We start from the raw sequence: 72,089 nt of genomic DNA, 5'->3' as shown, positions 1-72,089 counted from the left end.
CTGGTCGGTACCTGCTTCCTCGACCGTGACGGACACAGGGACATTTGGCAAAGAACATTCTTCAACCTAAACAGCGGGACATTAGGAAGGGTGGATGCCCATCAGATGCCCTTATTTGAAAATATCCCCGGTAGTTCTTGTCTGATTGCAATAAATTATCCCAGCAGTGTAAACTTTTCGGGTTTTCTAATGCTTGGATGCTATAGTGACTGATCCAATTTGATCTTATTTCGTTGTTTTTACCTCGATATTTAATCATGTAATATACAACTATATGATGTCTATTACATATGATATTAAAACCACACATTTGATTTATTTGAATCTGTAAACTAAACAACCCCACTTTGCCATTGCTAGAAAAATCTGAAAAATTACTTAGGTAAATAGGTATATACAATTGTAACACAGCAACTAAGTACACAGCAACTGGTTATCAGTATTTCTTATGCAACAATGAAGTTCCATTCGTATCCTCCAAACAGTGTCGGCCCATACGCTTTTAAGGCAATTAAAATTGCATGCAATACAGCGATTACTACTCCCTTTGCTGTAACCCGTGTTTGGTGGTATAAACCTACACATGTTATTTGTCATCATTCAACTGATGGTCAGTTAATGAATTTATAACAGGTATAATTAGTGGTAATACCACTCAGACTACCCGACAAAGGTTCCCATTTGGCATTTCTCGTGTCTGGAGTAAATACTCAACATTATTAATAAAGGTCTGATGTGACAAATGTATTACATGTTATGCAATATGCGCATGGAAGTGCAACAAGAGGAATTATCAGCTGAGTTACAAAAACAAGCATCGATCAAAGGATTAACTGATAACATGCTGATTGATTAATTACCTTTATCTTGCACAACGGATTTGTCAAAAGGTGTTTATGTATGTAGATTTACTAATCTATACTGAATACACCCTGTCGTAAAGTACCTGTGTCAAAACAACGTCCTTCCTTCGAATACGTTGATTGATTGCTCATTATTGGCTAACTAAATTACTTTTTTAAAGAATGGCGGACATCATGAAATTAGTTGCCATGTGTGCTATCTTGGGTGACCAATGAGACTATACACCACTTTTTCGCATATTAGAGTGTAAAAAGACACATGACATGGAACAGGATTCTTTGTCAGCTGCAGACGAATGGCATATCGTTCCTTTATGTGGATATTGATGGATACCTTCCTCGAACAAGGTAATAGCCTGACATTGTTGCTATGACTTTAGTCAGTTTTAATTTTAATATTTGCATTTCGTTTTTATTTATTTGTGGTAGCATTCAATAGAATCATTTTTCCGCCGTGAAGTGTAATGAGACAGACAACATACACTAGGTCGCACCAGGGATACTCTACAACATAGTATAGTCTCCCTGGTCGCACTTAGGGCGTGTGTGAAAGATGATTCATGTTAACAAGCTATAAACTGTCTAGATATTACAGTCATGTTATAAATTCAGTATAAGTATAAGCAGATCGTATGCTTTTAATTAAGTTTCAAAATGCATACAAATAATAAACTAATTAGGATAATAAGACACAATATAAATACGTACATTGACTTCGTTATTATTCAGTCCTAGTATTGTTTTACCACTGGCAGATGGTTAAACTTTAACAAATTTTCATTTGTTATCATAAAAATGAAGATGGAAATATTATCGAGTAAAAAATATTTCATTTTTGTTGATCAGTATATACTTATACTATCAATTGCGTATACGGGTGGCGCAGCAGAGGTCACGAAACAGTCAAGAATTCTGGGATATCATCCGGTTACTCAGGGGAGAAAAACAATAACAAACGCAACAACCAGTCCACGGAAATTGCACTGGATCAGTGCCCCTTTAATTAAGTGTACATTAGTCATACTGGTCAGAAAAAAATTACGAACTAATTTGCACAGCAACACAAGTGTACTGGTCACGACAACACACGACTCGTGTTTCAGTCATTGCTTTCTATGCGTAACAGTCAAGTATATAAAATAGCCATTCATTCATAGCCACCTGTTGATGCCAGTATCTTCTTGTCATAACGAGCAATACAGATTGATAACACATTTGAGAGAAAGTATGATGGCGCAAACCTAAATGCTTATTTTGAATTTGGAATGATTTCTAATAAGAGCAATGCGTTTTGTACTTTAACTTATGTCGAGCTAAAGAGACACACTCTTTCCATACTGATAACACAAATCTGTTCAAACATACTTCCTTGTACGATTCGAGCTTAACCAAAGCCATGTAATATGATCTCACATCGAGATAAGATCTAGTGCCAACAGATATGAATCATGATGACGATACATAAATACTTTCCGTGATGTGCATGTAATTTTAGATTATGTTCTTCTCCCATTGGGGTATCAAATTTAGCAATATGACCAGCACGAACATTACGCAAACTAAAATATCGATAAGATATGTTGTGATTGTCCTTTCCCTTTTTATTATGTACTTTATTATTCTCAACGCATATGCACTTTATAGCATCGATCTTTCAGACAAAAGTCCAAACATGAAATGAAATGGAACTGAACCTTTTTAAATGCAACCTATATAGTGGTTTGATAGATTAGTATTACACTATTACACACGTTTGTAAAATTGCATGTATTTTGTTGATTGTGTCTTAGAATTTCAATTAATACAATCAGAGTTTTGTCCTTAAGATCGTCAAACGTTTGCTCGTGTGTTTACTTGAATCATGGTAAACAACGGAAGCGTAGATCACTTTGGGCTTTCTTCACACGCCAAGATGACCCCTCAGGATGTATCTAAAACGATGATATTTAGAAATCAGTTTACACCGAAATCCCCAGTTTACTTCAGTTAATAACTGCTTCCAGTGAGACTAAGCAGGGAACTATAGCTGTTATAAACAAATGGAAAGGTCAGTAGCTCTAGGATCGTATTGACATGCAATATTATCGTTTAAGCAGACATTATTAATGAATGTGTTAACATGTGACAGGCAAATATCATCAACAAAGGAAGACATGCAAGTTAAAGAAAGATTAAATGTGAATGACACATTATGATCACTACAACATCCCAAACATAGGATGTCCTTATGTCATAACGTTAACGTCTCTGCTTCTTTTCATTCATTATCTCACCACAATGCACATTCAGGCGGGATGTTTCACCAACCTAGCCAAGGTCTACAACAGAATTCTCCCACGTTGTTCTGACATGTAGAAGACATCTAAAATATAGCTCATAACTGCCACAAAATCCAAATCCCTCAGTTACTTCCTTTCGTTGAAATACAGTCTACGACAAAGACAACTGCATTAGCAGTGTTACGAGAATTGAACTGCTCCTCATAATATATCACCGAAACATATGCTGATATTGCGATAGCCTCAAATGTCGGTTCAGTCTTTACGGAGCCTTCCTTCTGATATGAACATTAGTGCTGCTATGTCTATGCAGACATACTCTGCTGCAATCTGGGAATAATGTTATCGACACGTTAGCACTCAATAAACTACTCTTGATAGTCTCAAGTATCCCAGTGTAAAGGATTCAAATACACTCAAACAAATTTGATTCGATAAAAATGTGCGGTTCTAACATTTATCAACGCTTAACTACTATTTAAGCATTTTAAGCAGCAGGCAGTGTTCACCTGTAATCCGTAACGAGTACATTTTTTAAAGATTACTGTTTTCATGGCTACTATTTGATCGCCCATTTTCAGGTACACTTACTTTCTTCTTATGCTTGTTATCATGAATGCTTCCAGAGTTGAGATATCCCCGCAGAGAAAGTTACATATAGCTCTTTTCAAATGGTATAAACGGATTGATGAAAAGAGAAGAATCATTTTCATAATCACAACAGTTTTCTACTAAAGGTCCACCGATTTCGACAATACCATAGGCATGTGTTTATGAATGATCATTCTCCAAATGGTACTATGTGTTCGGCAAACCAATGCCACAAAGAGAGGCAAAGACAATAAGACAATAGTATAAGTGAAGCAAGGGAATTGCATCGGACATGTTTTATCTGATTTTGGGTTTGTCAAATTTGGAAAGATCCTCCAGATGTCTAACATAAACAAATTTGAAAGCTTTACTGCTGCCTTTATTGCTGTGGCATTGTAAAAGCATCTTTTAGTAAGTGTATCATTCCCTTCCCAACCTTCTTAGAAAGAACATGCTTGGATATAAATCAAACGTTCTGAAAAGTAGATGCCAAAGTCTGGAGCTTTTGGAATATTGTTCGACATAAAATGAAAGCTTACAATTGGAAGGTTAGGTCATCCCTCTGGTAACATACTCCTGAAGAGAGTTCTCTAATCACAGACGTTTCAGGCACAGAACTAAATATCAAGCTGACGATTTTCTTGTTCAGATAGTTAAATCATTGACTGTAAGTAAAGTATATCAGATCATTGCTTTTGCTGATTTGCCTTATATAACCTGTCACCCAAATACACGCCACTTGTCTGCCAAGCTAGATATACGGTTTAAATCATCGTTCAGACAGGATGCAGCAGTATCGTGATCATCTACAATTACGTAAAGTGGGGAATCGTCAGCAAATAAACGAATGCGGCTTTTTATACCATCTACTAAATCATTTATGTATACAATAAAAGTAAGGGTACTAATACGGAACCTTGTGGGACGCCAGCAAGTACAGGTTTATAATCGGAACTGTATCCATTAATGACGACTTTTTGTGATCTGTTTTGTAAATAACTTTCAAACCAATTCAAAAGTGATCCACCAATACCATAGTTTTTAAGTTTAGAAATGATGCCCTTGTCAAATGCCTTACTAATGTCACAAAAAACAGCTCTGACCTCTTTACCTTCATCAGGTCCTTTCGCTATGAAATCATACAAATAAGTTAATTGGTTAGCGGTAGAGTCGCCTGGCATAAAACCCGATTGTAAATTGGTTAAAATATCATTGTCTCTAAAGTAATTAAATATATATGCCACATAAATGCAGGGTATTTCTGTGTGTTTCTACAATCTCCCTCAAGCAATGACAGACCCGTGAAGATCCGGGGTAGAATAGGTCTTCAGCAACCCATGTGCTTGCCATAAAAAGCGACTATCTTGTCGTAAGAGGCGACTAACGGGATCGGGTGGTCAGTTTCGCTGATTTGGTTGACACATGTCATCGGTTCCCAATTGCGCAGATCGATGCTCATGCTGTTGATCACTGGATTGTCTGGTCCAGACTCGATTATTTACAGACCGCCGCCATATAGCTGGAATATTGCTGAGTGCGGCGTAAAACTAAACTCACTCACTCACTTACTCAAGCAATGAAAGGGACAGTTTCCTTTCTGAGTGGCTTATAAAGGTTAACTCACTACTTTGTTATTAGGAAATACGTGTATAACGAACTGACTGATATAACGAACTATGTTTTAGTTCCGTCCACACGTTCTATGTTATTGTCGTATAACTAACTATGGTTAGAACAAGCTAAAATTAATGTCCCTGTGAGTTCGTTATACCCTTAGTTCACTTCACTTGAAACCAATCGTCCTTCAACCTTTTGTTCCGAATACAATTTTGTATATAATGTGCTTCCGTTCGATTCCCAACATGCATACAGCGCATGGAGAGCATTCCAGGCGCCACCAGTGTTGTTATTGATTCATTATTTAGGTTTGATTACCATATTCACAAATCTGCAGCAAACATGTACACTTAGAACTAAATATTTTGTTCATTCATGGATCGTTGTATTATTCAAACACTTGTAGACGTATACATTATAAATGTCTGGTGTCCCCTGCCGTGATATTGCTGGAATAAACGAAACTCACTCACATTATGAATGTAAATTATAACGATAGTCGCGTCTCGACTGCTAGCACTAAATACACACAGGCGTTGGTCCTAGGCCCAACAACGAGCTTCTCATAGAGACGAAGATAATCTGAGACATCAAATTTAACGCCAAAGTTCTTATCTTCCACAGTCGACCACCGAGCAGTGGTAATCTTCAGGAAGCAAATTGAAGGAAACACGCTCTTCAAGGAGGCGAGGAAAAAGGGGACACAGTTGTTATGGAGTGAAGTGTTCATCCTGAACGTAATTGGTTCTGTGAATGTATCTTCCACAACGGTCTTTCTGATGTTTTTTTTCACCGATAAGTACTTTTAGTCAAACATGAAAGTCGCAATGCAATGTTCAAACAAACTGTGAGAAAAACACGCATCTTCGGGTGTTTAAAAAACCTACCCACTGTTGTACTTTACCATGAAAGGAATGCTTAAAGAGTTCAATAAAACCAAATTGACATATAAACAGTGAATTAACTACTGCTATGAGAATGCCAGGACTTCACAGTAAATTGTTACAGAGGTAAGTCAAGCATCATCGTGTCGAATGTTCATTTGTCTAGAAGTAAGTGCTTTGCCAGTTCGTCTTCCTTTAATCGAGGGTACCTCACTGTGCCCCCTGCCTTTGTTTCATGATACATGAAAAATGATAATCGCATTTACATCACCATTTCAGTTATACACCAACAAATTGAACAATGCATGTATGCCAAAGAATGACAGGAAGTTGGTTTATATAGGAATTCAGTTGACACATGTCACTCTAAAGGAGAACCCACTCTTACTATGAGTTTCAATCATTACATTTACTTACATGATATCAACTCACTCATATATTCTACAAATTTAATGTGAATGGTTCATTAAACACAGTTCACTGTCAGCTGCAGACGCTTATTAGCTGCTGGGGCTCAGAGCCAGTTAAAACCTTGTCACAACACGCCCCCACTAAATTCCTTGTCATTACATTTAGCCGGGGTGGGGGGTGGCACAGTGAGGTTTAACCCTTTAATCATCTATTTATTGGTTGCGTTGAAACTCGGATAACTCGAACTATTTCCCCAGTTCCCTTTCACCTCGACACAACGATATTCAGCTGAAACTGATTTCACAGTTTGATTTCACTTTATTCTCCTAAGACGGTCGATAGACGTTTCATTAACCGGGTTCATTAGGGAAACGGTTAAATCAAACACGTCAAAGACAATGTTTTCTATGCAGCAACGAAAAGTTAAATTATATTTACCATGATGCCATTTATTCGAAGACTTGAAATGTATATTTTTTTGTGATACATCCGTAAACATCATTTGTAATCAACAACCTCTAATTGGGTGAAAGGGTGAGTGAGTGAATTTAGTTTTACGCCGTATTCCAGCAATATAGCGGCGGGGGACCCCAGAAATGGGCTTCACTCATGTGGGGAATCTAGCCCGGATCTTTGACGTGACCACTAGGCTACTCCACCACCCCATCTGTAAGCTTTAAGAGGGACTGGTTTGCAGGGGCCCTTTTAAATTAAAAAATATATATAATGAACACTCCCTCTCTCAAAATGGCAGCTAGCAGACGAATTTAAGCAGATGTAGGTTTTGTGCATTTTGTAAGTATATGATTGCTTCATTTCATCAACGCAATGTTAATCAAGTTATTTAAGAACAGTTATGTATGAAACACAATTGAGATGTTGTTTGGTGAGACTGTCAGTAAGGGAGCAGTCCTTATTTTAAAATATCAGTTGGTCAATATCAGGTTATGATTTATCAATTTCTTATAAAGTTTTTCTTCTAAAAGCAGAGTTCTTTGAAAATAGATAAGACTATAATGAAATGATGGGGAGAAAACACTATTTTCTGCTTCACAATCTCTCAATTAAATCCCTTGAAATAATTTTCAGCGGATCGGATCATTCTCAAATGGTTATAATCTTTGAAAAAAATATATATAAATAAATGTGGGGAGAAATCTCTTTTATCAGCAGCATAGGAGAACACACGGTGTCCATATTTAGCATGTTTGACTTTGGGGATAACAAGAAGGTGTTGATTCCCTGAACTGAGAGATCTAGATGGTGCATAAGCCTGAAGAAGATCTGAGCCGTGTTAGTCATGCAGGTGTTTTAGTGACTGGTATGACTCTGCCCTTCACTGGTACATGTTTGTCTATATAGCAGCTCAGACAGAACTTTATTGTATAGCATAACGAGACTCTCAGCATCAGATGGTGGCTCAAGTCTAAGGTCTGAGTTTAGCAAATTGTCTTTAAAAGTATCCATATCAAGGGAGCGCATGTTCCTACAGCGAGAAATCTTCACATTTGGAGTGGGTTTTGAGAGGTCCAAGCTCACAAAGATATGGAAATGGTCAGAGAGCTGTAGATCCTATACAGATACACAACTGACACACGCGTCTGAAGCACGGGTAACTATCCAGTCAAGAGTGTGTCAACCTCTGTGGCTTGCTGGGACACGAGTTGTACACAGTTGTGGACTTCAAGAACATTAAGTATTCGTTTAGTGTCATGGTTATCCTTGTTGTCAAAATGGAAATTGAAGTCGCCTACAATGATAAGAGCTACTTCGTCAACTTATCCAGTCTGTGCCGAGACGTTGTCGAGCAGTAATTGCCGCCAATGGTGGCCATACAAAGAACTGACTTTGACGCCATCTTGTGGACTCAAGTAAACAGAAACACAACAGTAAAGGCATTGTCTATAGACGTTTGAATTTTCACCTTTTTACCATTGGGATTACATGAAATAATTGCTCCTAAACTAATACAAGAAAGTCTTCTAAAAAATGGCATGTGCATTCTTGTTTTGAAGAGTATATTCTGGATCGCACTTCTGACTGACTGACCTCTTCTATAGTTGATAAACAGGGTAAAAAGTGTATTCCTTTTTCATATTGTACTAGTTCTATACAAAACATATGCCTTGTGAAGAAATGGGGGCTTTATTCATCATTATAACTTTTAGAGCAAAAAATAACTCTTTTCTGTAAATCTAAGACTAAAATCAAACTAAAAAGATCTGGTGACTTACAGCATATGACAAATATATTCCGTTACCAAATATGCATGGTATTTGATATTAAAAGCATTGATTTGATCCGAGATTTTGCAACTTTTTCAGTTCCCGGTTTAATTTTGGCGGCCAGCTTTGATTTTGAGCTAAAAATAGCTTTCGCATCAATATTCAGATTGGAACCAAACATTTTTTTAAACTCATTTAACATATAAACACAAAAGAATATATGATTTGCTTTCATCAAAAAACTTTCACGGAATCCCATAAGCTCCTTGACTATAGGCCTACGAATGTCGTAGCGCTACGAACGCTTTGTGGATCGGGACCCTGGATCTCTGACAACACTGCTGCATGCCATCATATCCCAATTGCAATGCTCATAATATTAATCACTCGGGTTTGTCAACACTCGATTTTTACAGACACCGTCACACAGCTGGTATATTACTGAGTGCGGCTTTAACAACATATCATATGCTTAAGCTAATAACTTCTTTAAATTCAGTCTAATGGTCTTTAGTCAAATGCGTCCAGAGTAATGCTCTTTATACAAACGACCCATGCAACTTCGAGATCGAGGTTAGAATTGGTCTTCAGCAACCTAATGCGATAATACTTGTCATAAGAGGCATCTGTTGGCCAGGCACGTTGGCTTGGTTGATGTATGTCTTTGTTGTCCAATGGCGCAGATCCAAGCTAATAAAATGCCAGTCACTGGATTATCTGATCTAGAATCGAGCATTCACATAATATTGTTGAGTCAAGCATTAAACAAAGAAGTGTTTGATGTGTTTTGATGTTGATTATTCACAGAGTATTGTTGAGTCAAGCATTAAACAAAGAAGTGTTTGATGTGTTTTGATGTCGATTAGTCACAGAGTATTGTTGAGTCAAGCATCAAACAAAGAAGTGTTTGATGTGTTTTGATGTCGATTATTCACAGAGTATTGTTGAGTCAAGCAACAAACAAAGAAGTGTTTGATGTGTTTTGATGTCGATTATTCACAGAGTATTGTTGAGTCAAGCATCAAACAAAGAAGTGTTTGATGTGTTTTGATGTTGATTATTCACAGAGTATTGTTGAGTCAAGCAACAAACAAAGAAGTGTTTGATGTATACAAACACGTCCAGTCTCATGTTCTCTATAGTTCAAACAAAGGTTCGTTATACAAACACGTTGATTCAAAGATTAGTTATATCAGGGATAATCTACAACACGTCTTATAGTCTCCCTGGTTATATAGACAATCTGAGGTTCGTTATGCGTGTCACCCTGAGCAATATGGTATCTTTCAAATCAATTGATTAAACGTGAATTTTGGGTCAACAATTTAAGTTCAGATTTATTGACAATGTCAATTTGCGTCACATTCTAATAGTTCTATAACAACACAAGGGCACAATTACAGCATGTACAAGCTACATTAACTGCATACAGGATTGGGATCTTCAGTCCAATTGATAGCTCTTCTTCTCCTTGTCTAGTCGATCTTCCACTGTTTTAAATATTCCTTTTCCATGCTGACTGTCTACCTCCGAATGTTTAAAGGCTAATAAGGATTTTGCTGGAAATGTGTTTCAAAACTACCAATGAGATCTCGAGTGTCAATTTCTGTTCTCACGGAAATGCCATCCTACTATATGGTTTGTGGTAAGGCCCCCTTGCAGGGTCTCTTCCATCTATAGTGCCAAGTTATTCAGTCAGTTAGGGGAACTGGAGCTAAGTCGACATGCTCCAAAATATTCACACATACATCGTTTCATGGGGTTCAACAAGGGGTTAGTCACACAACAAAGGGTTAGTTTTGGGCTGAACAACACAGTGTACTGCTTGATTTGTCGTAAACCTGGTCTGAAGTCCAAATACTTGTAACAAATCAAACCTGCATACCTTCGAGACGACACTTGAACATATCACCGGCAACTCGAAATCAGTTCAATTGGTAATCCAGATCTGCTTTCCGATTAAGTATGTTGAAGAATCTCTGCTAAGTGGCTTGTCTGGCACTAATGAATAAACGAGGGGAAATCTTCTCGCCAAGAAAGACATAGATTTTGTAGAGTTTATGGAACAGACTAGGGCAAGTGTCCGCTGAACCTGAATGTCTCAGGATGGAGGGTCTAGAAAATACCAGCAGTTATTACTAATGTTAAATTTGTAAAATATTAAGTTATAAATAAACATTGGTAAGATTAAATAACACCGTCGCAGTATGATGCCATCTAATCAGAAAGATCCCATCTTGTTAACATCATATGCTCGAGTTTAATGATTCAAAGGACATGCGTGCGGACTTGGAGTGGTTTACTACTAAAACAGAAGAAACTGACAGCCGCAAATACAGATTGTTGCAAGCTCGTGTTTATTAACCAACATAGTTGTAACTATGAACATATCTTACATAGAAATATATATATTTTAGTAATGTAATTATTTGCGAAGTATTGTTTTTTTAATATCTATAATGTTTTCTAAATTAGTCATAAAATCGTTGATATCGTGACGAGCGTGTTGTACGGACTCTTTGACAACACCTGACTGTTGTTCCACAAATGGATACTTGCTCAAATATACAAACAACCATGTCATTATCTGTGAGCCACATTGCAAAGGAAATCGAAAATAACAGTGGGAAAGATGTTAACAGTATACATTTGGCCAGTTTCATTTGACACAAATGGCACTGATAATCAGACATCATATGTTCGTCCTTGAGGAACACCAGACATAAATATCAAGGGAAACATATGCTCATATTGTCAGTGGCTACATCAGAAGCAGAGGGTATGTCAGAGTATCAACATTCTTGCACAAAATAAACACCATGCATGATCTAGTTAAGTACATCCATTTCCTGCTCATTTTTTCAAAATTGTAAAATATATTGCTGATTTGACAGCGCATTCATTTGACAAACTAAACGCGTGACAGTTAAATCTAAACATCGGTTGATGTCCTGGCACAACATGCTATTTGGACACTTTTCTGCTATAAAGATTGTAAATGTCATGGCGAACAGTTGTAAAATGTATATGTGAAAACGTAGGAAAAAGTTTGTTGTAGATGTTTCCAGATGTGTATGTTTGTTGTAGACTTTCGATGAATTGTAACTGACAAGATGATCTTTAGAACAGTATTGGTGAGCCACTTGGTATATTTCTGTCTTGTGTTGACGATCCATGAGTTTAAATAAAAATAAACTAAACATCGTGCTGTGTACGGTAAAACGATTATTCAGGATCTGAACCAAAATGATGAAAACGAGTATTATAATGCTGTCTCACCAACTACAACGTTCATCTTGTCGAGTTTATCAGTATAATATTACATTTCACGCACAAGATATGCTTTCCAAGACACAATTACTTACAGTGTCTACTTCCGTTATGCTGGAAGGTGTTCAGGTGTAAAATTAGAGGGGCACTGATCCAGAGCGATTAATGTTTCTCGCCAACAGTCTAATTACGAAACTGACCTGCAAGCTGGTCGGTACCTGCTTCCTCAACCGTGACGGACACAGGGACATTTGGCAAAGAACATTCTTCAACCTAAACAGCGGGACATTAGGAAGGGTGGATGCCCATCAGATGCTGTTATTTGAGAATATCCCCGGTAGTTCTTGTCTGATTGCCATAAATTATCCCAGCAGTGTAAGCTTTTCGGATTTTCTAATGCTTGGATGCTATAGTGACTGATCCAATTTGATCTTATTTCGTTGTTTTTACCTCGATATTTAATCATGTAATATACAACTATATGATGTCTATTACATATGATATTAAAACCACACATTTGATTTATTTGAATCTGTAAACTAAACAACCCCACTTTGCCATTGCTAGAAAAATCTGAAAAATTAATTAGGTAAATAGGTATATACAATTGTAACACAGCAACTAAGTACACAGCAACTGGTTATAAGTATTTCTTATGCAACAATGAAGTTCCGTTCGTATCCTCCAAACAGTGTCGGCCCATACGCTTTTTAGGCAATTAAAATTGCATGCAATACAGCGATTACTACTCCCTTTGCTGTAACCCGTGTTTGGTGGTATAAACCTACACATGTTATTTGTCATCATTCAATTGATTGATGGTCAGTTAATGAATTTATAACAGGTATAATTAGTGGTAATACCACTCAGACTACCCGACAACAAAGGTTCCCATTTGGCATTTCTCGTGTCTGGAGTAAATACTCAACATTATTGATTAAGGTATGATGTGACAAATGTATTACATGTTATGCAATATGCGCATGGAAGTGCAACAAGAGGAATTATCAGCTGAGTTACAAAAACAAGCATCGATCAAAGGATAAACTGATAACATGCTGATTGATTAATTACTTTTATCTTGCACAACAGATTTGTCAAAAGGTGTTTATGTATGTAGATTTACTGATCTATACTGAATACACCCTGTCATAAAGTACCTGTGTCAAAACAACGTCCTTCCTTCGAAGGATTAACCGCCAATACGTTGACTGATTGCTCATTATTGGCTAACTAAATTACTTTTTTAAAGAATGGCGGACATCATGGAATTAGTTGCCATGTGTGCTATTTTGGGTGACCAATGAGATTATACACCAATGCGAAAAACGATATCACTTTTTCACATATTAGACTGTAAAAAGACACATGACATGGAACAGGATTCTTTGTCAGCTGCAGACGAATGGCATATCGTTCCTTTATGTGGATATTGATGGATACATTCCTCGAACAAGGTAAAAGCCTGACATTCTTGCTATGACTTTAGTCAGTTTTAATTTTAATATTTGCATTTCGTTTTTATTTATTTGTGGTAGCATTCAACAGAATCATTTTTCCGCCGTGAAGTGTAATGAGACAGACAACATACACTAGGTCGCACTTAGGGCGTGTGTGAAATATGATTCATGTTAACAAGCTATAAACTGTCTAGATATACAGTCATGTTATAAATTCATTATAAGTATAAGCAGATCGTATGCTTTTAATTAAGTTTTAAATGCATACAAATAATAAACTAATTAGGATAATAAGACACAATATAAATACGTACATTGACTTCGTTATTATTCAGTCCTAGTATTGTTTTACCACTGGCAGATGGTTAAACTTTAACAAATTTTCATTTGTAATCATAAAAATGAAGATGGAAATATTATCGAGTAATTTCATTTTTGTTGATCAATGTATACTTATACTATCAATTGCGTATACGGGTGGCGCAGCAGAGGTCACGAAACAGTCAAGAATTCTAGGATATCATCCGGTTACTCTCGGGAGAAAACAATAACAAAAGCAACAACCAGTCCACGGAAATTGCACTGGATCAGTGCCCCTTTAATTAAGTGTACATTAGTCATACTGGTCAGAAAAAAACTACGAAACTAATTTGCACAGCAACACGAGTGTACTGGTCACGACAACACACAACTCGTGTTTCAGTCGATTGCTTTCTATGCGTAACAGTCAAGTATATAAAATAACCATTCATTCATAGCCACCTGTTGATGCCAGTATCTTCTTGTCATAACGAGCAATACAGATTGATAACACATTTGAGAGAAAGTATGATGGCGCAAACCTAAATGCTTATTTTGAATTTGGAATGATTTCTAATAAGAGCAATGCGTTTTGTACTTTAACTTATGTCGAGCTAAAGAGACACTCTCTTTCCATACCGATAACACAAATCTGTTCAAACATACTTCCTTGTACGATTCGAGCTTAAGCAAAGCCATGTAATATGATCTCACATTGAGGTAAGACCTAGTGCCAACAGAGGTGAATCATGATGACGATACATAAATACTCTCCGTGATGTGCATGTAATTTTAGATTATGTCCTTCTCCCATTGGTGTATCAAATTTAGCAATATGACCAGCACGAACATTACGCAAACTAAAATATCGATAGGATATGTTGTGATTGTCCTTTCCCTTTTTATTATGTACTTTATTATTCTCAACGCATATGCACTTTATAGCATCGATCTTTCAGACAAAAGTCCAAACATGAAATGTAATGGAACTGAACCTTTTTAAATGCAACCTATATGGTAGTTTGATGGATTAGTATTACACTATTACACACGTTTGTAAAATCGCAAGTAACACAGACGGGAAAGGGGGCATGCACTTTGTTGATTGTGTCTTAGAATTTCAATTAGTCCAATCAGAGTTTTGTCCTTAAGATCGTGTGTTTTACTGAAATCATGGTAAACAACGGAAGCGTACATCACTTTGGGCTTTCTTCACTCGCCAAGATGACCCCTCAGGATGTATCTAAAACGGTGATATTTAGAAATCAGTTTACACCGAAATCCCCAGTTTATTTCATTTAATAACTGCTTCCAGTGAGACTAAGCAGGGAGCTATAGCTGTTATAAACAAATGGAAAGGCCAATAGCTCTAGGATCGTATTCACATGTAATATTATCGTCTAAGCAGACATTATTGAATGAATGTGTTAACATATGACAGGCAAATATCATCAACAAAGGAAGACATGCAAGTTAAAGAAAGATTAAATGTGAATGACACATTATGATCACTACAACATCCCAAACATGAGTTATAGAAATGAATTTTAGCTAATCAGAAACTATTTGTATCAGCATTGATTTGTGAAGTGTAGAACAACAGATGTCGTACTTTTGCTAAGTTCCGTAACTGCGAGTTTTGTATACATACTTGAACACTAACATCCTAAACAATTCATTACTAAAATACTTGGAATCCAGTGAGCGTTATAATCTTTGTTGAAGGATTACCCCGTATTGGGTTGTTCGTGAAGTTCGTCAAAACATCACCAATTACATTTACAAGTATCACTCGAAAAAATTAGTATCACTCGAAACAAACAATTACTAACGTCCCTAAATATGACGCGACCGGGCCTTCTCTGCTTCTTTTCATTCATTTTCTCACCACAATGCACATTCAGGCGGGATGTTTCACCAACCTAGCCAAGGTCTACAACAGAGTTCTCCCACGTTGTTCTGACATGTAGAAAATATCTAAAATATTGCTCATAACTGCCACAAAATCCAAACCCCTCAGTTACTTCCTTTCGTTGAAATACGACAAAGACAACTGCATTAGCAGTGTTACGAGAATTGAACTGCTCCTCATAATATAACACCGACACATATGCTGATATTGCGATAGCCTCAAATGTCGGTTCAGTCTTTACGGAACCTTCCTTCTGATATGAACATTAGTGCTGCTATGTCTATGCAGACAAACTCTGCTGCAATCTGGGAATAATGTTATCGACACGTTAGCACTCAATAAACTACTCTTTATAGTCTCAAGTATCCCAGTGTAAAGGATTCAAATACACTCAAACAAATTTGATTCGATAAAAATGTGCGGTTCTAACATTTATCAACGCTTAACTACTATTTGAGCATTTTAAGCAGCAGGCAGTGTTCACCTGTAATCCGTAACGAGTACATTTTTTAAAGATTACTGTTTTCATGGCTACTATTTGATCGTCAATTTTCAGGTACACTTACTTTCTTCTTATGCTTGTTATCATGAATGCTTCCAGAGTTGAGATATCCCCGCAGAGAAAGTAACACATAGATCTTTTCAAATGGTATAAACGGATTGATGAAAAGAGACAGAATCATTTTCATAATCACAACAGTTTTCTACTAAAGGTCCACTGATTTCGACTATACCATAAGCATGTGTTTATGAATGATCATTCTCCAAATGGTACTATGTGTTCGGCAAACCAATGCCACAAAGAGAGGCACTGACAATAAGACAATAGTATAAGTGAAGCAAGGGAATTGCATCGGACATAATTGTTTTATCTGATTTTGGGTTTGTCAAATTTGGAAAGATCCTCCAAATGTCTAACATAAACAAATTTGAAAGCTTTACTGCTGCCTTTATTGCTGTGACATTGTAAAAGCATCTTTTAGTAAGTGTATCATTCCCTTCCCAACCTTCTTAGAAAGAACATGTTTGGATAGAAATCAAACGTTCTGAAAAGTAGATGTCAAATTCTGAAGCTTTTGGAATATTGTTCGACATAAAATGAAAGCTGACAATTGGAAGGTTAGGTCATCCCTCTGGTAACATACTCCTGAAGAGAGTTCACTAATCACAGACGTTTCACAGAACTAAATATCAAGCTGACGATTTTCTTGTTCAGATCATTGACAGTAAGTAAAGTATATCAGCTCATTGCTCTTGCTGATTTGTCTTATATAACCTGTCAACCAAATACACATGTCAAAATACCAAAACCAATAATTGATGGTGTTCTGGCGGTCATTGGTGGTGATTTCTAAACCCTTACCAAGATTTGATGGTATTTTATGGTAATTGATGGTGATTTCTAAATCGTTGCATTATTCGACACCTCACTAATTATTTATCCCTTTGAGTATTATAGTTTTGGAAAGGTCTCTAGCAACAAATGCTGGTCTAGGCGGTAACAATGGATTAGTTGGTCAGACTCAGTTGATTGTGTTCCTCGAACCTTAGACGAGTGTGCAGTTGCTAACAGTATCAACCAACAGATCGTCTGGTCTAGACGCCATTATTTACGGGCAGTCGTCATGTAGCTGGAATACTGAGAGTGGAATTAATTCAATGGACCACTGAATGTGAGTGGTGTCATCAGGCCTTCGAGAAACAAAGAAACAACCACTCGTTCTCCTGATCTAAGGGAAATAATATTACATTTGAATAAATGGAGACGCATGTCAGTTTGACTGTATGAACGTTAACTTCTTCAGACAAAATGTAGCTCATTTGGAGAGTAAATATGTAATTGGTTCCTCTTTTGTAGAGAAAATATGTTACTGATTACTGCTGTGTAGAGATAATTTGGGCCTGGGATCGCTTTTCCAAATGTTACATTGATAGTTGATATGAAAAATAGAAACACTAATATGTTTGGTATCACGAAACATGTAACAAGGTAGATCAGTGGCCATAATACGAGGTCCAATACTCTCTTAGCGCTAAGAGAGTCGTAAGTGTTATACATTAACATTAACTTACGTCTATCTTTGCTCTAAGAGAGCTTCGAAACTCTAGGCCAACAAGTATATATTTAAGGAAAGAATAAATGGTAGATACAAGTGTAATTGCTTGTCTCCATCAAGAGCCACTGAAGCAGCATTCATGAATTAAGAATCACCTCGGGTCCATGAGATACCTAATTCCAATGTTCCCCTGCCGTAATATTTCTGGAATATCGCTTAAAGCGGCGTAAAACCATAGTCACTCACTCATATTTTTAGGAGGTGGCATTCGTGAACTTGAGGTCTTCATAAACAGGAGTTTATTTCACAACTTGACTTGGCAATCGTGCTGAAACTACTTTCGTAATATCTCACACAACACAAATTGGTAGTAAATAGACAGTTTACTAAACGAGTGTCTGTCAGATACCATTTATCATACAACGAGGTGTAAGATAAATGGTATCTGACAGACACGAGTACAGTAATCTGTTTCTTACACACCATAAAATCGCACAATTGTATGGTCGAATAGATTCAAATTTCATATTTTCTCATCGTAGCTGCGCAATAATACACAACACAACGTTTATGAATGAGTGACTACTAATCACTACTCATCCCCGTGGTGACCCTCCACAAAAAAGTTTCTGACACCTCTTCGCATCATCAAGGCAATAGTGATAATGAAAACTAGATAAGATCACAGAAAATTAATTAAACCCTCTAAAACGATGATGTTACCATGCAAATGTGGTTGATTTTAATTCTTGCAAGCGTAAAATATTTGAGCGTGTGACGTCATCGTTATCGCTTGGTGGTTGTCGTCAGCGGAAGATTGTTTTGGGTATCTCTACACATTGGGGATCTGTACTTGTGTACCAGTTTACGTTCAATGTTCTCCCATCGAACGGAGCCAAAACTTTTGAGTGTGTGTAATTAGGCGCACCCAGTGTGCTTGAATGTGACATTGCTGAGGTTACGTTCACCATCAATAGGGGACTACTCTTCTTCGCCACATCCTTCTCGTTTTCCCGAGCCATAAACTGCCACTTGGAATGTAATGGAATTTACGGAGTTTTCAGTGTGAAATGTGAGTTGATTACATCCTGTATGTTATCAAGACAAACTTTGCATTATCATGCGTCGGAGGAATATCTTGAGCAATGACTTACGTGTAGATCAACCATTCCTGTACATGTTCGATTGAATGGAAATGACGTGTGCCGCCATTTGCACTCATGAAGCCTTGCAAAACGTTCCATGTTGTACATTGTGTCAACGAGTGTGTTTTGGTTCTGATTGTCTAAAGTGAATTTGATAACATTGGAATCACATAGTATCTTGGAGCTGGAAGTGGGTCTTCATCATGTTTATCAGTGAAAAATGTCATCTTCATCAATGCATCAAAGAAACAATGAGGCAAATCGATCTCACAATGGACAGGCACTGACGTTATCGTGTCAGGTATTTTTGCAAGACGACACATGAAGCTTGTCGCATCTCTCCAGTAAACGTACCAATGTTGTACATTTTGAATATTCGAAGGGAATCACGGGCTTTAACGGTGATTTTCACATAATTGTTTACACAGGTATCACTGATTGTTCGAGCCATTTTGAATTCATGACTAGAAATCAAAAGTTTTAATAAAAGGGATTAGAAAATAAATAGATTCGTGTAATATTTATTCTACTGGTGACTCATTGTATAAATACCTGTTTATGTTGCAATCGCGAAAATAACAGGTAGGTGTAAAGGGGTATTTTTTTGCTCGAGTAACATGTTTCTGTTCGATTGAAGCACGAGTAACTTATCAATGAATTTTTATCAGGAAAGTAGTCCGTCATAACCTGACCCTAGGTCATCACCATGGAGTATCCAATCACGGGATTAGAAATCGATCTCACACATATGTGTGATACCAGTTTTCTCACATAGGTTTCTCACCCACAGGTGTGTAAGAAACCTATTTAACAAACGCAAGTCGTGTTATACATACCATGGTATTAACAACAGTAGCGGAAATTCTATTTTGGGGTGAATGAACTAGCATGATTGCATATGGTTTTCGACAATGATTTTACCTTTCACAACGTATTATGAATTTCGTGCAAGCGTTTATCATGATGTGCAGGTAAACTAGGTCGAGGTTGTTCTGAGGCAATATTTTACCTTGTGCGACAGTGTTCGTGCCATTATACATTGTACATGTGGACAGTGATGTACTTTATATTGACTGGTGCTATATTTACTACTGTCATTGTAATACCTTTCTATTGGTTTATATTTCTGTGTTGTTTGTTGATTTCATTTACTTCTCTTACGGACCGAATCCCGGTAAAGGTTTTGTTATGACATTGTTTCAAACTGAATTAAACGTTTTTACATGCAGCGTCTGTCGCATCAGAAATGGATGGCTACGTGCAGTTGGCTTGTTGAAAAATGGAACAATACAGTTCATTGTGACACGAGCTCTTAATCTATCAATCGTCAGTGCATTCACACTGTGTGTTTCTGGGAAACTACGTCCTCCGTATCACAGAAAGCCTACATTGCTTTATCAAACACTCAACAACTGAGTATCTTACAGCGAGAATCGCCAGGAAGCCCATTTAACCTGAAGGCTTCTCGATGCGATGAAGAAAAGGGATCTTATGGAGTGAAATGTTCGTTCAGAGCGTAATAGCTCCCGTTAATGCACCTTCGTCAACGACTGCTCTGGTACTTTTAACGGAAAACGATTTTTAAAACATTAAAGTGGCAATGTAATCTTTAAAAAAACCGGTGAAACGAAAGCCCATATCGTCTGTTGTCTGCAGATAGCTATCCATTGCTACACTTTCACTTATAATTACAAACAAAACCCTGCGATGTGATCTTGTACTATCAAATTAGAATAGCCTACAGAAAAGGAATTCATCATCATTATTAAAATGTCAGGATTGCAACGTGAACGCCAGGGATCCTTTTGAGGCTGCACATTCCCTCCGAGACTTGATCCGATTGAACGCTCAACTGTTAAGCTTAAATGTTAGACTAAAGTGATATATGCTGTATTTGAACCATGTGACACACCGACCATTTAATCTTCTTGCTATAGACTTCTCTGCAGTTCCCCATCTGTTTTACTCTACTCACCAAATGACATTATACCACACTAGTTTGTTATGTATATCGGGAATATGCAAATACCATATGAACGACATTACCACCCACAACCGTCCTCTCTGAATCTTATATGGTCGATCATGTTTCTTCGGTGGTCTGAAATACTTTAGACTAATAAGGTTGAGCGTAAATTGCAAACTTGCAAACACAATGTGTTCAAAGACAACAGAGTATATGGATCGATGACTTTGATCAAGTACAGACGCGCAAAAGCAGATACCATTAAAGAGGAAATCTGTCCAGTTGAGTGAACTACTTTGATAATCGTGTTAAACCTAAAACTTTGCTTTCATTTCCCCACATCCGTGTGACACAGTTCATGTCCAGAGGACAAAGTCCGAACGAGTACTTCGGACTGATAATTGGACGAAGATTACTTCTGTATTTTTACATGTGAGGTGTAAATGTTAGACATTTTCCCAAAAGATACAGCACCTAAGCGTTCCATATAATCTCACACTCTTTATCTGACTGAGTGATGTTTTACATCGCTGTAAGCAACATTCCAGCCGTATCATACAATCATATACTAATCAGCTTCAGCCCAAAGTATGAATATGGGTGGCTCGATCCCCATCAAGAGAATGTAAAATTGAGTGAGTGAGTTTAGTTTTATGCCGCTTTTAACACTATTCAAGCAATATCAAGGTGGGGAAATAAGAAATGGGATTCACACATTGCACCAATATGGGGATCGAACCCGGGACTTCGGCGTGACGAGCGAATGCTTTAACCACTGGGCTACCCCCACCGCCCAAAAGAATATGAAAGATTTAACTTGTTGTTACACTACGTGGCCCTCAATAAGAACTGGTCTGTACGAAATCTGTATACTCCGTTAGATATCTATGTAAAACTGCTGTATAGTATCCCAGTCGGAACAGGCGATTGTCACTCAGTATCGTTGTTTCATTTAAAAGTCACCATGTTCAGACGGATTATCGCAGACAGTCAATTTGTCGTGATGTCAGAGGTTTCCTGTTATTTAATAACTGGATGACAAGAAAGTAATCCCACAAGAAACCATACAACTTGAAGCAATAGACAGCCAGACATCACAGTAAATGAATGACCTGTCTCCAACGATCTTGTTAATCTTTGGAATCACTATGTAGAAGGAAAATGCTGTCCTACGATTGCTCTTGGGTAATGCATCAAGTTGTATGTGGAAATGATACACCGTTGTGTATGAGTGTTCCAGTTATACAATGTTTACTGCCTACATTTCAGGATCCTCCAAAGGGAATCGTCTTTGTTAGCGTAATATTTTTGCTATGGGCATGTTTACGTGGGTTCCTGCAACACCAATATTGCCAATGTCTTTCGTCTTTGGTCACTGAATGTGAATTGTAGCTCAGTCGATAACCTAACTATGTAAAGAAAGGTAATCTAATAATACTGAGCAGAAAACGTTGAGGAGGATCGGGAATGTTTTCATGAAATTGTGTGATCAGTCACCACAAGAAAACATACCCCCCAAATATTCATGATCCCTCAACTTGTTTCAACAAGTAACACATACAACACAAGTCAGCAAGAATGGATTGTATGAAATATTACAAATAAAATTACAACAAACGCTATTGTAAAGCTTTTACAGGATGCACCAAAACAGTAACATTATCGGGCAGAGAGATTTATCCGTCTTCACCTACTACGATATTGATATCGCAACAGCCATCTGATCGAAATTTGTTTCATATTCTGATCAGTGTCCTTACACGCCTGGCATTATTTCTCTGGCAGGGGATTAAGTTATCGGGCATTGTGCAATCTGATGGTGACAACTTTTCAAAGAACAGATTTATTAGCAAGCTTGAGTCTCGTCACTTTAATTCGATCAGTTTCACAATTGAGACATTCATCTATTTAGACATTTTATAATCAATACTGGACTCAAATATCAGTCCACAGAGACAAACCAGCCTGTGCACGGATTCATAGCTCAGAGTGTGTGTGAGTTTAGTTTTACGCCGCACTCAGCAATATTCCAGCTATATGGCGGTCATAGCTCAGAGGTCAGGACAACCTGACTGACATGGTTAATCGATCACTTCAATTCTGAAAAAAACAGACCATCATTATATAAATCCTGGAACATCCTGCAATATCTTGTAGATCGGTCAAATCGGTCACATGATTAGTTAGAGATTTGAAGTTTCAAAGGCATTTATTGTAAGCCTTATTGTGCAATGATTGTTCTCTCTCTATTGTCCGTTGAATCCCTCTTGTTAAACATGTTAAACAGTAATCCCCAACAATAAGGCTTATTATATACACAGTACCGTCACATTATCAGGATCATTGCATAGCTGGCGTTAAACAACAAGAGAAACAATATTCATTTTGAATTAGTTACGTGGTTACCGGCAAAATATGTAGGAAGTGTCAAACCAGTTCAGTACTCCGAGTAGATTCGATGGTGTGAAAACCTGTTTCCTGTGCCAAGCTCCACCAAACGGTCTTAGCACTTCAACTAGTACGGTCGAACGTTCATGTCAGGGCACGGAAGCTACGTGGAACGGAGCCTCGACCGGCCTGCACCCACAAAATGTTGTCATAATATAATGAATGTTACAACGTCATTCAACTGTTACGTCACAATTCACCTTTGCGGCAAAGATATCATTTTCGTAAAACCCTTTTCACACACAAATATGTCTTTATAACTCGCAAACTAAATAACTTAACTTAATGCAAAAATGGCATGAAATGTGAATACTGTGCACGGACGGGTTCGAGCTGACTCTTCCTTTTACTACATCGACCAGCGACCTCTAGCTGTGCAAGACCGTTCTGCTATTAAAATCTATCACAACTGCCTCATGACACTTAACTCATCACATACAGCCTAGGCCAACAGGCGGCATGGAAACAAAGTCCAATCCCATAGAAAACTCACGTTGATGTGCCAATAGTACCACTTTGATGTGACTTGTAATTTAAAAGGAATTATTTTCCCACAAGATATAGGGAATAGCTATACAAAAACAGATTCCATTCTCCAAGCACCACTTAACGTTAACTCTCCCTGTGGCATCCACGCATTTCGAAGTTTTTATCGAAATTTTTATAGACTACGCTTTCTTTTCAAGTATGTCACGAACGGTTTTCAATTAAATGCAGCTTCAAATGAATTGGATTTGCCTTCAGCTTTGGATAGAGGATACACTTATTTGTGATTGTGATATACAGGGGGAAATATGGGTATTGGTTTTAGCACCCTTTTAAGCATTAAAATGCATTACCCATATAAATTAGAGGGAATTGTGGCAGTTTTTTGCTTGGCTTGGTAATTTATGTTTTTACCGTAATGGATCTCAGAAACCTTTAAACTTCTTAGCGAGATTTAATTTAGATAACCTCTCTTAACATTTAAAGACACTGAACAAACTCCCAAGGAAAATTCAACCCAACTGAGCTGCCTCAAAGGACACATGCTTGGGGAGATGCAGCGGGAACAGTCGGTTACAGTACCGGAAACAGAGTGGCTTGGTTGGAAACACATTTTGTCATTGCCGCTAGAGATTGATTCAAAGGTGGATCCAATGTGTGAACTTAATTGTTGTTGATCCCGCACTCAAAATACCCCGAATAATCCTAAAAGTGATGCAGATCTACCCTAGATTCTTCAAAACATATAATAGATGTAGAAACGGTTGCCAAACATGTACCTCAACATTCTCACAAGTAATAGTAAGGGACGCACACTGTATGCACAAACGGAACGCTCGGATGATAAACGGGAACCATTTTCCAAATGGTCAAAGTTGTATGCACTCTCCCTTTGTATGCTGTCATCTACGGTTGTATAAAGTAGTTGGATAGTTCAGTATCTCAATGCAGATGGATAGCATGGTTAACTAATATGTAATTTTTATTTAAAATAATAAACTTTGCAAATATCAATTCTGATCCAGTTTCCCTATAAATGTACACGTTGCCTTCGTCAGATTGTGATGGCATGAAAAACGGCATAATGTACTTTTCTTCTTGTATGATGTATTTGCTCTATGCTGTAGTATTGATAGCAACCACAGAACGTAGTTACTGCCATACTGCCATGATGCAGTGTTAATACTAACATGTGGCACACCTGTATGACGCAGTGTTTACTGATCTAACAACGGAGCATAGTTCTGATATAAAGCATACACGGTTGTCTTTATATCGTAGATTTTATTTTTACAGTAGAATCTAATGGTAATGTGGTATAAGGTATTGCTTCTTTATAAAAAAAATAGTTAGTGATGCACACGAAATTCGTCTGGACAAGAGGAGCTCACAGATATTTGACTGTCTGAGCCTGCTGTACTTGTACCAGTCGTCCCCAACAACGTTTGGCAAACACGACAGAAATAACTGACATTTTAAATGGATATCGAAACGTAGACATTACTTTACAAACTGCTGTCAATTTACTACCTTACAGTATCCTTTTGAAAGTCACTTCCGAGTTCGTCGCTTGGTAACAATGCGCTGTTTAATTGGCCTAGGAAACAGACATACAAATCTCTGAACTAACTGATGCCATGTGTTAACGTCTGGGTACCAAAGACAAGCAGTCAAGGTTTTGCAAAGTTATAGCAACTACATTTGTGAAAACAAAATACAAAAACACTTGTATTGCAGAGAGCGAATTTTTCAGGTCTTTGAGGTCCCGGATCGTTTAGTTTTACGATAATGTGTTGCAGTATGAGCAGGCAAACGAACAATACTGTTTGTATACAGACACTCAGAACTATGTATTTCTTGTTGATGACGAGGGCTAGATTCGGCCAGTTAGACAGTTGGATGAACACATATCAGATTTCAATGAAATTGGCTCGTTAGCCGTTTACAATAACCGGATTCGCTTTAAATTGTTTATGACAAGATGAGGTATAAATTGTAAATAAAGCATAAAACAGTCACAGATTGCAGACATCTGTTCTGTGCAATATGGTATTTCATTAGAATAAATGAATATCAAATCGACTGTAAATAGATTAAGGACGCACTTTCTGAAATTAAATCATGAAATACAACTTTGAAATTATCGTAAAATCTTAATCGCTTGTAGAATTGCCGTGAGATCACTCTCAATTATTATCTTGCATCACATGTTTTTGTAACAATACCATATTAAAGCCACATGCAACCGGTATTTTATTTAATAATCAAACGTTATAATTATTAGCGTACAAGTGGACAAGTGGACAATCTCATCGAGATGCAACTGTCAGGCAATTTATTTTCAGGTCTTTGTGTTTCAGTTGACTAACCATTTCCTACATCAAAATATAACATATACAGAAATACCCATTTTGTAAACTTTGGGGAAAGAACGAGTATGAAGAACCAGGGCTCTAGCATGTACATGTCCTGCTTAATTTACAATATTTTGATTCAGATGTTCATTTGGTTAAAGCTACTTGCCTAACAAGCGACAAGGATAAAAGATATACCGACAGTGAAAATGATTAGGCCTTGTTTAAGTGAAAGTAAGATATTTCATCATTGATTTGGATTTGCGGTTGGCATTTCCAAATTAGACCCATCCGTGAAAAACCTATTCCCTATTTTGACTTGCGCTATAGTTCCCCATATATTTTTCAAGTGAACAGTTAAACGTACCGTTGCATATGTGTGTGATGAGTGCCATCCTCTCGCTATTTATTTTGACTCTATACCGAATTCTCCACGTAACGTAATGGTTGATAGCACAAGGATTGGTATAGATTTCAAACGATGACACACCACTAGGTAGTGACTTAGCACCCTGTTCGACACCCAAGTACTGAACTGGCTTCCTTTACAGATACTGTTGTGTAGCCCAACCTGGAATACCCACCTTTGAATTAATGTAGCAGGAGCGTATAAACTATGACAATAATAATATGATATCAAGTATGAATTTGTACCTTTCAGTGCTTTTACTTTTCGTACATATTTGACCAACTAGACAGTAGGTATAATGCCTTATAATCGGTCGAGTACGTTAGTGATATACATGTATTCAAAGAATGAACGGATACTTGGACAAGTAACTAAACAAGTCACACAAGTTAAGTGGTTTGTCTAGCAATAACAGAATATCTTCTTGCCAAGAAAGGTGCGCATTTTGTAGTTTATAAAACAGCGTATGGCATATGTCGAAGGTGGGTGAGTGAGTGAATAAGGTTAAAATTTTACATCGCGATGTCGAAGGCGTCAGCTCCGAAGCAGGTGTCCTCTGAGGCTAGATGTTGCAGGCTGGTGGATCTTGCAATTGTCAGCATTTCGTTGCTGACGTTGATACAGTAAATGATGTTCAGAATATCAGTTTTAAATAAATATGGGTGAGATTAATTAAACCTTGCTTGGATTGATGACAATAAGCATCGACATTGACCGAAACGTCGGAGCACGATGCCGTGTAAGCAGGAAGACCCCTACTTGTAAACATCAGATGCCCGTGTCAATGTCTCAGAGGACACGCGTTTCTTCTAAACCGATGAAACTGACAGCCACGAGCTAGATTGTTGCAAGCTGATGCTCACAAACTAAGATAGTTTTACCTATCACCAAATTCAACATAGAAATATATATTTACATGTAATTATTTGTAAATTATTGGTCTACATCAGTACGCTATGGTTTTTCATTATGTATATCTGTATGTCACCGTGTTGTGGTCAACGTTGTGTCTACGTTGATACATTCATATTCTTGAAAATTGTAAAATATTGCTGAGGTGGCACAGTAATATCAAACTAGATGCATTAATGTAAGGTTGGTACAGTAAAGGTAAGGTCCATGATCTAGGCTGGTACAGTAAACGTAAGGTCCATGATCTAGGTTGGTACAGTAAACGTAAGGTCCATGATCTAGGCTGGTACAGTAAACGTAAGGTCCATGATCTCGGTTGGTACAGGAAACTTAAGGTCCATGATCTCGGTTGGTTGGAAACGTAAGCTGTAAACACTGACAAAGCTAACCGGTAAAATGTAACGGTTATATTTAGTTGTGTACCAACAAGGCATTGCCTTTTCAGAAAAATCTCTTTAAACAATACTGTCAATACTTGTAAGAGAAATACATAAGCTTTAACAAACGACAATTCATTGGCCGAGGGTATCTAAAAGAGAGTAAGGTTCTGGCACATGATATTTCAAAATTACTTTTGCTCCTAAGATTGTAAAGGTGCTGATGAACAGCTGTGAAAGATATACAGTTGTATGTAGCAACTGAAAATAAGTTTGTTATACATTTTTCCAGATGTACATGCTTGTTGTAGACTTGTAATGATTTGTAACTGACAAGATGATCTTCAGAACAGTATTGTTACCCCACTTGGTATATTTCTGTGTTGTTTGGAAGACACATGAGATTTACAAAACTAGACTGTATACGGTAGAACGATTATTCAGGATCTTAACTAAAATGTTGAAGACGTGTTTCATCATAATCTGTCTGTCTTCCATAGACCGTGTGCCAACAGAGTGTAATCATAATGATGATACAAACATACTCTCCGTGATACGGTCTGTGTAATTGCTGCTTATGTACTTCTCCCGTAGGGGTATCAAATAAAGCAGTATGACCAACACGGACATTACGCAAACCGTAAAAGCGGTGGGATGTGCAGTGATGATACTTTCCCGTTTCATTATCTATCATTCCCAAAACAAACTCACTTTTTAGCATTGGCCTTTCAGACAAAGGTCACAACATGAAATGCCATCGAATGACACATTTTTAAGTGCAACCTTTATAGTAGTTTGATGGATTAGCATTACACTATTACACACGTTTGTAACATAGCGAGCAATACAGATGAGAAAAGGGGGACGTATTTTCCAGAGCTAAGTCCATTCTGTTGGTTGTGTGTTAGAATTCCAAATTAGTCCAATCAGAGGTTTGTCCTTAGGATCGTCAAACGTTTGTTCGTGTGTTTTACTTAAATGGTCAACCACGGAAGCGTATATAACTATAGGCCGCTCCTCGCACGCCTAGATGACCTCTTACGGAAAAGTCAATAGCCCTAACTTTAGCTTGTCTTCACATTTAATATGATATCCTTAACAGACATTATTGAAAGGTTGTGTTAACGTATGACTGACAAATGTCATCAACAAAGGAAAACATGCAAGTTAAACAAAGATTAAATGTGTATGACACATTATGATCACTATCCACGAAATGAGTTTCAGGAATGACTTTTAGCCAATCTAATTAATATACTACATGTATATGTTTCAGCTTTGATTTGTGAAGTTTAGACCAGATCTCGTCCATTTGCTAAGTTCCATAACTGAGAGGTTTGTATACATACTAGAACTCCCTTGATCCGAAACAATTCATGATTAAAATATTTGGAATTCAATGAGCGTTATAATCTCTGTTGAAGAATTATCCTGTATTGAGTTGTTCGTGAAGTTGAAAACATCATCAATTACACTTACGAGAATCACTCGAAACAATTATCATCTTCTATAAATGCTTGCACATGAAAGCATGTCAACGAAAACGTGAGGGACATTGTCTCATTACTATGTTGAAATAATTGTGTCAAAACAACAACCGCTCTACCTTAATCCACATGTGACAGGATCAACACACGTCTTTACATCAATAATAGAGGTTAGATTGATCATTCTCGACAAAACAAGGCAACACAAAATCTCTTTAATAACATGATTTCAATCATGTTCAGAAACACAAATCACCACTGTGGCACTAATATCCCAAAGACAATGGACATTAATCACTCAGAGTCTTCATCGCAAATAGTTCATGGTGGTCAAATACAATGCTCTACGTTATGAAAGTAGCATGGCAAAACGTAATGATGAGGTGAGTTAAAATGAGGTTTAACTTTTAAGATTACTGCACTTACCGACTAAGGCTGGTTGAATGGTGTTGAAATATGCTTCAGTTTAACATTATCCACTCAAACAGTTTAACCCCCTTAATGCCGAGCACCTAGAAGCAACGAAGACCAGTTACTAGCGGACCCGTCAAGATCCGGTTAGAATTGGTCTCCAGTTACCCATGCTTGTATCGGCAGGCGAGTAACGGGATCTGGTGGTCAGGTTAGTTTACTTGGTTGACACATGTCATCGCGTAGAATGATGTTCATGCTGTTGATCACTGGATTGTATGGTCGGGGGGACTCCATTATTTACAGACCGCCGCCAAATAGCTGGAATTTTGCTGAGTGTGGCGTTAAACAACAAACCACCAACTAACCATCCACTAACGTCCCCAGATATGACGCGACTGGGCCTTGAATCACCACTTCACGTCAAACACACCGTGAATGAATATGGACACACAAGAGAAAAGTACTTAAGTCATAACGTCTCTGCTTCTTTTCATTCATTCTCTCATCACAATTCACATTCAGGCGGGATGAATCAACAACCTAGCAAAGGTCTACAACAGATTCCTCCACGTTGTTCTGACATGTAGAAAATATCTAAAATATTGCTCATAAGTGACACAAAATCCAAACACCTCGGTTACTTCCTTTCGTTACAATACAGGCTACGACAAAGACAACTGGATTAACAGTGTTACGAGAACTGAACTGCTCCTCATAATATATCATCGAAACATATGCTGATATTGCGATAGCCTCAAATGTTGGTTCAGTCTTTACAGAGCCTTCCTTCTGATATGAACATATGTCCATGCAGACATACTCTGCTGCCACCTGGGAATAGTGTTATCGACACGTTAGCACCCAATAAACTACTCTTGATAGTCTCAAGTATCCCAGTGTAAAGGATTCAAATACACTCACACAAATTTGATTCTATAAAAATGTGCGGTTCTAACATTTATCAACGCTTAAGTACTAGTTAAGCATTTTTAAACAGCAGGCAGTGTTTACCTGTAATCCGTAACGAGTACTTTTCAAAGATTACTGTTTTCATGGCTACTATTTGATCGCCAATTTTCAGGTACACTTACTTTCTTCATATGCTTTTTATCGTTAATGCTTCCAGCGTTGAGATATCCCTGCAGAGGAAGTTACACATAGATCTTTTCAAATGGTACAAACGGATTGATGAAAAGAGTCAGAATCATTTTCACAATCACAACAGTTTCTACTAAAGGTCCGCTGATTTCGACTATATCATAATCATATGTTTATGAGTGATCACTCTCCAAAAGGTATTATGAGTTCGCCAAAACTTAAGCGTAGCTCATCCTGGCCATCCGATACCACCCGGCACCAGAGCTGCAAAGGCAAGTCAGTTGTTCAATTGAACACACACGGTAACACAATATTTCATCGGACATGGTATCTGATTTTGGATTTGTCAAGTTTGGAAATATCCTCCAGATGTCTAACATAAACAGGTTTGAAAGCTTTGCTGAGGGCTTTATTACTGTTGCATTGAAAAATGAAGATTTTTAAAGTGTATTATTCCCTTCCGAACCTTCGTAGAAAGAACATGCTTGGATATAAATAAAATGTTGTGAAATGTAGACGCCTGGAGTCTGGAGCTTTGGGAATATTGTTCGACATAAAGTGAAAACTGACTATTGGAAGGTCAGGTCATCCCTCTGGAAATATACTCTTGTACGGAGTTCTTTGATCACAGACGTTTTTGACACAGAACAAAATAGCAAGCAGACGATTTTCTTGTTTGGATGGGTAAATCATTGACTATAATTAAAATATATCAGATCATTGCTTAAGCGGAAGCTTATTTTTTTATGTAACCTGATATTCTTAATATTGTTGGAAACTATAACTGATGTCATTTTACTGAATGTCCAGAATATTGGGTCACGTTGAAGTTCCAGCAATGTATCTAACGTGTTCGACATTGAGTATTGCTAAACACCGGCATTAGCCAAGGACAATTAGGCACTACATAACATAATATTTCTACACATTTCATTGGGAACGTGCGATAATGAAGTGGTTAATGGGTTCGCTTTTTAGGGAGTCGATACTGTGAGATCCTGCATTCTGGAGTCCCCCCTGCCTTGATATTTGTGGAATACCGCTAAAAGCGATATCCTTAAAACCAACGTCACTAATTTTAGGAGGTGGCATTCATGAACTTGGGGTCTTTATAAACAGGAGTTTATTTCTAACCTTGACTTGCCAATCGTGCCGAAACTACTTTCGTAATATCTCACACAACGCTAACTGGTGGTAACCTTAATTAACAAACGCCATGGTATTAAACAACAGTAGAGGGAATTCTATTTTGAGGTGATATTACTTGTGAACGAAGTTGTATGATTGCACATGGCTTTCGAAAATGAGTTTACCATTCACAACGTATTATGTAATTCACGCAAGGGTTTATCATGATGTGCAGGTACACTTGGTCGAGATTGTTCTGAGATTGTTCCATACCTTGTGTGACAGTGATTGTGCCATTATACATTGTACATGTGGACAGTGATGTGCTATGTTTAGAATGGTGCTAATTTACTACTGTCATTGTAATACCTTTGTATTGATGTATATTGATTTGTGAACTGAGCTACTTTTAAAATGCAGCACATTTTTGTGTTGTTTGTTGGTTTCGCTTTACATCTTCTCCTCTTACCGACCGATTCCCGGGTAACGTTTTAGTTTCATCTTGGAAATCAACGTGTAACGGTGTAACATTAGTAATTTAGAGTGAAAAAAATCAATGTGTTGCTGTACATGTCAACGATAAATACCAGATTGGAAGTCGTTATGACATTGTTTTAAACTGAATTAAACGCTTTGGCATGCAGCGTCTGTCACGTCAGAAATGGATGGCTACGTGCTGTTGGCTTGTTGAAAAATGGAACAATACAGATTGTGACACGACTTCTTGATCTATCAATCATCAGTGCATTCACTCTGTCTATAATCTGTTCTTCTCGGAAACTACATCCTTCCGTATCACAGAAAGCCAACATTGCTATATTAAACACTCAACAACTGAGTATCTGACTGAGAATCGCCAGGAAGCCCATGTAACCTGAAGGCTTCTCGATGCGATGAAGAAAAGGGATCTTATGGAGTGAAATGTTCGTTCAGAGCGTAATAGCTCCCGTTAATGCACCTTCGTCAACGACTGCTCTGGTACTTTTAAACGGAAAAGTCAGATTTTAAAAACATAAAAGTGGCAATGTAATCTTCAAACAAACGGTGAAACGAAAGCCCATATCGTCTGCTGTCTGCAGATAACTATCCATTGCTACACTTTCACTTATAATTACAAACAAAACCCTGCGATGTGATCTTGTACTATCAAATTAGAATAGGCTACAGAAAAGGAATTAATCATAATTATTAAAATGTCAGGATTGCAACGTGAACGCCAGGGATCGTTTTGAGGCTGCACATTCCCTCCGAGACTTGATCCGATTGAACACTCAACTTAAATGTTAGACTAAAGTGATATAGGCTGTACATGGTTGAACCATGTGACACACCGACCATTTAATCTTCTTGCTATGGACTTCTCTGCAGTTCCCTATCTGTTTTACTCTACTCACCAAATGAAATATACCACAAGAGTTTGTTATGTATATCGGGAATATATGAGTTTAGAGACACGCATCAAGAACGAAATTACCACCCACAACCGTCCTCTCTGAATCATGTTTCTCGGTGGTCTGAAATACTTCAAACTAATATGGTTGAGCGTAAATTGCTTCGGGGTAATCTCGCTCCATCTTGCAAACCCAATGTTTTCAAAGACAACAGGGTATGTGGATCGATGACTTTGATCAAGTACAGACGCGCGAAAGCAGATACCATTAAAGAGGAAATCTGTCCAGTTGAGTGAACTACTTTGATAATCGTGTTGAACCTAAAACTTTGCTTTCATTTCCCCACATCCATGTGACACTGTGTTTTATCAAGAAAACAGTTCATGTCCAGGGAACAAAGTCTGAACGAGTAATTCGGACTGATAATTGGACGAAGATTACTTCTGTACTTTTACTTGTGAGGTGTAAATGTTAGACATTTTCCCAGAAGATGCAGGACTAAATTGAAAACGAAAAATGTTCCTAATAGTCTCACATTCTTTATCTGACTGAGTGATGTTTTACATCGCTTTCAGCATTATTCCGTCCATATCATACAATCATATACTGATCCGTGTCACTCGCTTCTCACAATTATTGTTACCTGTGGACTACTTCTACCAAAGACATTGCCTCCGTAGTGATTTGGATAGAGTTTCTGCCACAGTATGAAGATGGGTTATTCGATCCCCTGGTCGCGTCAAATCGAGAGAATGTAAAATTGAGTAAGTGAGTTTAGTTTTACGCCGCTTTTAGCCATATTCCAACAATATCATGGTGGGGGACATTAGAAATGGGCTTCACACATTGTACCCATGTGGGGAATCGAACCCGGGACTTCGGCGTGACGAGCGAACGCTTTAACCATTAGGCTACCCCACCACTCCGGATTATACATGTTGTTACCCTACTTGGCGCTCGATATGAAAAAGACTGGTCTGTACGGAATCAGTATACTCTGTACGAGTTGGATATCTATGTAAAACTGCTGCATGGTATCTCAGTCGCAACAGGCGATTGCCACTCAGTATCGGTGTTTCATTTTAAAAGTTACCATGTTCAGACGGATTATCGCAGACAGTCAATTTGTCGTGATGTCAGAGGTTTCCTGTTATTTAATAACTGGATGACAAGAAAGTAATCCCACAAGAAACCATACAACTTGAAGCAATAGACAGCCAGACATTACAGTAAATGAATAACTTGTCTCCAACGATCTTGTTAATGTTAGGAATCACTTTGTAGATGGGAAAATGCTGTCCTACGATTGCTTAGCCATCTTGGGTAATGCACCAGGAAACGGCACAAAGCTATCATAGCTGAAGACAAGATATAAAGTTGTACTTGGAAATGATACACCGTTGTGTTTGAGTGTCTCAGTTATACAATGTTTGCTGTATACACTTCAGGATCCTCTTTATGCATGAACAAAGGCAAATCACGGTTTTGTTAGCTTAATATTTCCGCTATGGACATGTCTCTATGTACATGTGTGTTCTGAAACAACATGGTCGCCAATGTCTTTCGTCTTTGGTCACTGAATGTTGAATTCTAGAGCAGTCGATAACCTAACTCTGTAAAGAAGGGTAACTTAATAATACTGAGGATAAAACGTTCAGGGGGATGAATATTTATCGAGATTGTTTTCATAAAATTGTGATCAGTCACCACAAGAAAACATATCTCCTCAAATATTCATGATCCTTCTCTTGGTTTTCACAACAAGTATTTGTGACAGTAACACGTGCAACACAAGTCAGGAAGAATGGATTGTATGAAATATTACAAATAGAATTACAATAACAAACGTTATTGAAACGATTGTACAGGATGCTCGAAAAACAGTAACACTATCTGGCAGAGAGATTTATCGGTCTTCACCGTCTACGATATCGCAGCAGCCATCGGATCAGAATTTGTTTTATATTCTGATCAGTGTCCTTACACACCTGGTGTTACTTTGATCTTGTCTGGCAAGGGATTAAGTTATCAGGCATTGTACAATCTGATGCTAACAACTTACCTCGAGCAATTCGGCTAAAAAGAGTTCTTTACTTTGGTTATCAAAGAACAGATTCATTAGCAAGCTTGAGTTTGACAATCATATTCAGTCTCGCAGTCTGGTCACTATAATTTAGATCAGTTTCAAAATTGAGACATTCATCTATTTAGACATTTTATAATCAATACTGGACTCAAATAGCAGTCTACAGAGACAAACCAGCCTGTGCAAGGATTCATAGCTCATAGGTCAGGACAGCCTGACTGCCATGTTCAATAGTTCACTTCATTTCTGAAAAAAAAAACCACACTATCGTTATATAAATCCTGCAACATCCAGGTATATTTTGTAAAAATTACAAATGCATCACAGGGATTAGTTAGGGATATGAAGTTTCAAAGATGTTTATTGCAATATATACTCTAACAATTGCCTGTTGAATCCCTCATGGTAATGAGTAGATCCCCGTAAGTCCTGTCGTTATATACGCAGTAGGGTCAAATAGCAGGAATATTGCATAGTGCAGCGTTAAACAACAAAAGAAACAATATTCGTTACCTGTTCGTTTCGCGGTTACCGGCAAAATCTGTAGGGAGTATAATGCTGTGTCAAACCATATCAGTATTCAGTGTAGATTTCGGATATATGATATTGTGGAAACTTGTTTTTGTGCCAAGCTCCACCAAACGGTCTTAGCACTTCAACTAGTACAGCCGAATGTTCATGTCAGGGCACGGAAGCTACGTGGAACGGAGCCTCGACCGGCCTGCACCCACAAAATGTTGTCATGATGAATGTTACAACCTCATGTAACTGTTACGTCACAACTCACCTTTATGGCAAACGATATCAGTTTCGTAAAACCTCTTTCACATGCAAATATGTCTTTATAACCTCGCAAACTAAATAACTTAACTTAATACATAAATGGCATGAAATGTGACTACTGTGCACGGACGGGTTCGAGCTGACTCTTCCTTTTAGGTACATCGACCATCGATCTCTGATCGATCGATCACCATTCATTAAAATCTATCACAACTGCCTCATGACATTTAACTCATCACATACAGCCTAGGCCAACAGGCGGCATGGAAACAAAGTCCAATCCCATAGAAAACTCACGTTGATGTGCCAATAGTACCACTTTGATGTGACTTGTAATTTAAAAGGAATTATTTTCCCACAAAGTATAGGAGATAGCTATAAAGAAACAGATTCCATTTTCCAAGCACCACTTAATGTTAACTCTCCCTGAGGCATCCACGAAGTTCGAATTTTTTTTCGAAAATTTTATAGACTACGCTTTCTTTTCAAGTGTGTCACGAACGGTTTTCAATTTGATTCAACTTCAAATGAACTGGATTTGCCTTCAGCTTTGGATAGAGGATACACTTATTCTTGATTGTGATATAGAGGGGGAAATATGAATATTGGTTTTAGCACCTTTTTAAGCATTAAAATGCATTACCAATATAAATTAGAGGGAATTGTGGCAGTTTTTTGTTTGGCTAGGTAATTTATGTTTTTACCGTAATGGATCTGAGAAACCTTTAAACTTCTTAGAGAGATTTAATTTAGATAACCTCTCTAAACATTTAAAGTCCCTGAACAAACTCCCAAGGAAATTCAATCCAATTGAGCTGCCTCTGAGGGTACACGCTTGGGGAGATGCAGCGGGAACAGTCGGTTACAGTACCGGAAACAGAGTGGCTTGGTTGGAAACACATTTTGTCATTGCCGCTAGAGATTGATTCAAAGGTAGATTCAATGTGTGAAGTTAACTGTTGTTGATCCCGCACTCAAAATACCTCGAATAATGATAAAAGGGATGCAAATATATCCTAGATTTTTCGAAACATATGATAGATGTAGAAACGGCTGCCCAAAATGTACCTCTATATTCTCACAATAATATAATAGTGAGGGACGTAGACAGTGTGCACAAACGGAACGCTCGGATGATAAACGGGAACCATTTTCCAAATGGTCAAAGTTATATGCACTCTCCCTTTGTATGCTGTCATCTACGGTTGTATAAAGTAGTTGGATAGTTGGATAGTTCGGTATCACAATGCAGATGGATAGCATGGTTAACTCATATGCAATTTTGATTAGCAATAATACATTTTGTTGGTTTATCTATTCATTTTCACTTGCAATACTGTTCGTCAGATTGTGATGGCATGAAAAACGGTATAATGTAATTTTGATCTTGTATGATGTTCTTGCCTCTATGATGTAGTATTGATAACAACCACAGAACTTAGTTACTGTCATACACTTGTACTTCATGACGTCATGACGTAGTGTTACTAGCATTTAGCACACATGCATGACAGTGTTCACTCAACTAACGTAGTTCTGATATATAGCATACACGGTTGACTTTATATCGTAGATTCTATTTTTACAGAAGAATCTGATAACCAAATACTGAAACACATCCATTCAGTGGTACAACATTTAACGAGGCTGTATTATGTGAGTATGGTAGAGACAAGTTTGGTCAGAACCTTTAAGTTCCGGATCGTTTAGTTATGCAATAATGTGTTGCTGTATAAGCAGGCAAACGAACAATAATGCATGTATACAGACACTCATATCTATCTATTTCCTCTTTTGGGAATAGGGCTAGATTCTGACAACTGGAGAATTGGATGAACAATTATCAGAATTCAGTGGGACAGCATCGTTAGCCGTTTACAATAATCGGATTCGCTTTAAATTGTTTATGACAAGATGTGGTATATATTGTAAATATAGCATAAAACAGTTAAAGATTACAAACATCTGTTCTGTGCAATATGTTATTTCATCAGAATAAATGAATATAAAATTGAGCGTAAATAGATTAAGGAAGCACTTTCTGAAATTAAATCATATACAACATATATAACAACATACAACATATATACAATCTTGACCGCTTCCAGAATTGTAGTCAGATCACTGTCAAGTATTTACTTGCATCTTGTGTTTTAGTGATAATACAAGATTAAGCCTTTAGAAGTGGACAATCTCATCGAGATGTAACTGTCAGACAGCAGTTCAAATATGGTCATTTTCAGATTCTTGTATTTCAGTTGATTAACATTTCTTACAATCCAACATTCAAAATATATACAGAAATACCCATTTTGCAAACGTTTGAAAAATAGTGTAAGAAAACCATGGCTCAAGTATGCACTTAAACAATGTACACGCAGTGCTTAATTTACAGATCCTTTTATTAGGATGTTCATTTTGATGAAGCTGCCAAGCTAAGAAGGAAGAAGGATCTGAAGATCGAGGATATCTTAACAGTGAAAATAATTACGCCTTTTTTAATACTGCTTTGACCACCTCCGTGGTGTAGTGGTTAGAGCGTCCGCCCGGAGAACGGAAAGTCGCGGGTTCGATCCCCGACCGCGTCATACCAAAAGACGTTGTACTTGTACAACAAGGACTGGTCGGCTCGGAGTCAGTATAATGTGTTTGAGTGGGGTATTCATGCTTCACTGCGGCATGGTATCTCAGTGGGCTAGCACTATAAAACCAGTTTCAGTCTGGGCTAGTAAAAGCAGCCGCACATACACATACACACGCATGCACGTCGTCATATGAGCGACATATTCTCAAGCACGACGTAAACCCAATTTCACCTCACCTTAATACTGCTTTAACACTGCAGAATGCAAACAAACAAATACTCATGATATAATACAATCGACTTTGTCTTTAGCGAGGATTTCTTAGAGATATAGAAAGGGCTTTGTTGTTTCTTATAAGGGAAAGATAGCTAGTTTATGACAGATTTTAAATTGTGGTGGACATTTCAATATCCGTGAAAACGCAATTCCCAAATTTGACTTGCACTATCATTTCTGGATTATGGCGCATAACAAATGTCCATTATAATTATTCATTATTATATCATTGTTGGGCATTTATACTAACATTGAATTTTCGTTAATCTGATAGTGCCTTGCTCAGCTCTATGGATATGAATATAGCACATGACAGCTTCAACATAGCATTTAATGGAGATATATACTCGCTGTTTTGACCTTCGCCAGCTATGTTCACACGAAATTTGACAAAGACAACCAAATCGTATTCAAGTGAGGACAGATTGGTTATAGATTTGAATACTATTGCAAATGACTTTTAGATGGGATTGGGACGAATGTAATATATTTCACTAAAACACATTTGTTACATGAAATGTTTACTTGAGCATGAAGACTTAATAATGGAAATGAATTAAAGTAAGACTGATTAAATGTTCAGCAGATCTGGAGATTTTTAAAGTTTCAGTGTCAGTGGACTGATAAGTTGATGGGGAGCACGACGGACGAAGAAGCATAACATAAATTCACATTGTCGATGTCAAGGTAAGTTAAAATATTTTCAATTTTTATTAAGAAAACCAGTTCCTTAACGTGTGAAATTAGACTTTCATAATATACCTAAAGTGGTTTCATTTATCCAATCCTTATATAATAAATAATAATCAAATAGTTCCATCTACTAGCAAGTCCGAAATGCCAACTAAGAAATCCATTACGACCACCAACGACAGAGATTGCAGTTTCTTAAGTGATGTACTTGAATCAGCCTTCACGATCAAATAACCAATGTGAACGAATTTCTGATGAATGAATATCGAGGGCTTCAATACGGTGTTCTACAGAATGGATGGCCAAAGTATTTAAACTTTCAACAAATCGAACACTGACTCGACCTCAATGTTGTGACTTGATTAAGGCTTTAATCATGCTTTTGAGGATATGAAGTAGTTTGACGAACCCCAAAGTGTAGCTTGTTGGACTGCGGAAGAACCTGATCAGTCACATAAAGAATATATTTTTTACACAGGCAGACATGTAAAGCGAGCTATCACATTTTGATATAAGTTTTAGGGTTACACTGAAATAGGTCACCAGTCCTTCCGGTCGTAATTGCTCAAGAAAATACCAACACGAAAGATTAATTTTATCTTTTCTGCTGTCAGTTATCAGGATTAAAGCCCACTGGTGGAGCACTTTCATACGAGTAACCCATTATCAGTTCTTTATCACTCCTCATGGTGGAATATATTTGTCCAATACTACAATTTATTATGCACCAAGTTACAGGGTTAGTTTAGAACCCTGTGCCCGTGACAATTCTGGTGGAAGCAACTACCTTTATTTTTTGACAATGTGATTGAATATGGCTAAACTCTACTGGTTTTCATAATACAACACACACGAATAAAAAGAACATAAGTATTTGTAGGCATTACACAATCTGAGGTTCAAATACGCAAGAAAAAATAGATACTATGAACAACTAACTGTACATTATCTAACATAAATGATATAAGTCCCACAGGGATCAGCTTCGATGAAAGGACGTCAGTCAACGGTTAGGAAACACTCACTGATTAAAGAGACAGCTTCCCAACCCCTGGATCCATGTTTAGCTCCCTACATGGTACCGTGTGGGATGCCTAATGTCTGCGGCGTCCGAATGGATTTTCCTGTAACATTGCTTCAGACTATATACAAAACAAAAAAAACATTACAAAAACATTCAAACACGTCTTCTTCCTTCTTTTTGGGCGGTGGGGTAGCCTAATGGTTAAAGCATCCGCTCGTTACGCTCGTTACGTCCGCTCGTTCGATTCCTCACATGGGTATAATGTTAGAAGCCCATTCTGGTGTCCCCGTGATATTACAGCAATATTGCTAAAGCGGCGTAAAACCATACTCGCTCACTCAATCACTCATTCACTCACTCTTCCTTCTTTTTCGTTAAAATAGGGAAACACTTGAAATATATTCATACATGTTCCAAGTGCGTTGGAAGTTCTTGAACTTCTGGCATTGTCGTATACATGAGCCGAATTGCTTTCAGAACGGTTTGCATTATGCATTGAATGAATGTATTGTTTTATACATTTTTGAGGGTACCCGTACAATTGTGTATCATATGTATTCATGGCATTCTGCATTGTTGTACATTTTGCGTTGTTGTCACTCTGAATTCATTTTGCATTGTGCATTGCAGTCACATGTGATATGTTGTATTTACTTCATTATTGTCAGTACGCAAAGCATTGTGCACTTTGTTTTCACGCATTATGCAAACTAATATGATATTTCGTGTGCGATACACTGTTTTCAGTAGCCCATGCTTGTCGTAAGAGGCGACTAACGGGATCGGGTGGTCAGGCTCGCTGACTTGGTTGACACATGTCATCGTATCAATATTCCGTATATCGATGCTCAACTAAACTCACTCGTTTGCGATACGCACGTGTACAACATATATAACATCACGACACTGAGGTGGCTACACCACGATTAGATATATGCACGTCTCATATAACATTTCACAAGAAAAATAATACAGAAATAAAAGTAACCTTGCATGTTCTGTTTTATTTCGGCATACCGTCATGTGAAAACACTACATTGGACTGTTAGGCGTAGTAACAATAGTTGATGAGTACGTTGGTAAGATCGCTGCTTTCGAAAGGAGTTGACCCCACTCTAGCATTCTGGTTGGTGGTGTCTTCATCGTCCCAAAACTTCGTCTCCACTGTCACCGACATCCCAGCGACATTCTGACACGTCCCTGACTTCATCAGGAGGTAGAAGGATGCAGATGTTGGCAAAGTTATCTCTTGGGCCGGATTGGCATCCTCACGACAGCAATAAAACAGCTTAGTGTCCTTGTTGAAGTCACCATCGGGGAGGGTGCTCTGCTCTGTGACATAGTTCATGTTGTAGTTGTTTTCATCATCCCAAAGGATGGAACCTTCCTCAAAACCCCCAGGACAGACTCCGTTCTTCCTCAAGATGCAGTAGGCACCGGCAGGCCAGGCCCCAGACCCAGCAGTGGCGTCATCCATGACACAGTAAGTATTCAAATAACCGTCTTTCTTCTTAATGCCGCTCATATTAGTGGTGTTCCAGGCATTCCCGTTGTAATAATCTTCTGTGTCTTGATAGAAAGACCCTTCCTTCCACTCACTACCAGGACAGCCAGCAAAGGGTTTTGGAAGAGCAAAGGATCCTTCCGGCCAAGTTGTCGGTGTTTGTAAAGTAGTGGGGGCTTCGGTAGTGGGGGCAGCAGTAGGGTTTGCTGTCGTGTGTCCACAGTCTCGGGCACTGGAGGCAGCGATACCAACGGCCAGCAGGAGAAGAACCTTCATGATGGTTGTGGCGGTGTGAGCTTAGAACCTTACTGTGAAACTCACTGATAGCTCAGTGATGACGACAGGATAATGCCGACTTATATACACTACAGTGGTAGCAATGTGATGTAATCAGCAGGCGCACGTGTAAGACAGAATGAAACTAGGAAATTACTCTCTTTCAACATTCGCCGCCGTAGGGTATGACGTGTGTGTATTATACATCGCGAATACACAAATTGAGTGTTCCAATCTTGTTATATATAAAGCTATATTCCCTGGGGATGTTGTTTTCAGCTGAATGAAGATGAGATCATTCGATACATGACAGGGGCGGCGGAGTAGCCTAGTGGTTAAAGCGTTCGCTCGCAACGCCGAAGACCCGGTCTCGATTCCCCACTTGGGTACAATGTGTGAAGCCCATTTCTGGTTTTCCCCGCCGTGATATTGCTGGAATATTGCTAAAAGTGGCGTAAAAAAAATCCACTCACTCACCCGATGCATGATAATTTCTAAAAGGAGTCTGGCAAGAACATATCTCAGAGTGAGAGTAAGATAAGGAAACATATACCTATACTTTATCATAAAATTCATATTCTTAGTCTCTTTTCATGAACCTCTATACGTTAAATATTTCAGTTTTCATGTACCAAATCCGCTTGTAACCTACAGAGCATTAGCACATGTAATAATTTTATTAGCGTATTTTTACATATCTTTTTAAGCTTAAATTTCTCACATGATCGGCAAAATGCCCACAAGACAGTATCATTTCCAGCTTGATTTCCAAGGTGTGTTAGATGTTAACTTTGACCTGTATTAAAATATATTTTCGGGAAGCTACGAGTACTTGTATATATTGATATACAGACAATTCGTAAATCTTGATGGAACATAACGTTTTCGAAATACAAAGGACATATGATTACAACGTAATGCTCATCTACTACCATACAGAAGAACATGTGGTGGAGTTGCATACACGTTGTTATTGCAATTTACAACATATCATAGTATCCTCTCCGACGCAGGGTTGTTGATGTCCATACTCTCATGTTTTAACGGTACGTAACCAGGTTTAAAGTGCACAAGTCATGCACACCCGAGGTCAAATCTTACAAGACATGTTTTACTAAACGTGTCCAAATCTTGGTTATTACTGATATTGTGCCTTTGATAACCGGTTACCAATATTATCGTGAAGGCCAAATGTTTATTGTTACTATTACTGTAATGATTTAAATGTAGTTCACATTATCATTTTTACTCACTTAAAGACTCCCTGGGATGATGGAGTTATTAAAGCGTGAACACCAAAATTGGCATCATGGCATATTGATTACTGTTATATCTCATGTTTCAATGTATTATTTTATTCCATTTGTTCGTTTGCTGATGGGAACTAAACATTGCTCGTGTGTATTCAGGGCTGAACTCTTAGATCGTAACTTGTGAACCATTTAACAGACAACTGGAGATAATCAGCGTCGGTGTTTTTCTGAATGTACTCTAAAAACGCTTCCTCTGACCACCCAGACGTTTAATCCCCTAAATCAATAAAACAAGAACATCAAAGAATTTATGGAAATCCCAAAGGTCTACTTCACGAGAAGATCCTTTTTTTTTCTCACCCATGGTTCAACACACACTAACAAGATAAACCTCATAATAGCGTGTCACTGGACTGTTAAACGCAACCGCCAGACACACATGACTGTCTCAACGCATGGCATGGATGTCACTCGTAATCCCGGTACTGAAGTAATCGATGTATCTCTGAAGTTGTCATGAGTCCTCAGTGATGTCAGCTATACAGGTCTACTATGCCATGAAAGAAGGGGATAGTGGGTTTCATCAAGACATCATCTGATCGCTATGGTATGGGCAGATGGAAATGGTCTGATCCTATCTGAGCAGTAGACCGTCATATCTGATGCGTTCTAATGGTTGGTGTGGAATGGTGTCGTGTCAGGCCGGTTAAGATGTCGGAGGTCAAATTCGAAATTGGCAGTTTGTAGCTTATGTCTCTAATTACTGGTGAAACTGTGTTTGTTGGCCAGATATTTACAAAATCGCCGAGGTATGCTACTGGTGAGTCGATTAATGTCACATTGACACATTTTGATGAACTCATCAGGGAGACCAGCACGAAGGTAATTGATGTTGGTGGGTGGATGTTAATGTTGTCGCATACGTCTGCCAGTGATTTCCTATATGTGCCCAAGTAAGGACTGTGTGCTGAGTCACAATCCTGGCACGATGAGCAAGTACATTATCACAATCAAAAATGAAACCAGCCCAACTGCAACAACTTTTGCACATGATATCAAAAGTGGTGCAAAGATCTTGTCCAAATAACAGTGATCTGTGACAATGTTGAGCGCAGTTTGGCCAATCATTGAGCTAACTCCTACCCTATCACATACCAACCCCGAAAAAGATCGTTTAAGTCTATAAATGGCACATTAGACCGTCTCCTAACTCGATTCCTTCTGTCATGGTAGTCGACAGGGAGCTCCATTCGTTAGAAAGCATTACATTATCGACGATTATCCCAGTGCTGGCTTTCCCTGACACCTCTGATTCAAATGACGTGCAGTAAGTTGTAGGATGACACGTGGACGTCGAGCACGTAAGTGTCATCTATGTACACGATTTCGAACCGTCTGGGCATGTACTCTTACACCAATTTCCTGTTGCAACCAGTCTAATTGGAAATTTGCAACCGTTTTCGTAATGTCATCGTTCTGGCTAATCTACCCAGGGCTGTCTATCGCGGGCTGCAGTAGTTGCCCTTGAGCGCCCACAGCGACGTCCGTCATCAGCGATACGTATTTGTTGGTTTTGCCCACAATCTGCTGTTGACAGATTGAGAAACATGCACCGTTGGTTCAACAATATTCTGACACGTGCCCACCTGCAACATGCCGATGGCATATAAACGTTCAGCACGTTCCAAACCTCGCAAATATACTATTACTTCTATCCTGATTAAATGTGTATAAAACCGTGTCTTTGAGCGTTTGGTTCCGAGGGAACAATCTGTGTCTGCCCACAACCGAATCCGAGTGACGATGGTAAATAACCCCTTGCACCTGCTGTCCGAGGTCATGTGTTTCGCGACTATCAAAATGAAGTGTCTGGGAGCTTTATTTCTTCAGAAATGTTCTTGCCACAAAAATAAATTTCGTTCATTGCCAAACATTGTTGTTTGTAGTTTAAACTCAAAACGAAATATTAAAATATATATGATGTTCATAGTGCATGTAGCTCGAACACATGCATATGCAACAAGAAAATTGGAAACATTTGGCATTGAGAACGCGACACACTAGGCAGGATAATCTGTAGTAGTATTCGTGGATTTCGCTATCCCTCTCACTCTTGAATATCGCAATGGTCATAGAACTGAGACTTCTGATATACAGTTGTATACCAGGTTGTCCTCCAACAAACGTGTTTTTCCATCATCCGTGAAAGAATCTTTATATTCAACGTTTCACTGAAACGAGACCCATAATTCCCATCTCAAATCTATGCATGCATTAAGCATATTCATGTAAGTCTGGGGAATGAAACAAATTACCAGCTCAAGATTCCAATCAGGCAGTTGTTATCACCCAGATACGTTACAATAGTGCTACGCACATCTAGAAGAATCGCGAGAAGCGGATTGTGTATCTCGCCGTAGGTACTGTATGATAAGCATTGAGTTTGTTTAATAATCACAATGAAATAGAGATGACACCAGGTGTTCACAGCAACTGATCGTATCCTGCTTCACTAAACAAATTGCCTCAGACATCATTTCCGTCACTGATGCTTTTAACTCTGAAACCGCCTCTATGTGTCCAATATAAAACGAACAAGTTTTACATATTTATCAACTGGTTACAGATAAATGTGTGTTTAATGATGAACGGCAGATCTTACCGATAATAACTGAATTGGGTTTAACATTCAAGTATCTATATTGTCTATATATACTTCACATTTTTCTAATGTAGTACAATAATCAGTAAACAATGAATAATTTATAGATCAAATGTATGTATGGTGTGAAAATTGATATTTTTATAACTGATTATTCAGTTTTAACAGTTTATAGATTACATCAAGGTTGGTGTCGACAAATATAAACAGTTGGTACATTTTTCGTTTCAGATTTTAAATTTGACTAAGGCTTCATAGTTCCCGTAGTATACGGGCACACATAATGAAAGTTAAGGTGTTTGATGTAAATACCATCTGTGGCTACAACAACTACCACCCATAGCTATCACCGTGACACACATGAGTGGATATACGATAAACCGAAACACCAATGCATTTGGAAATCGATTTGCATTATTGTCACTGCTTGAATGTGAAAGCTCTGAATTGCATATGGTTATACGACGACAAACATTTATTTAAATCAATTAAGAAAATAAAAGTGGATAAAACAAAAAGGCACAGTTGTCCACTGGACTTTATGCCGGGAGGGATGACTTAGCCTTTCCAATGTTCAACTTTCAAGCGGACAGTATTCAAGCGGGCCTTTGTCACAACTGACTTTAAAATGATAAGTTGAAAGAACATACACACACCATGCACGAACACGCACACGCGCGCGCACGCACGAACGCACGAACACACATTCCCTGTTCCGGGCGATAAACAATCAGGACTGATTACACTGTGGTTTTAACGTTATATGGCCTTCATTTCAAAACGTTGAAAACAGAATCGAGTTTGCTCATTTTATAAATATTTCCTATATAGCTGTTGCGGAATATTTTCCGATGAGTGATAACCTAATGAAGGTCTTCGCCTTTAAATCGTTTTATGTTGACCACGTGTGAGACATTTCCAAAGTTAACGGATATTCCATACTTTGGTGATATGTCGTCCAGTGGGGTTTTTTTCGGGAGCACAATCATCTTGCATATCTTTTACCCGTATTACAATACTGTCACTTTCGCTCAGTAGTTGCTTTGAAAACGTCTATGGAAGTCCCTGTGAAGACAATTTCAAGTTATCCTATATCCTTTGCATATCTTTATGACGGGGGCCACCGTGTCAGAACAGGAATTGTTTTTGTCACATTTCTAGTGATTAGTGTCCCTCACAGACAAGGATGATATTAGAAGTGAGTGAGTGAGTTTAGTTTAGTTTTACGCCGCACTCAGTAATATTCCAGCTATATGGCGGGATGATATTAGGAACACAAATGAATGCAGAACCTGGGGAATGTAGAGAACAAACCAATTTACCTGACAAGCAAATTGTAACTATGGACCTTTAAACGTATAGACGTAGACAGCGAACCATATGCTATTTAAACAACGTTTTGGGACATATATGGAATGGCACATATATGTGTATTGTATGTTCGATCCAAAAATACAATTAGTTATAGCGAAGAGGAGGAGGGTATTCTTCATGTATGTATGAACATGCTTTCGAAACTGCACTTGGGACATTTGAGTGCCAGCTCAATGAGAGAATTTACAATGTTATTGTTTGTTGACGTGCTGTCATGATTAGCAGCTGCAAATCTGCCCGAAGCTGTAACTACATTAATCAAATGTTTCCAATCAGATATCATCAGTGATGCAATAATTATGATGAACACCTGTTGCTGACGTTATGCCAATGGGTCTGCATTGTATAAAAGTCATGGCTTGACCTTCCAACATCACTCAACTCTCATCGAGTCTCACTGTCCAGAGTTTCATCTCTCCACCACCATGACCTTCCTTCTGCTGTTCGCCGTTATCGCTGCTTCCAGTGCAAGAGACTGTGGACTGACGACAGAAAACCCTACTGCTGCCCCAACTACCGAAGCCCTCACTACATTACAAACACCGACAACATGGCCGGAAGAATCCTTTGCTCTTCCCAAACCCATTGCTGGCTGCCCTGGTAGTGAGTGGAAGGAGGGGTCTTTCTATCAAGACACTGAAGATTATTACAACGGAAATACCTGGAACACCACTAATATGAGCGGTATTAAGAAGAAAGACGGTTATTTGAATACTTTCTGTGTCATGGATGACGCCACTGCCGGGTCTGGGGCCTGGCCTGCCGGTGCCTACTGCATCTTGAGGAAGAACGGAGTCTGTCCTGGGGGTTTTGAGGAAGGTTCCATCCTTTGGGATGATGAAAACAACTACAACATGAACTATGTCACAGAGCAGAGCACCCTCCCCGATGGTGACTTCAACAAGGACACTAAGCTGTTTTATTGTTGTCGTGAGGACGCTGCTCCATCCCAAGAGATCGCCTTGCCAACGTCTGCACCCTTCTACCTCCTGATGAAGAAAGACGTGTGTCAGAATGTCGCTGGGATGTCGGTGACAGTGGAGACGAAGTTTTGGGACGATGAAGACACAAACAACCACAATGCCAGAGAGGGGTCAACTCCTTTCCAAATTGGAGATCGGACCAACGTCGCCATCAACTATTGTTATTACTCCTAACAATGTCTCAATTTAGAAATAAATGGCATCCAACTTAACGGCGTTTGTAAAATCTTTCTCTTTTACAGTGAAACCCAATTAGTCGGAACTTAATTTGAAATTTCTCTTTTGAAACCATATGAAACCTCCAGCTATCATATCAACTGGGATTACTACGTTGTTGTGATCAAATTTGTCTGTCCAGGCACTCTTGACAGTCTCCGTTTGATGAGGTTCAGCTGTAAAATGTTGGGCCTGTTGCATGTTTCTTCCTGATATATCTTTCATATGGTGAACTACCTTTGTAAAGCACATGCTTACAACGAACTGACGAATATAACAAACTGGTTTTAGGTCACGGCCATTTCCTCTGTATTCTATCATATACATACGACGGATATAGCAGACCCACGTTGTGGCCATGTCTGTCGTCCATGTGTTAAGACCACCAAGGAAGGATAGTTCTTTGGCAGCTACAAATTTAGGGACAAATTATGAACCTACTCTAACTAATCACGATAACATGGCAGTGCTGATATCAGATGTTAGCACCCTAAAGAACAACTTCAGTACCAGAGAAGGCCCCACTTTGAAGTGTATCTCCACTATCATCGTCGCCACCTGTGTCTATTCTAGTGAGTGAGTGAGTTTAGTTTTACGCGGCACTCAGCAATAATCCAGCTATATGGCGGTGGTCTGTAAATAATCGAGTCTGGACAACACAATCCAGTGATCAAAAGCATGAGCATCGATCTACGCAACTGAGAACCGATGACATGTATCAACCAAGCCAGCGAGCCTGACCACCCGATCAAGTTAGACGCCTCTTATGACAAGCATGGGTTACTGAAGGTTCATTCTAACCAGGACCTTCACGGGTTCGGTCTATTCTAAATATAATAGACAAATCAGTCATTCTGGACAACGCACAACATTTGTTTGTTGCACAAGTCGACTGACATGATCGGATGTTCTGACTCACACATTTGGTAGATGCATACAATTGTATACAATTTGCAGAAATGGCTGCTCGTAACATCAGTCAGTGGATTTTCTGGTCCTGATATGATATGATATGACAGCAGCACCGTTTTATAAGCCTTATTATCCCTTCCTGATCACGTCGTTCTATTCATGCATGCGGACAGGACGAGAATATTCTACCTTTCTGAGTTAATCAGATTTCGTTTTTCTTGGTGGAAACTTCTGGATACTTGACTCTATATTCACTGGATATTTTCACCTAAATGTTACACCTTAGGCATAACTGTTTATCAAGCCACAACTTATAAATATGGGGACTATATAATCTTGAGTGAGTTGAGTTCAAGGCCGCGTCAAACGGTGTTTGACGTGTCAGTTTGATGTGAAAGGAAATCCCAAGATGGTGCAGGGTCCATACGTTTACCACCTGGGTGAAAGCCTTGAACACGGGTGCTGACACGGGTGCTGACAAAAATAGAAACAAATTCGGGGCGAACCGAGATTCTATCCCAAGATCATCGATCAGGTTCCGAGCGAGTCTGTGAGGGGCAATTCTGCACAGCCAATTGTGGCGCCCGAATATACTCTAGACAAATTAACAAAGTATTCATTTCGCATTCACCTACTCTTTAACCCCATGACTAACATAAAAAATGAATACTTTCGAAGACGTCTAGATTGTGAAATGGAGAAATGAAATGAACATGAACATATTACGTGACATATAACGTGAAGTCCCTCCAGACTATAACAGCACCGAAAACCGAGAAGACGAAACTTTTAACATTATCCCCATAATGTACAGAGAAATAACCACAGTGTTATTATGATCAAATCGATGGTAAGTCGAACTTGGACATACGTTACAGATAATGTTATCTACAAAATAAATTAGGAATCTCATTCCAGCTACCAAACCACATGTCTGATGAAATCACTGAAAAGCCAGGCTGTCCTGAAATAGAAATGACTGTGAGTGATTAGATTAAAAATGTCCCATTTGTTCATTTGCACGTGACATCTAATATTATTATGCCTCAAATGGACTTCAAATCCAAATCTCATTAATGATGAACGTAAGTGTGAACTTTTGTGAGTCACAAAGTGAAGTTCAAAATATAAATACTACATACACAAGAAGATGTAGAAGGAAAAGAAAGGAAACAACTGGTAGTCATTCAATGTTTCAAAGAAACTTTTATTGCAGATAATGAAGTTAAAGCTTGGCATCCATCCAATATTTCAAACCAGTTGTCAGAAAGAACGCGAACTTTGACAGGAAAACTATATTTGAGCATCTGACAAAAAAAAAAGTTTGGATCTTACGAAATTGACATTTCACATTTTTACCTCTGAGATTTATATTCAAATAGGTTTATCCCAATGATACATTAATAACACAAAACTAGAGGAATTTACTAATGCTACTGCGTTTAATGTAAACAAATAAGACATAGTATTATTCTAAAACATAATATTTCACTAAAACTAAGATATATATAGTATGTGTATGATCACTAAAAGGATACCTTGAGTTTAAAGTACATTTAAAGTACATAGATATAATTAAATCATATTTGGATTTCATAATGTGACAATTTTGTCAAGATGCCATTAGAACACCATCTGCAACTACAGAAACATACAGCTAAGACCAGACTTCATTATATCAACCGTTAATGGGTGGAAATAGGATACAACAAAACATTAATATATTTGAAGATTTGTTTGGATTATTATAAGAATTGCGACAAAGAAAAAAATAGTTATAACATGATAAGCATTTATTCAAATTAATTATAGAGAGTTAAATGTTGATAAAGTATATTGACACAGAGGACCATATGGGGTTAGAACGAATGGGGACCCTTATTATTCCTGAAAGATTCTGCTCCAGTAGAAATACTCATGTGTGAAACATGTATAACACATGTATCAGTTTTCTTGTCAACAAATATTCCTTCATTTCGAACCTCCTGCTTCGATTTGAAAAATACCTAAAACATTCAGACTAATGCTGACACGTTTAGGCCCTAGGCAAGTCAACGGTCCAGTATCCTTCAAAAATGGTTTAACAGCCAATTCCCGTCCACTGATTCAACAATCTAAGCTACAAATGAGGGAGACCAGTGGAGCCACCTCATCTGATTCGTATGTATTAGATCTTGGGAAATGTGGAGTGGCAGAGGGCTGTCCATGAGATGACCTCGTTTTCCAATAGTCAACTTTCCTTTTTCCATACTTTTGGTCATTACGAAAAAATGATATCATGCTTATTGAATAGTGATTCATTAGTACAAGATTATATCATAATTTTAATCTTAAAACGACATTTCACAGAGAATTCTTGTGATGATGGAAAGGATTCTTGTGGCTTTGATTTTAGTTATTTATGTCCCTCACAGACATGGTTGGTGTTTGGAACGCACAGGAATGTATAACCGGTAGGGAAAAGTGAACATAAAACATGCATTTGACAAGCAAACTGTTAGAAACATTAAATGTAAAAAGCGAACAGCGTGCTTTCGAAACAAAGTTGTTGTGTCATACACAGAATGGCAGAATACATGTGTACAGCCTGTTATATCATGAAAACATACAATTAAATATGGCAAATAAGAACAGGAATAAACTGAATGATGACATGTTTTAACGTGCTTTTGAAACTGCAGATGGGGTAATTACATCTGAACACGAAGAATATATGGTGTAACCGCACATCAATACATTTTCCACATGAAACAATCCAAATAGTTATGGTGACTAGAGAGAACAATAAACTGACGTATGGCATGCAAATATGGACATTTTTAAAGTCAATATCTTTTTTCGTTTCAGCTAAATAACTAAGCTAAATTAAACATAGGTTGTTTTCGGTTCATCCTGGCCTTCCTTTCAGTATATTTTTCAGTTGCATTAAGGTTTCATTAAATGATAACGAACTTTCATTGTCACTTCTGCGTCTCTGCCTGAAGCTATAACAACATTAATTAAATGTTTCCAATCAGTCTTCATCAGTGATGCAATAATTATGATGAACACCTGTTGATGACGTTATGCCAAAGTGTCTGCAAGGTATAAAAGTCTTGGCTCGATCTTCCAACATCACTGAACACGGTTTGAGTTTCACAGTCCAGGTTTCGTCTTTCCACCACCATGAACATCCTTCTCCTGCTGTTTACCGTTATCGCTGCCTCCAGTGCAAGAGACTGTGGACACACAACAGAAATCCCTTCCGAAGCCCCCACTACATTACAAACACCGACAACATGGCCGGAAGAATCCTTTGCTCTTCCAAAACCCATTGCTGGCTGCCCTGGTAGTGAGTGGAAGGAGGGGTCTTTCTATCAAGACACTGAAGATTATTACAACGGAAATACCTGGAACACCACTAATATGAGCGGTATTAAGAAGAAAGACGGTTATTTGAATACTTTCTGTGTCATGGATGACGCCACTGCCGGGTCTGGGGCCTGGCCTGCCGGTGCCTACTGCATCTTGAGGAAGAACGGAGTCTGTCCTGGGGGTTTTGAGGAAGGTTCCATCCTTTGGGATGATGAAAACAACTACAACATGAACTATGTCACAGAGCAGAGCACCCTCCCCGATGGTGACTTCAACAAGGACACTAAGCTGTTTTATTGTTGTCGTGAGGACGCTGCTCCATCCAAAGAGATCGCCTTGCCAACGTCTGCACCCTTCTACCTCCTGATGAAGAAAGACGCGTGTCAGAAAGTCGCTGGGATGTCAGTGACAATGGAGACGAAGTTTTGGGACGATGAAGACACAAACAACCACAATGCCAGAGAGGGGTCAACTCCTTTCCAAATTGGAGATCGGACCAACGTCGCCATCAACTATTGTTATTACTCCTAACAATGTCTCAATTTAGAAATAAATGGCATCCAACTTAACGGCGTTTGTAAAATCTTTCTCTTTTACAGTGAAACCCAATTAGTCGGAACTTAATTTGAAATTTCTCTTTTTGAAACCATATGAAACCTCCAGCTATCATATCAACTGGGATTACTACGTTGTTGTGATCGGAAATTTGTCTATCCAGGCACTCTTGACAGTCTCCGTTTGATGAGGTTCAGCTGTAAAATGTTGGGCCTGTTGCATGTTTCTTCCTGATATATCTTTCATATGGTGAACTACCTTTGTAAAGCACATGCTTACAACGAACTGACGAATATAACAAACTGGTTTTAGGTCACGGCCATTTCCTCTGTATTCTATCATATACATACGACGGATATAGCAGACCCACGTTGTGGCCATGTCTGTCGTCCATGTGTTAAGACCACCAAGGAAGGATAGTTCTTTGGCAGCTACAAATTTAGGGACAAATTATGAACCTACTCTAACTAATCACGATGACATGGCAGTGCTGATATCAGATGTTAGCACCCTAAAGAACAACTTCAGTACCAGAGAAGGCCCCACTTTGAAGTGTATCTCCACTATCATCGTCGCCACCTGTGTCTATTCTAGTGAGTGAGTGAGTGAGTTTAGTTTATCGCCGCACTCAGCAATATTCCAGCTATATGGCGGTGGTCTGTAAATAATCTAGTCTTGACCAGGCAATCCAGTGCATGAGCATCGATATACGCAATTGAGAACCGATGACATGTATCAACCAAGCCAGCTAGCCTGACCACTCGATCAAGTTAGTCGCCTCTTATGACAAGCATGGGTTACTGAAGGTTCATTCTAACCAGGACCTTCACGGGTTCGGTCTATTCTAAATATAACAGACGAATCAGTCATTCTGGACAACGCACAGCATTTGTTTGTTGCACAAGTCGACTGACATGATCGGATGTTTTGACTCACACATTTGGTAGATGCATACAATTGTATACAATTTGCAGAAATGGCTGCTCGTAACATCAGTCAGTGGATTTTCTGGTCCTGATTTGATTATTTACAGACCACCATTATACAGCTGAAATATTGTTAGTGGTAGCGTTAGAGAACAAAAGAAACAACAACAGAATTATTCTTGACTCGCGTTATTGGAACTGAAGCCGTCATTAATGCATTGTACACCAATAACCGTTTGCATTAAAATTTTCCTTTCGAATTTACTAAATACACCGTTAAAATTGGATTGTTTGGTCCGAACTCGACTTTTTACAAGTCGCCGTCAGAGCTGGAATATTGCTGAGTGCGGTTTTATACTATGAACACACTAAACTTAACTAGATACATGAACACACATCAAATATTCAATGTAACCCAAATATTTATCAAAACCTTGTTGATATATATGCAGACAAGTGTCATATAGGACGTTATATAATATTAATATTGAACCAGTTTTTGTACAATGTCACAGTCTAGACAATCAGTAAGTTCAAGGGTCTCCACACACTGATAAGGACCCGTCATATGTATTCGCACTTAACTTTTTAGTCTTGGAGATGCTTTTATCTCGACCCAAGACCTTTATCTTTCTACAGATAATCATATTCACACCTTCGGTACAGCATCGCAACAGTGACAGCAGCACCGTTTTATAAGCCTTATTATCCCTTCCTGATCACGTCGTTCTATTCATGCATGCGGACAGGACGAGAATATTCTACCTTTCTGAGTTAATCGGATTTCGTTTTTCTTGGTGGAAACTTCTGGATATTTGACTCTATATTCACTGGATATTTTCACCTAAATGTTACACCTTAGGCATAACTGTTTATCAAGCCACAACTTATAAATATGGGGACTATATAATCTTGAGTGAGTTGAGTTTAAGGCCGCGTCAAACAAATTCGGGGCGAACCGAGATTCTATCCCAAGATCATCGATCAGGTTCCGAGCGAGTCTGTGAGGGGCAATTCTGCACAGCCAATTGTGGTGCCCGAATATACTCTAGACAAATTAACAAAGTATTCATTTCGCATTCACCTACTCTTTAACCCCATGACTAACATAAAAAATGAATACTTTCGAAGACGGCTAGATTGTGAAACGGAGAAATGAAATGAACATGAACATATTACGTGAAATATAACGTGAAGTCCCTCCAGACTATAACAGCACCGAAAACCCGAGAAGACGAAACTTTTAACATTATCCCCATAATGTACAGAGAAATAACCACAGTGTTATTATGATCAAATCGATGGTAAATCGTACTTGGACATACGTTACAGATAATGTTATCTACAAAATAAATTAGGAATCTCATTCCAGCTACCAAACCACATGCCTGATGAGGTAACAGATAAGCCAGGCTATCCTGAAATAGAAATGACTGCGAGTGATTAGATTAAAAATGACCCATTTGTTCATTTGCACGTGACATCTAATATTATTATACCTCAAATAGACTTCAAATCTCATTAATGATGAACGTAAGTGTGAACTCTTGTGAGTCACAAAGTGAAGTTCGAAAATATAAATACTACATACACAAGAAGATGTAGAAGGAAACGGAAGGAAACAACTGGTAGTCATTCAATGTTTCAAAGAAACTTTTATTGCAGATAATGAAGTTAAAGCTTGGCATCCATCCAATATTTCAAACCAGTTGTCAGAAAGAACGCGAACTTTGACAGGAATACTATATTTGAGCATCTCACAATAAGTTTGGATCTTACGAAATTGACATTTCACATTTTTACCTCTGACATATATATTCAAAATAAGATTATCCCAATGATACATTAATAACTCAAAACTAGAGGAATTTACTACTGTTACTATGTTTTAAAAAGTGGCTCTGTCATTTTCAAGTTTTAAATATAAACAAATAAGACATAGTATTATTCTAAAACATAATATTTCACTAAAACTAAAATATATATAATATGTGTATGACTAAAAGGATACCTTGAGTCTAAAGTACATTTAAAGTACATAGATATAATCAAATCATATTTGGATTTCATAATGTGACAATTTTATCAAGATGCCATTAGAACACCATCTGCAACTACAGAAACATACAGCTATGACTAGGCTTCATTATATTAACCGTTAATGGGTGGAAATAGGATACAACAAAACATTAATATATTTGAAGATTTGTTTGGATTATTGTATGTAAATCGACGTTGCTGAGATGTTACATCTAAGAATTGCGACAAAGAAAAAAATAGTTATAAAATGATAAGCATTTATTCAAATTAATTATAGAAAGTTAAATGTTGATAAAGTATATTGACACAGAGGACCATATGGGGTTAGAACGAATGGAGACCCTTATTATTCCTGAAAGATTCTGCTCCAGTAGAAATACTCATGTGTGAAACATGTATAACATATTTTTTTTGTCAACAAATATTCCTTCATTTCGAACCTCCTGCTTCGATTTGTAAAAACCCAAAACATTCAGACTAATGCTGACACGTTTAGGCCCTAGGCAAGTTAACGGTCCAGTATCCTTCAAAAATGGTTTAACAGCCAATGCCCGTCCACTGATTCAACAATCTAAGCTACAAATGAGGGAGACCAGTGGAGCCACCTCATCTGATTCGTATTTATTAGATCTTGGGAAATGTGGAGTGACAGAGGGCTGTCCATGAGATGACCTCGTTTTCCAATAGTCAACTTTCCTTTTTCCATACTTTAGTCATTACGAAAAAATGATCCATTCATATACTTGTCCCCTCCTTTTGACGTTGGAACCTAATGGAATCTGTTTCGGTTAATAATTCAGATGGTTATTGTCTCCCTTTTGCGATATATAGTCTCTATTTCATAATGTCTGAAACACAATAAACTACGTTTACAACGGGCACGTTTATAACAAACTGACGGATAAAAGTAACTTTTTTATGTTACCCCGGCCACATAGTGTAAGTGTTAGGGAAATGCTACAGCGAGCTACTTTTATAACAAACCAGAATTAGTGATCACTCTGAGTTTGTTATAACCGAAGTTTACTGTAAAATCGAGCATGCTCTTCCTATACAGTTTTCATGTATAAATGTTAGACCTTTATCAATGATTTTTTATAAAGGTGCCAATATTGAACAACTTAGTAGTTTTTAAATGATTTTCAGTAATTCATGCTTGTCGTAAGATGCGACTAACGGGATCTGGTGGTCAGGCTCTCTGACCTGATTGACACATGTCAATGGTTCCCAATTGCGCAGATCGATGCTCATGCTGTTGATCACGGGGTTGTCTTGTCAAGATTCGATTATTTACAGACCGCCGCCATTTAGCTGGAATATTGCTGAGTGCGGCGTAAAACTAAACTTACTCCTTCACTCACTCGTAGTTTTAAAAGCCTTATCTTGACCGTGTGGAAGAAATACCATCACCAATGTAATTCTCATTTAAACTTGTATCATACGTTTGTTTTCAATTGATGGGTGGAGGCTACTTTATTGCCGTCACATGATTTCATGCTTATTGAATAGTGATTCATTAGTACAAGATTATATCATAATTTTAATCTTAAAACGACATTTCACAGAGAATTCTTGTGATGATGGAAAGGATTCTTGTGGCTTTGATTTTAGTTATTTATGTCCCTCACAGACATGGTTGGTATTTGGAACGCACAGGAATGCAGGGTAGGGAAAAGTGAACATAAAACATGTATTTGACAAGCAAACTGTTAGAAACATTAAATGTAAAAAGCGAACAGCGTGCTTTCGAAACAAGGTTGTTGTGTCATACACAGAATGGCAGAATACATGTGTACAGCCTGTTATATCATGAAAACATACAATTAAATATGGCAAATAAGAACAGGAATAAACTGAATGATGACATGTTTTAACGTGCTTTTGAAACTGCAGATGGGATAATTACATCTGAACACGAAGAATATATGGTGTAACCGCACATCAATACATTTTCCACATGAAATAATCCAAATAGTTATGGCGACTAGAGGGAACAATAAACTGGCGTATGGCATGCAAATATGGACATTTTTAAAGTCAATATATTTTTTTGTTTCAGCCAAATAACTAAGCTAAATTAAACATAGGTTGTTTTCGGTTCATCCTGGCCTTCCTTTCAGTATATTTTTCAGTTGCATTAAGGTTTCATTAAATGATAACGAACTTTCATTGTCACTTCTGCGTCTCTGCCTGAAGCTATAACAACATTAATCAAATGTTTCCAATCAGTCTTCATCAGTGATGCAATAATTATGATGAACACCTGTTGATGACGTTATGCCAAAGTGTCTGCAAGGTATAAAAGTCTTGGCTCGATCTTCCAACATCACTGAACACGGTTTGAGTTTCACAGTCCAGGTTTCGTCTTTCCACCACCATGAACGTCCTTCTCATGCTGTTCGCCGTTATCGCTGCCTCCAATGCCAGAGACTGTGGACACACAACAGAAATCCCTTCCGAAGCCCCCACTACATTACAAACACCGACAACATGGCCGGAAGAATCCTTTGCTCTTCCCAAACCCATTGCTGGCTGTCCTGGTAGTGAGTGGAAGGAAGGGTCTTTCTATCAAGACACTGAAGATTATTACAACGGAAATACCTGGAACACCACTAATATGAGCGGCATTAAGAAGAAAGACGGTTATTTGAATACTTACTGTGTCATGGATGACGCCACTGCTGGGTCTGGGGCCTGGCCTGCAGGTGCCTACTGCATCTTGAGGAAGAACGGAGTCTGTCCTGGGGTTTTCAGGAAGGTTCCATCCTTTGGGATGATGAAAACAACTACAACATGAACTATGTCACAGAGCAGAGCACCCTCCCCGATGGTGACTTCAACAAGGACACTAAGCTGTTTTATTGTTGTCGTGAGGACGCTGCTCCATCCCAAGAGATAGCCTTGCCAACGTCTGCACCCTTCTACCTCCTGATGAAGAAAGACGTGTGTCAGAAAGTCGCTGGCATGTCGGTGACAACGGAGACGCAGTTCTGGGACGATGAAGACACAAACAACCACAATGCCAGAGAGGGGTCAACTCCTTTCCAAATTGGAGATCGTACCAACGTCGCCATCAACTATTGTTATTACTCCTAACATTGTCTCTATTTAGAAATAAATGGCATCCAACTTAAAGGCTTTTGTAAAGTCTTCTCATTTAAAGTCAAACCCAGTGTGTTTTGTTAGCTTGTAAAATGTTATATTTACACATGTCATCATGCCCCAACTCCGTAGATCGATGCTCATACTGTTGAACACTGAATTGTCTGTTATCGATATTTACAAACCAATGAGTGAGTGAGTTGAGTTTTACGCTGCACTCAGCAATATCCCAGCTATATGGCGGCGGTCTGTAAATAATCCGGTCTGGACCAGACAACCCAGTGATCAACATCATGAGCATCAATCTGGGCAATTGGGAACCGATGACATGTGTCAACCAAGTCAGCGAAACTGACCACCCGATCCCGTTAGTCGCCTCTTACGACAAGCATAGTCGCCTTTTATGGCAAGCACATGGGTTGCTGAAGACCTATTCTACCCCGGATCTTCACGGGTCCACCGCCATATAGCTTTACTATTGCTGAGTGCAGTGTTTAACAACAAACTAGCTAAAACTAAATACACACTAAATGAAATGCAAAACATATCAAAACTTATTATATTGTGGATACATAGACCGAGAACTGTCGTGTAGGACGTTGTATAATTGTAATCCATTTTTGAACAAAGTTATAGTCCAGACAAGCATTTATCATATTCAATTCGAAGATTCTTTTATCGCATCCCAGGACCTTTATATTTCTACAGAGGTAATCTACATTCACACCTTCGGTACAGCATTGCAACAGTGACAGCAGTACCGTTTTATGAGCTGTATTATCCCTTCCCGATCATGTCGTTGTATTCATGCATGCGGACACGACGAGAGCATTCTTCCTTTCAGTGTTAATCGGATTTGGTTTTCCATGGTTGAATTTCTGGATATTTGACTCTTAATATCCCATTTGAAATTTCATCTAAATGTTATATCTTAGGTATAAGTGTTTATCAAGTGACAACTTATTAATATAGGGACTATATAATTTTGAGTGAGGTGAGTTTAAGCCACGTCAAGTAAGTGTTCCAGTTACGGTCTGTCAGCTTGATGTGGAAGGAAATCCCAAGACGCTGCAAAAGTCATACGTTTACCACTTGTATGAAAGCCAAGAGTATGGGTGCTGACAAAAATGAAAACAAATTCGGGGCGTAATCACGATTGCACTAAATTGTTGCAGAACAGAACATATTCCAAAGTAGTGGTAAAAAGTATTTGATTGGATCTCTGGCATAGGATAAATGTCATATGAAACTCTAAAATGATGTCCGATAATTACGGACCTGGAGTTACCTTTGAATGTGTTTCTCAAAGTAACTCCATAATACGACTTCGACAATATCGTTGATACAACACTTTAGAATAGTGATGATACCAGGTGTTTGTGAAGAGCATACCTGCCTACCTGCATATCGTTAGAAACACATCCAAAGGTAACTCTATGTCCATAATTATAGGAGATCCATTTAGAGGACACTCTAAAACATTTCATTCAAAATTACTTTTATCATTTATGTTCAAAACAAATTTATGCCAATGAAACATTAATAACACAGGACTAGAAGAATTTACTAATGCTACTGCGTTTTTAAAAAGTGTAAACAAATAAGACATACCATTATTCTAAAACATAATATTTCACTACAACAATAATACATATTGTATGTGTATGGTATCTGAGAGGACACCTTGAGTTTGAAGTACATTCGATTGTCACAATGTCAGTAGTCACTGAAATAATCACACACATAGAGATTAAGCAAATCATGTGTGGAAATTTTGAAAGGACTAATTCGACAGAAAATAACAGTGTAAAGATTACGTTGTAAATGTCAGTACATATTCACACTTTTTGCGTTTTCGTTTCAGATAATGAAACCAGCAATTGTTTCACATAACTGGCTCACATAACTACAGATAAGATTCTTTGTTTAGATTTACTTTTCTCTAATTAGAACACCATTTGCATCTACAGAAACATACAGCTATAACCATTGCTCATTGTAGTAATCGTTAATGTGTGGAAATAGGATACAACAAAATAACTATGTATTTGAATATCCGTTTTAAGTAATGTGTGTAATTTGTCATTGCTGAAATGTTACATCTAAGAATTGCGACAAAGAAGGAAATAGTTCTAAAATGACAAGCCATTATCTAAATTAAGTTAGAAAGTTAAAAGTGTGTAAAATAAATTGACACAGAGGACCATATCGGGTTAAACGAATGGAGACCCTTATTTCTTAAAGATTCTGCTCCAGTAAAAAATACTGTTGTCTGAAACACGTATAACACATGTGTCAGCTTTGTTGTCAACAAATATTCCTTCATTTCGAACCTACTGCTTGGATTTTTTTTTTTTTTAAAAACATTCTGAATAATGCCAACAAGTTACGGCTTGAGGTATGTCAATGATCCAGTATCGTTAAAAAATGGTTTAACAGTCAATTCCCGTCCACTGATTCAACAATCTAAGCTACAAATGAGGGAGGCCAGTGGAGCCACCTCATCTCATGAAATTCGGAGTAGCAGAGGACTGTCCATGATATGACCTCGGTTTTCCAATAGTCATTTTTCTAGCGGCCGGTACTTTTGGTCACTGCTGAAAAAAGCTTATCCATTCATATTATTTAAGAATTGAATGTCAGTTTGTGTGTTTGCACTGAAAAATGAACGATGTCAAAGCGGTGTTCAAACTCGTGTGAACGAGCGAGTTTACGAGCGAGTTCACGCGAAAAGAACTGAACAACGCTTTGACATCGTTCATTCGAATGCTAAGCTACCTAAACAACATTCAATCTTATAATTCACACTTTGAAGTTTACACATACGTTTTCCACCCACTTGTAGATGATCATTGTTTGAGTGTGTTTTAATACCTGTAAAATGTTGTAATGCCATTCGGTTCAAGAACGTACGTATTGCAGCGATGTTTGTATACACAGCGATTTTTTTTTACACATGTATCCCAACCCTTGAAGAAATAGTTCTCAAAGTATTCGATCTTTAAAATATAACAACAAATTCGTTATGAGGTTTGAAACTGCTTTAATAAGTATAATCAATAACAGTATCAAACAGAAACAAATATCAGAAGCAATAACAATACCATTTTAACAAACTGGCATTGTACCTTTTCACTTGTAAATACCTTGTTTGACCGCGTAATAATACACTGACCGACTTCGAAGTTGTGCGGCGTGGCGAATAGGAAACAGATCTTGTTGTATTCTATTTATTTGTGATTGTTTATTGTGAAATTTATTGAGCAGTTGTTAAACAGACCTCGGGGCAGAAAACCGCCGGATGAACCCGCAAACTGCGAGACATTAAACTCCTGTGAAAGGAACAATGTTCGGCAATCCGTTTGGTAGTGACATTGCCAAACTTGGGGTGACTTGAAACAGGTTCGTTCGCGAAATTGGTATCACCAATTATTGGGGGTCCTTGAAACCGAAGCGAAAAACGTTCACACACGTATGAACGGTGTTTACACAAGTATGAACGATTAGAGGGGTTCAAGAGTAATGAACCTTGAAATTTAGATCACATGACCGCTCTCTCAACCAACCAACGTTCGGGAATCTGTGTAAACTTGAAAGCACGAAATGATCAAAAGCCTTAAAAGCGTTTTATGCTGACCACGTGGAAGAAATCACTGATCCAATTCCCAATTAAATGTCATATGTTCCCGTTTCATCAACTGAAAACTAGTCTTTGCGCATCTTATAATGGGTAACACCGATGGTGGAGGCTACGATTTCGCAAACACATGGTATCATCACTATTGAAAGGTGATTCATAAATACATGATCATAATGTAATCTTAATCTTAAAAAGGAATTTCACCGAAAATTCTTATGATTATGGAAAGGATTTCAGTTGCTTTGATTATAGTCATTTGTGTCTGTTACAGATATGGTTGGTACTTGCACACAAATGAATGTATAAGCTGTAAGGAAAAGTGAGCATTAAACATTTGGTGAGAAGAAAGCTGTTACTGAGAAACTTTAAATATAGAGAGCGTACAAGGTGCATTCAAAACATAGTTGTGTGGCATAAATAAAATGGAAGAATATACGTGTACAGTATGGTAGATCATGAAAAATAACAATTGCATGTGGCGAATAAGAGCAAGAAGATCTGAAACTGAATGATGGCATGTATCTATGAACACGCTTTTAAAACTGCAGGTGAAACATTTACATCTAAACAAGAAACATATATGGAGGAAACACACATCAATATATTTTCAACATGACATAATGCAATTACTTCTGGTGACTGGAGAAAGATGACGTGGGTCATATATTAAAAAATACAATACTTTGAAAACTCAACCCTTTTCGTTTCAGTTTACGTGTACGGTTCACTAAAATATTGGCCGTCCATTTAGTATCTTTAAGTGACAGTTTCATTAACGTTTAATTGACTGATAACAAATTTTCATTGTCAGCTTTTGCGTCTCTGCCTGAAGCTATAACTACATTAATCAAAATGTTTCTAATCAGTCCTCATCAGCTATGCAATAATTATGATGAACACCTGTTGATGACGTTATGCCAAAGTGTATGTGATGTATAAAAGTCATGGCCCAATCCTCCGACATCACTGAACGCTCTTTGATTCTCATAGTCCGGGTTCGTTCGTTTCTCCACCACCATGAACATCCTTCTCCTGCTCTTCACAGTTATTGCTGCCTCAAGTGCCAGAGACTGTGGACACACAACAGAAATCCCTTCCGAAGCCCCCACTACATTACAAACACCGACAACTTGGCCGGAAGAATCCTTTGCTCTTCCCAAACCCATTGCTGGCTGCCCTGGTAGTGAGTGGAAGGAAGGGTCTTTCTATCAAGACACAGAAGATTATTACAACGGAAATACCTGGAACACCACTAATATGAGCGGTATTAAGAAGAAAGACGGTTATTTGAATACTTACTGTGTCATGGATGACGCCACTGCCGGGTCTGGGGCCTGGCCTGCAGGTGCCTACTGCATCCTGAGGAAGAACGGATGATGAAAACAACTACAACATGAACCATGTCACAGAGCAGAACACCCTCCCCGATGGTGACTTCAACAAGGACACTAAGCTGTTTTATTGTTGTCGTGAGGACGCTGCTCCATCCCAAGAGATAGCCTTGCCAACGTCTGCATCCTTCTACCTCCTGATGAAGAAAGAGGTGTGTCAGAAAGTCGCTGGGATGTCGGTGACAACGGAGACGAAGTTTTGGGACGATGAAGACAGCAACAACCACAATGCCAGAGAGGGGTCAACTCCTTTCCAAATTGGAGATCGGACCAACGTCGCCATCAACTATTGTTATTACTCCTAACATTGTATTGTAATGTCAATTAAAGACATCCAAGACAACTGCTTTTGTTTGTCATTTTCTAGTGAAACTACGTCAGTCCGGACTGCAAATCCCATATACATCCAACATTACTATGTAGTAGTGATCCGTAAATTTCGAAAATTGCTTGAAACGGGTTATATGAAATAACTTTACTACGGGCCGAAGACCTACATACACAAGAATAACGAGAAAGAGAAAGGATGATTTACCTGTAAAATGTTGAAACAATCACAATGCCAGACAAGGATCCACTCCCTTTCAAACGGGAAGGCCAGTTAACATCCATTAAACTTCTGCTACGATTCTCCCATAACAGTCCAAATAGTTTAAGAATGTAGTAGTCAAATGTCGTGTGAGAGGTTTATTCCTACTTAGAACATAATTAATTAGGGTTACATCATGAACTATTTGGCCTCAACTGTTTCTTAGGTCTGACTCTGCATATGTTTCTTCCAGATCAGACAGGTGACTGTATTTAGAACAGACAATATCTATTACCTGGTATGTATGAAAAAATGTGTCAGTGGTCATTGTTGTCGGGAATATTAGAATGTTGACAAACATATACAGCTTACCAAACAATAACCAGTTTTGTCGTTATATATCTGACGGTCAGACGTTTCCATACATAGCAATGTCGTCAACATTTACTCTCTTCTGACATATTTTCAAGGTATCAGTACACGGGGAAATCTCATTAAAGTTTGGACTCATAAATGTCACAAACACATTTATTGGGCTTTCGTTTTGGATATTATTTTTTTATGTAGTGACATTCTAGATAACTGTTGACATTAGCTGTCTCATTTCTCTATTATGATACAGTCATTTTCTTTCATATAAAAACAAATCAGTTTCTAGGGCTTATAAAGCATGAATCACAAATTGAAGGACCTTTATTTTCTGTTCTGGTGTGGAGCAGGGGGAGTGGCTGGGAATATGTATGGAGATCAGATGTTTCAGACAATGCTTCAAAACCAGATGCCATATAGCTGGAATATTGCTGAGTGCGGCCTAAAACTACAATCACTCACTCAAAACCAGATATTTTAAAAAAAATATAAGCCTAAATATAGGTTTTGAAACAATTTATACTTTTCAACAGTCTTAAGCATAATTATACATTTTCAGTGGATTTCTTTATATTAGTTACAGCAACCTGTATAAAAAGGATAAAACGTTTGTTGTAAACGTGTGGGAATCCTTTTTATATTCGTATCAATTTCAATGTCAGAGATTCGACTTAAACCCTAAAGCCAATTAATGACAATAGATTTCCTGTCACAAAATAGCTGAGAATGAAGTGGTTGTGGTGGTTTGTGTCAGAAGACTGTGTCTTGTCAAAGGGTATCAGCGTCTTCAATAGTTACTGCCAGCTTCCTGACATGTACAAGTACATCAACGCCGGCCCTGAGTGATTTCTCCGTCTGATTGGTAAATCCCTTATTAACCAGGCTCAATATGAAATCAATCCTGAATGCGGAAGACTAAATCGCCATCATTTAAGATTATGACATTTCGGGTAATGAAATTAAAGATTTAGACGCATAGGACCTGAGCAAAATACATAGCTGGTATGTGCAATGTTATACGTCTCAGGAATGTACATGATTTGATATACCTATACAATGGTTGAATACAGTAATGTAGAATTTGAAAAAATATCACTTCTCAGCAAATTGCATAGTGAAATACTACTCTTACTCTCACAAGTATCCAAAGATAATATGTAATCTGAGAAAAATGTATTTTGACATGGATTTTTTTTTCATTAGTAATGTTGATTAGTGATATTTAAAAAGAAAGAGAAAGTGTGTGTTAAAATGGTCGAAGAAACGCAAATAAGCTGTTATTCGAATTGCACGAAGCATGACTTAATTCGAGAAAATGGCCAGCAATGATCACTTTAAACGGACAGACCACGGAATGCATAACATTTCCACACAATACGGTCCTAAGAAGAGCATGTGTCATAAAAACACCGCCATTTATCCTTCGCGAGCGAGTTCGACATCCCTTGCACAGGGGAAAAGACAGATGGAGAGGTATAGGTATGCTTCAGTCTGGTACCTCGCATTAACGTCCATAGAAACACGATTTGGCACTTATGGTGACGTGTTTATCAAAACTATCAAGTTATAGACCGTCCACGAAGAGACCGCACACCAGTAACGGTCCCACGTCCAGACCAATGGATTGGAACCACGCGTCCGCGACACAGGCTCCAGCCCGCAGCCCTTACAACATGTCCCATATATACCTAGCAACGAGTGTATCTGCGAGAACGGATGGACAACGCCTACGTATCTGTAGTATCCGTCCAAGACACCTAACCCGAGGAAAAATTCTGACACCAGAACGTCGACGTCGATGTCGACGTCTCTAGTGGAGCAAATAACATTTGCGACGAGGAGCACGTGAGTGGAGAAGGGTCCTCTCAACAAATTAGTCACGTTTTCTTCTTCAACAGCAGTATCTTAATCAGAATTTACTTGTGTCATCCCGGCCCGCACCCACTGAACACGTCTGGGATGAAATGAAGCGACATTTAACACGTCATCCGAATCCTCCAACAACGTTGCAGGAACACCGTCAAATACTTACAAATCGTTACCCTACCTTGTACCATTTGTCTTTCCATGTAATAATATGTCATTCGGGGTAGTAAAAGTTTAATACCGATTGTCTTTGTTGTTTGTGTGGCACTCTAACTTTGGCCTTTGAGTTAATATTTTATTGCATTAATCAACAAACGAAAGTCTTTTTTGATGTATCAGGTGATGGCACTGATTATGGATATACATGTGGGTACACATAAACATTTCATCAGTGTAGTGGCTATTTTATGAAAACGCCTGTAAGGAATCACTAATCTTATCAACATTACATCTGGTTTTATTTTTATTTATTTATTCCCCTTACATTATTTCAGAACAATTGAGATCATCAGTTTAACTGATGGAGGATAACATATTTTGTTTGACATTTCTGTTTAGAGTACGTTTACGTTCTGTGTGAATCCAATCTCTTCACTAAATCTCACGTCACACTCACAGGCATAAGATGTCAGGTGCAGCACCAGCATTCAGCAAATTCTAGACAATGATTATTTTATATTGATTTTATTTCCGCACCATTTAATCAACTTAGGTTGTACTTATGGTTGCATAAGCAAGTAAAACATGCGTGCGTTCATGGTTTCAGAAACCCACTGTTGCATTCTCAAATGTATATATTTAAGCACATGAATGTTTCAAACAGTTGTAGTGTATAATCTTCTATTTAATTTCTGATCTCATGTACTCATGGTCTTGTGTACGGGAGGCGGTGTAGTAGCCCAGTGGTTTAAGCGTTTTCTCGTCACGCTGAAGACGCGGGTTCGATTCCCCACATGGGTGCAATGTGTGAAGCTCATTTCTGGTGTTCCCAGGCGTGATATTGCTGGAATATTGCAAAAAGCGGCGTAAAACTAAACTCATTCACTCACTCTTATGTCGTCACGATATGGCTGAAATATTGCCGATGTGATTTTACATTTTAACTCACTCACTATTCACTCACTCTTATGTACTGACCGTCAGTGAGAGGATAGAACTTCATGTATGCTACTGAGTGACGTATTGTAGGAAATACAGATTATGTGAAGATTAGATAAGATCTATTGGTGTATGTATGAAAATCTTTCTCTTCTTGGTCTTGGTCGTATGCAGTTCAGTCTTGTTAGGTTTTCTCAAACATTAATCATCAATGTTGCTGGAGTAGTCTGAAATTGTTGCCAGGATGGAAGCATTTACGCAACGTTCTGTACGTATAGTCATTGTAGGGCAGCATGTAACATTACGTTAGATATCATGTTTACCCGAGTATAAGATGCAGCATAAGGTAACAGTATAAACAGAAATTCTTTCACATGTAAGACTTAAAACAACGTAAGTGATGAATATATTTATCTTCACACAAGTAGCCATCCTTGTTTTCCCTTCTTCTCTTCACAGCATTTCTTTAGACAATCTATCATTCTGAATCGTCAGTCAAGCTGGTACTGAAGACGTGGAATAGAATGAATGAAACACCCATGCAATTAGAACACATCATTGTGTTTAAGTATCCACCATCGGTGTAGTGGTGTTCTTCAGACTCAAGTTCGGTATTGCAAATAAGCCTGTCCACAGGCATAAAAAGCTGCCGAAACTAGTTGTTCTGAAGCAGACAACAAGACAAAGGCAAAACAATCACAAATGTTACCAAGTAACTTCAGTTATAAAAAAATGTACAATAGTGAACTCCTCACTTTAGTTGCTATCGATCTCAAGCCCACATTTATTCTGTGTTTGTCAATGAATAATTAAATATTCTAATGTTCTCAAACTAGTTTTAATAATACATGTGATAATCTAGTAGTTACACTGTCTTCCGATGACAGCTTTTATGAAGTATTCATATATCTATTCTTAATGATGATTGTATGCCCTCACGAAGTGGTTGAAATATTGCCGATGTGACGTAAACTTTTAACTCACTCGCTCACTCACTGCAATAGCGAATCACTTGTCAGGCAAAATATTTCGCAGGAACAAGCCTGAAATAGAAAATCAAATTTCAGAAACGTCTTTACATGTAGGAACCATGAATATAATTTAATTATGAAGCCACACAATTCGCAGAGGTTTGGGGCCGGTCTTCTGAATACGTTATCGCCAACAGTTACTGCTTGCCTCCTATCATATACATGGCATTGTGTATCACCATCTTCTCTGACTTATTGGATTTCCCCGTCTGATTAGCAGATTCCTGTCTCCTCGGGTTATTGTGAAATCAATCTTGGATGAGGAATAAACCAAATGACTTTCATTTAAGATTATCCAGTGCAATTATTTGCAGATTTAAAGTACAGTACCAGGTAGAAATAAATAACTAGTGTGGTATACATAATAGTTATATATTATTTAGGAACCGATAAGGTAACCATAATTTTTAATTTCCAAAACCACTAAAAATATATTTAACCATTTTACAGTGGACAATTTTGTCAATATAAAAATTCTTAATGAATAAGAAATTTATATAAATGCGTCACTAAAAAGCAGTAACTTAAGACAATAGACTTAAGACTAAAGGGTAAGGAAGGCTGGAGCTGGTGAAATACTGCCTCGACATAAAAGGCAGAGAGTTTAGTCTTCTTGGGACGAGCAATGGTTCCTTCAGACGATTCTGTTGGTATACGTTAGGTAGTGGGTCTATGGTTCAGCTGTGCTTACAGGCTGTAATCACGTGACTGAGTAACTGCTGCTCCTCGTCGGTTGCTCGGGAATGGTTATTCTCTGGTGTAGGCGTAAAAAGTTTGCTTCGAACTGGGTCTGGCCGTGCAGTTTCATCGTAAGCAGGATCATTTATCAGTTGTGCTGAGTCAACTACGGATACATTAAATATGGCCCAATTCTGTTGAAAACGAACATCTTTCTTAACTTTCCTTTCTTATATGTAACAGAATCTCCACACGTGTGCATGTGAGACGTAATCTTTTAAAATCGTCATTTGTATATTTTTTAAAACACCTGAAAACCCGTTATCGTGTCACAGGATATCCTCGTCCATCACTTGATTCTAGTTTTTTGTTTACAGGTTGCTTCCGTGCAGGTATTGTGTAAGACGCAGATGCTACCGATAGGGCATGACATGTGCCTAGTGTTATACTGATTGTTTTGCCTATTCTTGTTATATTTTTGTAGAGATTTCCGTTCCGGTCTGTAAATAATCGAGTCTGGATCAGACAATCCAGTGATCAACAGCATGAGCATCGATCTGCGCAATTGGGATACGATGACATGTGTCAACCAAGTCAGCGAGTCTGACCACCCGATCCCGTTAGTCGCCTCTTACGACAAGCATGGGTTACTGAAGATGAATTCTAACCCGGACCTTCACGGGTACAGTTATGCTGCAGTAAGTGCCTTGTATAAAAACTGTTCATCGACAGGTATATATCATGATTATTGTATCTGTGACTGGAAACATTAAATTCATTTCTAAATCGATATCGATATGTTACCCTTAAAAACGATTTCTGATCTCAGCTCCTCTGTTCAACGACGAAACAAACTGGCATCAAAATACTTGTCATTATGTTTTGTGGAAAGATTGATAAAATGGTTTTGTCCGTCACTTTCAGTCACATTACTGACATGTGTTCACGTATATGTTTGTAACAAACCTCCCTTATTTCTATAAGTTGTGATATTCTAAAACGTGTTTACTTGAAAAGAAATACTTTGGCTGACAGTTAAATCAAACACCAACGCAAGAGAATAATCAGTCTGGAATATCTGCCAGAAGAGATTCCGTTGGGTGTAAAGGGCAGAGCAGTGTTAAAAAGTGTGTGAATGAATCCGTGTTCGCAAAACGGACAAGGGAGACCTTTTGTACTTTTAGCGCTTGCCACTCAGAAAATGTTGTGAAAAAGTAAGTGCCAATGAGCAAAGACTTGTGAAACCCTCCTGTGAAGGTCACACCACGAAATACTGTAGACAATCATATAGACAAGAAACGCATATATTTAATTCTGATAAATGTCGACCATCCACTTTTTGGAATGACCTAACCAGGGTTTTGACGATGAAACATTCCTTAGAAGCTCAGGTCAAATT

General features: G+C 38.2%; 4 protein-coding genes across 4 annotated transcripts; 3 read left to right on the top strand and 1 right to left on the bottom strand.

Annotated features, from left to right (window-relative positions):
• Positions 1 to 41,976: 41,976 nt before the first annotated feature.
• LOC124255447 lies at positions 41,977 to 42,711 on the bottom strand. The gene has a single exon (XM_046689364.1). The coding sequence runs from the start codon at positions 42,709 to 42,711 to the stop codon at positions 41,977 to 41,979; it is 735 nt and encodes a 244-aa protein (XP_046545320.1).
• A 5,714-nt stretch (positions 42,712 to 48,425) lies between these two features.
• Positions 48,426 to 49,157, top strand: LOC124255446. Its single transcript, XM_046689363.1, has one exon. It carries the CDS (start codon positions 48,426 to 48,428, stop codon positions 49,155 to 49,157), a length of 732 nt encoding a protein of 243 aa, XP_046545319.1.
• Positions 49,158 to 53,276: 4,119 nt separating this feature from the next.
• On the top strand, positions 53,277 to 53,996 carry LOC124255445. Its single transcript, XM_046689361.1, has one exon. The coding sequence runs from the start codon at positions 53,277 to 53,279 to the stop codon at positions 53,994 to 53,996; it is 720 nt and encodes a 239-aa protein (XP_046545317.1).
• A 5,783-nt stretch (positions 53,997 to 59,779) lies between these two features.
• Positions 59,780 to 60,082, top strand: LOC124255444. The gene has a single exon (XM_046689360.1). It carries the CDS (start codon positions 59,780 to 59,782, stop codon positions 60,080 to 60,082), a length of 303 nt encoding a protein of 100 aa, XP_046545316.1.
• The last annotated feature ends 12,007 nt before the right edge of the window (positions 60,083 to 72,089 follow it).

The sequence above is a fragment of the Haliotis rubra genome, unplaced genomic scaffold (assembly GCF_003918875.1).
Source record: "Haliotis rubra isolate DU_JTF1 unplaced genomic scaffold, ASM391887v1 Scf60, whole genome shotgun sequence".
Classification (NCBI taxonomy): domain Eukaryota; kingdom Metazoa; phylum Mollusca; class Gastropoda; order Lepetellida; family Haliotidae; genus Haliotis; species Haliotis rubra.
The sequence above is the reverse complement of the archived record's forward strand: the minus strand, read 5'-3'. Positions and strand labels throughout refer to the sequence as shown.

Coding starts and splice junctions, on each gene's coding strand:
- LOC124255444 (XM_046689360.1), top strand. CDS start 59,780: ATGAACTATGTCACAGAGCAGAGCACCCTCCCCGATGGTGACTTCAAC.
- LOC124255446 (XM_046689363.1), top strand. CDS start 48,426: ATGACCTTCCTTCTGCTGTTCGCCGTTATCGCTGCTTCCAGTGCAAGA.
- LOC124255445 (XM_046689361.1), top strand. CDS start 53,277: ATGAACATCCTTCTCCTGCTGTTTACCGTTATCGCTGCCTCCAGTGCA.
- LOC124255447 (XM_046689364.1), bottom strand. CDS start 42,711: ATGAAGGTTCTTCTCCTGCTGGCCGTTGGTATCGCTGCCTCCAGTGCC.